General features: G+C 40.7%; 2 protein-coding genes across 3 annotated transcripts; one reads left to right on the top strand and one right to left on the bottom strand.

Moving 5' to 3' along the window:
• Window positions 1-16,262: 16,262 nt before the first annotated feature.
• Window positions 16,263-25,690, bottom strand: METTL6 (methyltransferase 6, tRNA N3-cytidine). 2 transcript variants are annotated; one of them, XM_082303248.1, is made up of 6 exons: window positions 25,573-25,690; window positions 23,544-23,927; window positions 22,730-22,864; window positions 21,333-21,503; window positions 19,329-19,470; window positions 16,263-16,717 (listed from the first exon to the last, which is right to left on the bottom strand). In XM_082303248.1, exons 2-6 carry the CDS (start codon window positions 23,823-23,825, stop codon window positions 16,569-16,571), a joined length of 879 nt encoding a protein of 292 aa, XP_082159374.1. In that variant the 5' UTR covers window positions 23,826-23,927; window positions 25,573-25,690; the 3' UTR covers window positions 16,263-16,568. The 2 variants fall into 2 exon arrangements, with proteins under 2 accessions (XP_082159374.1, XP_082159375.1); XM_082303249.1 differs by lacking the exon at window positions 25,573-25,690 and having other exon boundaries at window positions 23,544-24,058.
• On the top strand, window positions 25,636-45,364 carry EAF1 (ELL associated factor 1). Its single transcript, XM_082303266.1, has 6 exons — window positions 25,636-25,790; window positions 28,856-28,950; window positions 32,306-32,442; window positions 34,961-35,127; window positions 41,543-41,773; window positions 43,704-45,364. The coding sequence occupies exons 1-6, from the start codon at window positions 25,688-25,690 to the stop codon at window positions 43,748-43,750; spliced, it is 780 nt and encodes a 259-aa protein (XP_082159392.1). The 5' UTR covers window positions 25,636-25,687; the 3' UTR covers window positions 43,751-45,364.
• The last annotated feature ends 5,561 nt before the right edge of the window (window positions 45,365-50,925 follow it).

Raw genomic sequence — 50,925 nt, 5'->3', positions numbered from 1 at the left:
AGTATCTAAGTTCAGTGATTCAAATCCTCTAGTGAGCCTGTCCATCACTCTCTACTGCTTAATCCTCCTCTGCCTGAAGAAACTAAGGATGGGACCTGCTGTTTAAGTTTCTCCAAGCAGATTTTCTGTGTGTAAAACACTACCATGCATTTCCTAGCCAGCTTTGTGTAAATCCTGTACTGTCCAGGTAACTCTAAGGAACAAAGCAAACTCTTCGGAGAACAAATAGCAGGAGCACTTAGGTTGTCTTGCACCACTGTTGACCTTTGTCTGTGTTCATGTCATAGTAAGGGTCCTCAACCAAATCAGCTCTCTAGGCAATGATTTACTCTACCTGTGCTTCTCTGATGGTTAAAGATTCCACAATTTTTGTTTTCTGGAACCACAGCAGAAGCCCACCAGCCTCTGTGCTTTTTCTCATACATGTAGCAGACAGTAATTCAAACACAATTTTCCTCTCCTCAAATCTCTCACTTCTTCTCTTCAGCTGGGCTGCTCTTCCTCTCACACCTACTTTCTGAAGGGAACACGACCCAAAATTGGGAAATAAGCACTGGGACTGGCTCTACAGAGCACAGGTCCTTTCTTTGCACAAATGCTTGCAAGCATCACTTGGCTAAAAGAAATTAGAACATTCGCTTATAATGAATGAGGTTTCCTCTCTTTCTGTGCAGCCTCACAAACCAGGCTGCACTACATGTCGGCTCACAGACCAATTAATGCAATTTAGGATCTTTTTTAGATTAAGAACTTGCTGAGATGGGAGCAAATGGCTGAAGGGAAGAGGTTGGATGACATACTGTGCTGAGCTGTATGTGAAGAGTGATACGAAACTGTTTGAACTCACTAGTCAGCATAACAAGGAGATAGAGAAGGCTCTTATTATGCATAAAAGAAAAATATATCTGAATTGTCTACATTTTTTGTTAGTGCTTAATAGAAAAAGGAGAAATTAAAGGAAAAAAAAAAGAGAGATGTTGAGTAAGGGTATAATAAAGTGCAATTAACTCCATGTTGTGTGTAGAGCAATTTCCTCCAACACATCCTCAACGCAAATGAGGCACAGCAGGAATGAAGGCGAATGGAGGCAGCAGTGCTTTCTCCAGAGCATTTACCAGTAGAACTTACCTTTTATAAATGACAGATAAGGATAGGGGTGACTAAATCCTCATCGTTTCAGCCCAAATTTGGATTCTGCTGTTCTAAGTACCACATAAACATACATGAAATCAAACCTGCCCTCAAATATTTGCAGTCTAAAGACAATAAACTAGAGAAGGAAGGAAATGTTTATCATATACAGATAACAAGTGTTAGTTACATGGTAGCTAGCATCACTGAAGGGAGAAAGAAGCCAGGCAAGTCAATTTACTTAAGGGTAGGAGGATTATAAAGAAGGACATTATGGAAAATGGGCAAAAGGGCTGGATAGGAAGTGACTTGTTGATGGATTTGATCTCCTGGTTGAGAAATCACCCTGAGCCAAGCAGGCACAGAGGTCTGCCTTGTGCAGTTTGCCAGCTGCAACCATGTACCCCTGTGCAATGTGGGACTCTGCAGAGGAACCTCCCAAAAAGTGCAGCACTGCTGCCTTCCCAACCATGCACAGCCAGTGCTCCTCAGCATCCACACACTGCCCAGGCCTGATCACTCAGAGCTTGCATCAATTAGTAGTATCTATCTCATCCCTGTTTCTGAGAGAAGGAGACCCAGGCAGTGACCCAGGCTGCCAAAGCAGTGCTCTGCAGAAACATTTGCTCCCCGTACCATTTACTGTCCTTTGCATTTTCCAGTGAAATTCCTCATGAGCCAAGAAATCCCAGTTGGCATCTGAAGGCTATCAGGATGAGTATACTCCATAATACAGGCACAAGGCAGTACCCTTCTGGCTTTCTCCCTGCCTGCACAGCTATTCTCCTTTTTAATGAAAACAAGGACTTCAAGAGAGAGAAGGGGAAATGGTGCACAAACAAGTTTATCGCAACGTTCAGTCATTTGGGGGCCATGCTGCAGGCCCAAGTCCCAGAGTTTATCTGAGAAAGCAGTGTCCCAGGAATGCACAAGGCTTCAATGCATGTATGCACTCTTTTTAGGCTTTCAGAACTTTGCCAATGCACCAAGCTTAAAAAAATAATGTTTAAATTCTTTAAGCATTTTTCTTCCAGGTCTTGGAAAAATGCTCCTTTTTAAATGCTTATTAAATGTCTTTGGGTTCATATATGAAGTGGATGATTCTGGATTTCTGCCTTCTCTCAGAACAATGAGCAAATGGGTATCTATGCTGTTAACTCCCCTATTGATTTTGTGATTCACAGGGTAATCAATTTGCCTGTCTCTCCCCAGACTTCTGCCTCTGGGCAAGGAGGGCTATACTAATGCTATGGGACAGTGGGGCTGTCTCTGTTTGCTGCTGTGTTACAAATACTGCTGATCTGTGAACACACACTCTCAATTTTTTTTTTTTTTTTTGCCTCCTCCCTCTCTAATGGCGTATTCACCTGAGGAGGTCAGTAAGTAGGTAAGTCCCAGATTCCCATAACAACTAATATCCTCCCCACTCCTGCACCCAGCAAACTAATAGAGCCCATTCACAATTTACAAAGATTGTCAATTGCATACCTTACCATCATCACTTAGGCTTTATCTGTTTCTCTTCAGTCATATCAGCACTGTCTGTGTTGATATTCCTGTATTTGTGGTTCATATCAGTCTGCGACCCACTGGATACCTCTTTGCTAACACAACTACGTGGTTTAGGAGAGATTTGCTTCAGCTGAAGCAGTATTCACTTTTCTTCCTGAGGCTCACTATCCTCCAGTCCAACCTATACTCATTGCATTCCACCAGCAAATAATACAACCCATGGGTGTTTTTGCATCCTTCTTTCAAATGCTGCATTGTCTTGGCTAACAATGTTTGCCAAAGTCTCTGCATCAGCACATTTTGAGTTCTGGCATGCCCTTCTGCATTTCTTGTAGTCTGTAGATTTTATTTTCTAGTACCTCCACGGCACTGGACAGTTGTTCAACCATCTTAAATTTCATAAACCAGCCTGGGGGTTTCCCTCTGCCTTGCAAATTATAACTGATTAATATAACTGGTCAGTTTTGTGCTGTCTAGTAATAGCGTTCTCTGATGGCTTTGTCTCAGACCCCACATGGCAATTCATCAGGGACCATGTTAACACCCACAATGGAAAAAAGCTGGTGTCTCAGTTTGCATTTTCAATTTGTATTCACGTATTAAAAACAGAACAAGAAAATGCACTCTTCACCTCTTGGTCACAATTCTAAAGTCTGAGACATATCAACTGATTCAGAATGGGAGGGGGAAAAAAGTCTTATGACTGTCTTCATCTTTTGCTGATACCCACTGTCTGCATAAAAGGCTTTTTCAGTTGGCCTCTGCTTTTCCAGAGCAGTGTCAGCTATGGTGCCATTTTTAGCTGTGACATTTTCCCCACTCAGAATATTTTCTTAGTCCATTATACCCCATGTACCATCTGCCATACAATAGTCACACAGTGCCAAGAAGCCTGGTCACAGTCTGCTTTATTCAGTGGACGAGCCCTAATTGCTTAGCCTGGCACAATATGAACCTCCACATAGCACAGCATCCCATTCCAACTGCTCGTGCCACGGTTTCTCCAGGGTACAACAATCCAGCACAACCTCAGAGACAGCTGTGATCACCGATTAGTTCCAACACAGAACAGTTGTGCTTCCATTCACCTGCTGTGAAGACAGGAGGGAGCGCCCATGCTGCAGGCCTCCAGATGCCCTTTGTTCCCAGTTTCACGCTGAGAACACGGCAGAAAGGAAGAGGCTGTGAGACTGGGAGCCAAGGAAAGCACTGCACATCCTGGATGCAAATTGTCCAAGTGATTCTATTGTCCTGCCTGGTGCTAAAGAGTGCTGGAGGGGTGGGGAACAGGAAGGCTGGGGTTATATAGTGTTGCCTCTGGCTTTGTATTGGATGCAGCCTCAGTAATATGTGCCAGGATCATCTAACCTGTTGAACAAAGGGCAGATACCAGTTTTAGTATCTCCCTTGCAGGCCGTACAGTTGTTGGCTCCGAACACCTTGGTGCCAGCACTGTAGAATGCAAACACCCAGTCTCATGCTTCTCCCCTGTGAGCTGGCCACGGCTCCTCGGATTCACAGGCAGTGACACAGACCAACCTGCCAAGAGAAACACCACAGTCCAGGGTAACACTCAACACTCCTGCTCCACCTCTGTTTCAGTGTCTAGAGAAAAAAGATGCCAAGGCTGAACTCAATCCTGACATAACTAGGGAAATATCACAGTCCCACAGCTGTGACACCCCATCAGCCTGTGTTAATAAGGAGGGAAGACTTCTCGCCCTGCCCAAATACACCAGTACACTCTGAGCTGCTGCTGTCTCTGGGTCTGCTGCTCTCTCAGCCTGTACAGACAAATGAATGTTTGATATGACAATGACATTTTCTTTTTGATCACTGGGTATTTAGAGCGGAAGTGGTAGGCCAGATGTTACTTCTACATGGCGGAAATCAGGACAAGTTTGGTGGAAAGGGAAGGAAGAATAATATAATGTACCAGGAGTCCAGTACCACAGTATTAATACTCACTTGTTAACCCTTACTGTAGTTCCCCATCAAAACAACCTTTTCTTGAAATGTCTCAAGGCCCAAATCTGTGGGATGCTGTGGCCCCTCCTTGAAAGTCAGTAGAAACCAATGGCACAACTCAGCATTTTGTAAGATCAGGCCCTTAAAACGAAGTAAGATGGCTCTAAGAAAGCCTACCAGATGCATTAGTAGATAGGCAGAGTGCTTGGAGAGGGGCCAGGAAAGAACTGTGCCTGAAAAGGCTGCCTGCGGGAAGCAGGTCCCTCTGTGACACTTCTCCTGGACTGAACACACCTGCTAGTCCCACTCACCACTGTCTTGGGAAGCAGGAAAAAGCAGCTCTCAATCTGTTCTGGTTTTGCCTATCATTCAGTTGCTGGGAAGGAGCCATTTGGATACAGCCTCTGCACTTTGCTTGGTGATATGGTGATAGGTTTCATTCATAGACGCCTTTCCATGAAGTCACTTATTTTGGGGTTGGAAGATCCCACTCACTTGTGCAAAAAGCAAGGATAAGCCAGTTCTAAATAAAGAGAAAGGAAGGTGTAAGAAAGGCAAGGAGAGGAGCTATGTTCTTAGAAATCAGTTTCTGCACTGGCAGCTAATTATTGTTTACACTAATTCAAATATTTAATATACAAAAGAATTACTGTTGCATAAAATGCAGTTGAGGCAATTTTACTGTAGCTTATTAGCAGTAATGGATTATACTGAACACACCATGCTTAAAGTCAGATATAAAGCCACCAATATGTAAATGTAATTTTATTCTTCCTCTTTCCCTTGAAATGAGAAGGGCTTGGCAGAGACAAAATGGGGATTACTAAAGTAGGAGAAACTGTAAAATGGCAAACTAAACTACAGCTGACTTTACACAGTAATTAATGAGAGAGATGCTGCCTCTCTGGTCATGTGCATCCTATGCATCTCTGCTTGAATGGCCGCTCAACTGGAGAGCAGCTCGTCTATGAAACAAAGGAAGTGGAAAGAAAATGGGAGCAGTTAATATAAACAGAGATTTGCCTAACATTTTTGTGGAATATTGTAAAGAAATATTGTATTAAGGCACTGCATTTTGAAATTTGTATAAAGCACTGCAGTTTCTAAGGTATCAATATAGTGGGACACAAATAAAACCAAAACAAACAGCAAGTTGTCAATGCAACAAATTATTGCCTCATGGGTAGGAGACAATCAGAATCCCAGCTGCCATTAACAGTAATAGTATTTCACCTTACTCTCCCTCACATGGTGCTAAGAACATTCCCTCTCAATAAGTATCTCTGAGATGCAGCTACACTTCCTTTTTTTAAAAGTTTTTTTCTTTCTTTGAGATCCAAGTGCTATTTAAGTAGACAAAAAGAGGACTTGACTGCATTTAAGAAAACACTCTTAGTTGTCTGGTCCATAGTTAGTCATCACCAGCTCTTCCTACCACCCCGCCAAAGACTTAGACAGTTCAGTGGTGCTGGGACTAAAAGGAAGGTGGCACTGGTTAGTGGCTAGTGCCACCTTGTGAACAAAATCCCAAACACCCTTCCTTCACCCTTTTTATCAAACGGTACTTATGCAGCAAAGCAGAGTAAAAAAGTAAAATCCAACTTTTGCATGAGTAAGTAACTTCATGATAAGACCTCCATATTTAGGGATAAAACATGAGACTAAGCCTCCAACCAGGCCAGACAAGAGCTTGACGAAACAGTCTAGAAAGAAGATAAATATTTTACAGTACAGCTGATGTTAATAGAAGAGATTTCTTTTTCACTGCATTGCAAACAACATGAACACAGGGATAACCAACCCTCCAACTTCCCTATGGACTCCACAAGAGTGGGATTTGCAGTGTTCTGGCCAGGAACGGATGGGAAAGACAGGAGAGATCAGGCGAAGAGCAGCACTGGCACTTCTCGTAACATACTAACAATTTTTATTACAAGCTCTGCTCCTGGCACCATGCAATTGTAACTGAAACCTTCCACTAAAACTAAAATTATTTTGTATCACTTAAGGCACTTCCAAATACTTTTCTCCTCCCTGCTCACCTCTCCTACACCCTCGCCCCATCTCACGGATTTTGAGTACCTGCTTCATCAGGTTTTTTGATCAGGTTTGGCTGTATCAGTGGTTCCTCTTTTCCCAACATCAAGCGTCAGCAAGGAGGGGGATGCATTAGATCTCCCATCCTAAAGTGCAAGCCCCTTTGCCATCTTAGAGATGCAACTAGCTCTCAAGGAAGTCAGATGAAATTTTCCCCTCAACTTTGACAGGAGCCTTTTACCATGCCCATTTCTAATTTGGGAAAGTACTTCTAGTTTTGTCCTTTTACCCTATCCTCTCCTTTTCAAGGCTGCATTGCAGTTAACTCTTCATCTCCTAAGCTTTAAAGACTTGATGTTTACAGCAGTAGGAAAATAAGAATTAGAACTCACACCAAATGTACCTCCTGGTTTCTTATGGACCAGGAGCGGGACTTCAACTTACCAGGTGTCTGCTGGAAATACAACACAGCAGATAGGGAGCAGTGTAGGAGGTTCATGGAGTGTGCAGAAGGGAACCTCCTGACACAGCTGGTGAGGGAGACAACTAGGGAAGGCTCTGGACCTGTTGTTTGTGAACCTGTTGAGTGATGGGTGATATGATGGTTGGAGTCCCTCTTAGGCAGAGTGACCACAAAAAATGATAGAGTTTTCTATTCTCAGAGAAGGATGGGGATCAGCAGAATGACTAACTTGGACTTCCAGAGGGCAGACTTTGGCCTGTTTAGGAGACTGGTTGATAGAGTCTCTTGGGAAGCAGTCCTGAAAGGCAAAGGAGTCCAGGAAGGTTGGTCATGCTTCAAGAAGGAAATCGTATAGTTGCAGGTGCAGGCTGTCCCCACATGCCTAAAGAAAAGCTAGGGTGGAAGAAGAGAAGCTTCGCTGAACAGAGAGCTTTGGCTGTATCTCAAGGGAAAAAAAGGAGGGTTTATGAGCTTTGGAAGAGGGGGCAAGCCTCTCAGGCAGACTACAGGCATACCTTGAGGTTATACAGGGAGAAAATTAGAAGGGTCAAAGCCCAAGGAGAACTTACTCTGGACATTACTGTAAAAGACAATGAAAATGTTCCCATAAATACATTAGCAACAAAAGGAGAGCTAAAGAGAATCTCCATTCTTTACTGGATGCAGGAGGAAACATAGTGACAAAGGATAATGAAAAGGCTAGGTACTTAATGCTGCCTTTGCTTCAGTCTTTAACATTAAGATGAGTTGGTCTCCAGATACCCACTAAAGTGGAAGACAGGGAGCAGAATAAAGATCCCTGGGCAAATTGTCAGTGACCTATTACACCTGTGTGGCCAGCAGGACTAGACAAGTGATCACCCCCGTGTACTTGGCACTGGTGAGGCCACATCTTAAAACCTGTGAAGTTTTGGGCCCTCAAGAATGACACTGAGGTGCTGGAGCATGTCCAAAGAAGGGCAGCAAAGCTGGTGAAGGGTCTGGAGCACAAGTTTTATGAGGAGCAGCTGGAGGAGCTGGGGGTGTTTGACCTGGAGAAAATCAGGCTCAGGGGACACCTTATCACTCTCTACCACTGCCTGAGAAGAGGTTGTAGCCAGGTGGGGATCAGTTTCTTCTCCCAAGTAACAAGAGATAGGACAAAAGGAATTGGCCTCAAGTTGCACCAGGGGATGTTTAGAATGGATATGAGGAAAAAATATCTTCACCAAAAGGATTGTCAAGCACTGGAGCAGGCTGCTCAGGAAAGTAATGGATTCACCATGCCTAGTAGTATTTTGGAGACTTGTAGATATGGCACTTAAGGACGTGGTTTAGCGGTGGACTTAGCAGTGCTGGGTTAACATTTGGACTCAATGATCTGAAGGGTTTTTTCAACCTAAACAATTCTATGATTCTTCAATTTTTCACTCCAAGATCCTTCCCTTTTCCCTACAGGGCAGAAGGTAAGAGTAAAGGCTTGAAGTCACCCAGGAAACCAACAGCAGGGCTGGGAATGGTACTCTTGTCATTCAGATTGCAGTGACAAATCATTCAGGAACCAGGTTTCCCTTCATCAGAGCTAGTATCTCTCATTAATAAAGGATCTACTCTGCATCAAGGTGGCTTGCTAGTTAGATATTGAACCAAGATATGGGAAATAATTTCTTCAGTCCCATTTTCACACTAATTTAAATTTGAAGGAGGGAAAATATCAATCCCGTTGTCTTACCACAAGGGGGATGTCCTTTCTTCCTCTTCTTACCAAACTCGCATAACTGAATGGTTACAATTTTTAGGACAGGTATTGCCTCTTACTCTGAGTCCACAGCACCTAGAAAAATGCTGTCCTATTCAAGGGTTCCCAGACATCACCACAACAAGCATGTAGTGAACATTTTAAAAGGGGTTTGTTCAATAGAATCCTCGTCGGAAGATGACGTGTTAAACTTGGCATTTGGAGTCCATTCACCCTGGGTTCTGAGACTCTCCTGTCGTATCATACCATCTGCAGTTCCAGCAATTTATATTTCTTTCCACACTCTGCAATATTCAACACATGCACCATAAAATCAATACCAATATAAAATTAGCTAAAGTAAGGATATATGATATTAAAGGCTCCAGGAATTGTCAAATCAAGCCACAAAAGAAAATTTCTCATACTTTGCTTATATTTTTGCCTCATACTTTACTCATATTTATGAATGTAATCAGCAGTAACATATTCACAACTCAAAGGCTGGCTACATGAAACAAAAACTGTATCATCACAGTAACAGGGCGTTACACTACTCCTACCTATGCTGCAAAACCATTTGAGCATCCCTGGAGCAAAGTTTGGCATTGCACATCTTCAGCTTTGGTATTTAAATATGAATAATGCCACTGTTGCAGCTACAGTTTTAGTTGCACACTGTTTGAACATGCCAGGCACATTCAAGCTCCTCTCCTTAAATTTTTGAAGGTTTTTTTTTGTTTTTTTGTTTTTTTGTTTTTTTTTTTTTAATTAAAGAAAAGGATATTAATTTTTGGAATTTTCTTCACAGTATTACAAAATGCTGCCTGACACTGAATTTCCTGCCAAACAATAGGCTGACCTGGCACATGAACAAACTATGCTGCTGCTAGCATTAACAAAACAGTCTTGCTCCTTCATCAGTCATTCACAGGTAGCCTTTTTTTTACAGAAGTACTAATATATCTTAATATCTAACTGCAAAATCATTTTATCTTACTGATCTGCTATTGATGACTGAATCAGGCAAATGTCTCCCATAAAGAAGTCTGTAAAAATGAAGTATAAACTGTGCATCATGGAATCAAGATTAAAGCTCTCAGTTGCTAAGTTTACACCCTCTTCAGTGGGCTTTTGAGAACACCACTGCCCTACTTCAGGAGATGCATTTGGTTAATGCTGTAGGCTCTGCTTGTGGTATTTTCTTTTCCTGTAAGGTTTATGGGTTTTGGAATTTGGAAAGTAGCTTGGAAAGGAACCCTTAAGCCTAAGGGCAGGTTAGTATTTTGTATAGAGGAAAGTCTGTAAGAGGAAGATTTTTCACTGTTTCTAAAATGCATTCTGGCTCTGTATTAGCTTGATTGTTTCAGTTTACTTTGAGGTGGATCCTTGTCTCTTCTCAGTTTTACTCTTCTTTCTAACAGGCTTTTTCTTGGCCATTGTTTCCCAGCCAAGTACAGGGCAAGAATACACAGATAGTTGCTGATCCTTAATTTATTAGCTGCTTTCAAAAACAAAATCAAAACATGAAACTGTTACTGGAAGCTGATCCAAAGCCAGAAAAGTCTTTAGTGGCATACACTGTATGGAGCAAAGAGGGCATGCTACTCTGTCAGGTGGAAAGTCCAGAACATCTGCATATTCAACTTCCAGTAAGTGACTCAGATTCATCTGGTCAAGAGGTCACAAGAGTGATGTTCCCTGAGGCCAGGTCCTAAAGGACACAACCAAGCACCCTCAAATGCTGAATGTGAAATCTGTGATTAGAGACTTTACCCAGATAGTCACAGCCAAGTTTATGAAGTTGTACAGGATTTCAGAACTATCTTTCTGAACGTAGTTCAGAAAAAAATGGTGGCAATTGTTTTGAGGCTTCTTCAAAGTGTTTTCATGTTCCTATGAAATTCGGTTTGCAAATAAAACAGATGGAACAGAACATTTCTCAGTTTTGTTTAGCTTTTTAGAAGCCAAAAACAAGCCTCCTTTCCTCTCCCCTTATCTTCTTCCATCCTGCTTTTGAACACTGGTTTTAGCAAAATAGCAACAGGTCTGTTACATTTTAATGAAAAATGTTAAAAATAAAATTAATATTAAAAATTCCAGTTAAGTGTCCCATTCCACACAAAAGTTTGAAGCCAAAACTGGGAAAAAAGACAACCAAAAAAAGCTCATGAATATCCTTGAATTTCAGATGCACAACAATCCCATATATATGAAGATACCATTATCCCATTGAGCAGCAGCTTCTCTGCCGTACCAAGTTTACAACAGAAATCCAAGAGTCCAGAGAAACGGGCTGTGGAAAAATACTGAGTGGAACCTAGAGAGAAGGCAGGCTTGTCTACTGGTAATTTGCCTACTTTCTGACCTTTCCCTGTAATTACCTTCATTTATTCCCATTCTAAGTTCTCTGGATGCTACGGGCATCAGAAACCAGAGCTGGAGTTGATTGGTGCCATCTAACTTAAGACAGCACAGCACCCCAAAGTGGGAACGGTGAAAAAGCACTGAAGTGACAGTGAAGTATAAGGCTTCTTACAAGTCAAAGGAGGAAAACAGAGCTGGATTTATATTTTCAGTCACACAGGTGCCTTTCTAAGTATTTCACATCAAGTATTTTACAAGCATGCAAGTTAAACCTGTGTCTTGGGCAAAAACCTTCAAAAGCAATCAAATTTTCCAAGATGAGACCTAAAATTTGCTGGGAGAGGGGGTAAATGGTTCCAAACAGAATCATTTAAGTAGAAATACACAAGATCACTATTAATTTGGAAGAATCATGTCATCTTTTTCTTGTGCCCTTGTCTTCCCTGACTGCACACAGCACCCTGCTGCAAACACAATGAATGGTGCATATCAGCCTAGGAAGTGGGAATGAAAAAGGTTCTCTAATGGAACTTCTTACCTGGCTAATAGCCTCTGTCTTTGCAAGCAATGCCTCTGTGTGCCTCCCCACAGTGCAGGCTCACCATCTGCCTTTGTTCTAATAAATGAACTCCCATTACAAACACAGAGCACAAACATACTCATATCCTGAGCCTACTGCACCCAAGGGCCTTATGTTTTTGCAGATGCATAACTAGCAAATGTTTGCTCCCAAATGTTTGAAATGGTTCACAATCTTTCCTAATAACAATCATAACCAGTGAAAAATTCATCACAGCTATATTGTGGTAAGCTCCTTAAAAAGTACTTATCTATTTTTACTAATTGTATCTCAGCAATATCTTTCCAATAGAAAATTCTGCTTCCCACAGAGCCTTGCGTGTATTACTAATACCGTACACAATCAGATGCCACCTTCCTGCCTCCCTGTCTTCCAGTCTAATTTTGGAACCTGCAGGCTTTCATTTCCAAAATTTCACTTTTTAGATGAACAGCTTATTTAATTATATGTCATCCCTGGTCTGTGAAACTCAGGATTTTTTTTTCCCAGAAACTTAAACATAATCTTACCATTTTTCCTTCACACACTGATGCTCAACACTGATATCCTCTCCAAATATATATATATATATATCTTTCAAATAACTCTTCCATAAAGCACTTTCTAACTGATAATTTGTATCTCTCAGTATATTCAGATGTATAAACTGTACAACAGCTCAAGCAAAAAAAATTTTATCAAGTGAACATATAAATGACCTTTCAGATTTCATATACCAGTTATGAGAGCAAGGCTGTATGTTTTACAGCTGACTGCTGATGCTTACAGGTTCTGGAGTTTCAGGTCCCACTTTTATAGCACTTGGTTTCATAGAAGTGATGCACAATCAACCATGCCTCTAGTATTACATTAATTACTTAAATATTCTGCCTTTGGAACCCAAGGAACTTTCAGGTACCTGAAAGATGCACCTGAACTAGCTTTTTAGCTATCAAATGAACCACATAAAACCTGCTGTGATACCATCAGTTTAAAGTTCAAATTTTTTTTTCTCAGTAGTGCATATTTCTAAGCAAAGAAAGCTCACCCATCCATACAGTATAGACACAATACCTGGTGGATTTCTGTCTAGTCGTAGCTTGTTGTCAGACATCAGATCACATCAACCAAATTTGACAGAAGCTGTCCTTTGACAGAAAGGACACGTAATGTCAGGCAACTCAAAGACTTCATACTTCTGTAAATTTGATGAAAATAGATGGCAGTCAGACCTTACCCGTGTCCTCCCTGAAGCACTGCTCATTAACATCATTCCTTAATATATGCTGTCCAATTCCAGGAGGAGACATCAGAGAATCCCACACTGAAAAGTGGTATTTAGGATTCCCTGACTTCAGGAAAAGCCTTAATCCAAGTTCATACTTTATTAAACATCAGAGGATGTAAGCATAAGGCACCAAATCATTAAAAAAAAAATAAAATAAATTTTCTCAGCCCCATTACTTCAACAATTATTTGCTTCTATCCTAAATATTGCTCAGAACTGGGTGTTGGCATAAAGGAACTTACTACTTATGCTTGCCAAATAGAGCAGCTAGTTCAGCTTAGGGGGAACAAAAAGCAGGTCTTCTACAGACAATTGAGTCATCTCAGCAGCCTCCACTGATTGCAGACAACTTAAATCAAAGAACAATCAAGACATTTATTACAATCACATCATAGTAGCTTGTTTGTGCAAGGTGAGCATGATTCAGTGCACGTATGCTTTTTTCAAGTAATTTTAATACCATTATCCCTGATTACTACATCTCCCTAAGGACAGTTCTACACAGAATAGTTTAGGTTGGAAAGGACCTTAAAGATCATCTAATTCCAGTCCCCCTGACAACTTCCACTAACCCAGGTTGCTCAGGGCCCCATCCAGCCTGGCCTTGAACACTGCCAGGGATGGAGCATGTACAGCTTCTCTGGGCAACCTGTTCTGGTGCTTCACCACCTCACAGTAAAGAATTTCTTTGATAGATCTAACCTAAATTTCCCCTCTTTTAGTCTGAACCAGTAACTCCTTGTCCTATCACAGCAGTTCCTTCAAGTTAGGGTACTAGGTACAGGTGCCCTCAGCATGTGCTGCTGGTGAGCTTACTTGAGCTTGGAAAGGCTGAAGAGTTCGGGGGAGTATATCCAATTTACTCAGCACTACAGCAACTACATGCACAACCATCAGTCACTGTGTCTCACATGATGTGGCAAGGATTTCTTAAAACTGACTCAACTTCCTCAAACTTTACCACAGTTACAAAAAAAATGCCATGATTTAAAGTTCACAGAAGCAGAGTCATAGAAACCAGATTAGCCTTTCTGCCCATTCATCTCAAAATAACATCTGGTTTATGAAAACTATAGCGGAAGATCTTTCTGGCAGGGGCATTAATGCATGCTACTTTATTTTCCAGGTCTGACTAGAAATGAGACTGAGATATAATAAAAAAGTTAGAAATACTGCTCTCCATTTAATGTGCTGCTACACAAAAGTGTGTACACAGAAATACACAGAAACACCGAAGCTACAGCCACTCACAAAAACATGTATTATTGTTCTGGCAATAGTTAGTTCAGTGTAAAAATGAACTCAATGGCTGTCTGCAGCTAAGTCTATTGGGCTGACTCAAGTCCTCTAATTAATATTTTTGATTCTTGCCTACATCTCATTTCCTTTCAGGGATGAACAGTTCATTGCACTTGCCTTTGCATACGATGACAAGCACAGCACAGTGACAAGATGCCACGCAAGACATTCCTTCAGTCTGATTTATGTGCTGTATACTCCAAAAGGACCAAACCTCCAGCCCTGAAAGGCACTTGGAATTACAGGCCTCAAACCCCACTAAATATCAACAGAGCTCAGGCTACATGTAGTCATTGCAAAACTGCTGTGCTAAAGATGAACATTTGCTGATGAAAGCCACCAAATAATGATAGATCAGATTAGAATAGTGCTGTCATTGTTATATCCCTTTTTAGCATAGCTTTTCATTTACTATAAATGTTACTAGATATTTATTACTAGCATGGCAGAAAGAGCTAAAGGGTTGCACAGCAGGGGTCAGCAATGCATAAATCTCTGGGATAATGTTCTCCATAAAAAAAAAAGGAGATGACATGTAATAACCCTCCTCAAAGAATCATTAGGAGAATTGTGTGATTTAAGCATTTTTTCCTCTGAGGCCAAAGACTTGTGATACAATAAATTCAGTTGTGGGGCTCATGGTATCAGACAAAAAAACCCTGTGGTATCCTGACGCGAAGCAACAATTTGTTGCAAATTTATTTCTAACCATATCAACTGAATACGACCTTTGGCAGATCCAATTTGTTAAAAAATTTTGACTGGTTAACTTTGTAACATTAAGCTTTAGGCTGGAAAATTATTACTTCTTTCTTTCCATGCACATACGGCCAGTGTTAAGAGCCTGGGAAAAAAAAAAAATCATTATTACATCTTATGTCTACTTTGTTGTAAACAGAGGCAAACATCAGATGTGCATGACTGGGTCATCTAGCAACACACAAGTCCAGTGGAATGACAGCCTGAGTCAATCAATCACATACTCATATACACAACCAGAGATTAAATCCCTACTCAGAACAGGGCCACCCTCAAAGTCACAGGGTGCTTGAGGCCTTGGCCGGTCTTATTCCAAGTATTCTCAAGAATGAAGGTTCCACAACTTCTCTGGGCCCTGCCCCAGTATTTGACCCCCCCTTAGTATTTCACTGGAATTTCCCCTGTTGCAAATTGTGTACATTATACAAGATCAGCACAGGCCATTGCACAAGTCACCGGATACTCCTGGCCTTCCTGTGCTGCAGAGCAGCTGTTCAAAATGCAGGTTAAAGACCCAGGCATGGTTTTGAAATTACATCATCCAAGAACACAGAAAAGGGCCTGCAGGGCAAAATGCCACAGTGCAAAGTGCTGTAAGGAAAGGATGAAGTTCCTCCAAGCAGTTAAGTCTGCTGCAGCAACAGTATGGTGGCTTTTAGTGGCAGGAAGAGCCAAGACCAACACAACTTTCCTCAGAGTGATGGAAAAGAATTAAGACCTCTGCTCAGGAAAGAAGCAGCTGACTACGCTTCATATCCAAGAAAGTACTCCTGACTTGCTGGTTTCAGTTCCAAATAGGAAACTCATTTGCAATACCTCAAATATTTCTGCACATGAAATGAAGAACATCTGAAATTAATTAGGGATAAAGACGACCTGATCCACTAGCATGCTTCTTCAAGCATGAAATCAGATAAATTAGGATCTTATATAGAATATAAACATCTGTTTACACACCTAAATGCTGAGCAGATTAAAAACATACCATTATTAAAATATTAAGGCAGCTTACACTATACTGCTCACTGAGTCTGTTTCAATCCTGTATCTGAGAAATTACAAGTACTGAAAGTAAATGAAATATTCTAACCTTAACAAGCCTCAAAAATCACAAACTCAGGATACTTATTTAAAAATAGTTTTAATAAAAATGGAAGTAGCAGTTATGATAATAACTAATGAAAACTAATGCTTAAAATTAACCATATTTATATGCTTTACCAGATCCTCCAACAATGTTGCACAGGTTTTATTTTAGAAGCAGGAATACAGGTGCTCAACAGGTTGCCTGCATCACTAAACCATCTTAAAACTGAATTAGAAATAGCATTCCTATTTTGTATCCTACAATAGAAACCAACGAGAGGTACTGGATGCAGTCATTTTTGGTTCGCCAGAAAGATGAGCACACAGCTTATGTGCTAGCTTCCATTTCAAACAAGCAATGCTGTTGCTAATCAGCAAGAACTTATGTCTCACTGAAAGGCTTTTGAAATTTGCTTTGAAGAAAAACTCTTGGAACATGCAAGTCTTCTTTCCTATTCACAGTTTCTCGCTGCACATATTCATTGACCACTTGCTCATATCCCTCAGCCTTGAAAAGCTGAGATAAGAACTCTGGAAGAGAATTTAAAAAAAAAAAAAAGAAATATTATGTTTAAGTTATTTTTAAAACACCAGACAGCCTTTATATAAGCATATGTTCTTATGTGTTACAGCATGAAAATCACACAGGCCTTCGGATTTCAAGCTGTTCTATGTGGGCAGACTGCTGAATAAAAATCAATAAAGATCTTCTTTAGAAACATCAACCTAAGCAAAACAGCTTGTAAAACTAGGGTTTAAGCTAGTTACTCAGTTGAATTTCCAAAAATTGCCACATCTCTTTATTTTTATTAAGCCTTGTCATTCTCATTGTGACTGACACCAGTGCATTTTCCCTTTGTGCAGCTGACCTTCACTAGCTGAATACATCACTTATCACAAATATTTCAAAGGTAATCCAGCTGTGTAGGTGCACCTCTGCTCAGGGAAGAATAATACCTTATGTTGCATGCAATTGCTCAACAGAAAAATGGACAAAATGGCAAAGGGGATATGGTGGTACCCAGCCTCCACTCAGTTGATCCAGAAGTATTTTCCATAAACAAAAGAATTTTACTCAAAGCATTTCTCTCCTAAGGAAGGCAGAAGCACCTCACAAACAGGGTGACCTATGCAGCTATTGACTTGTAATGAAAAAATTGTAATTTTTCCTTTCCTGCAAGTCAGTTCACTTGCCCAGGCAGTAATTTCACTGTAAATTTAAGTTGTTCTAAACTTGTGTTACTTGATAGAAAACAAAGACATTCCATTTTTCACTGCTCAGGGAGATCAGCTCAATGAAACAGTGATCATGTGGGTACAGGAAGCACCACAAGAGATGGTGTGTTGAGGAAGATGAGACCACCCACTTTGGTGGCACTGCAGGCTTACATCAATCCAAGCCCACCATGGTTGTAAACATTGTGTGTTCATGTAAAATGGGGGACCCACACCAATGAAATATAAATAAACAGCACTTAATTGTGGACCTACTCAAATCTCATTGTAAGGAAGTTGCACATATATCACAACACAAAACTACAACCACACATTCTTCCACAAATTTAGTATTATTTCAAACAGTAGAAGAATGGATTTTTTTTCCCGTGGAAGAAGTTCCGTGTTGTTATCTGAGACCAGACATATTATAAATAAGTATCATTCAAATCAGCCCACGCAGCAATTACTTGGTGTACCAATGTAGTGCTAAAGAAATGAAAAGTAGCAAGGGCTGCAACCTCTGTGGAAATGATGGGAGTCAGGTCTCCAGTAACAAAAGAATTCTCAAGCATTAAGCAATGTTTATATGAAAATCTGTGAAATGAATGAGATCATAATGATTAAAAATGGGAGTAGAGGTGATCCATGAGACTGTCACAGACCAGCCCAAGGAAAAGCAACTGCTGCTATGGGCAATATAAAATAAATTCCCTCTTTTCTCCTTCCTTCCTCTTTCCTCATCCCTACCTCAATTCTTCTCCCAAGGGAAGCATGCATGCTAGCAAGGAACTTCTCATTCAGAAACCATTCTAAAACACAATAAAAATGGGATTTAAAATTCCACAGCTAGGTCAGTCTCTTATTTGTTCCCTTTAGCATCCATTCACTTTGTAAGAGCTAATTGTTTAAACAGAACTAAAAATCACTCAATAAATAACAGCTCCACAAATGCTTCAATGAAGCTGTAGCACAGCCTGCATTATCTTAGATTTCATCATTGTCCTATGAAGAATAGGGGGAGCTCAGACAAGATTAATGGTTTTTATACCAGAAGCAATTAGGTAATATGTTATGGCATAAAATATGAATAACATTTACTTGGCTCCAAATCAGTCTCTTCAGTGGCTGTATTTTGCTTTAGACTAAGAACAAAGAGCCCCACAGAAATAAATTCACAGCTCTTATTACACAATACTCTACTAGTGATAGGGGGGAGTAATGAGTTTAACATGAGGAACTGCGAGTTAGAAGCTATAGACAAGCTATAATCCCAATTCATTGTGAGAATCTAAGCAAATTCCTTCATGTCTCTGTGCTTCAAATTCTCCACCAGTAAACTGCCATAATTACCCTTCCTCCTAAACCATTATCAACACTGAACAAAAACTAAATACTGTATCACATGGGAAGTTTTTTTGCATTGTCTTTACTAAAAAACAAACCCCAGAAGACAGAGTGACCACAGCTAGTCAGTGCTATCCCAGCAGGATTTGTGCATGAGCTTCTTAGTGCTGCAGTCACAGGTTCTGCTTTTAGAAGTCAATAGACCTCATCCTGCACACCAGAAATAGCCTTGCACAAAGAATGATGTCAAAAGAACTGCTTAGTTGCTTCATGAAGATGATCAACTCTCTTACTGAACATTAGTCTTTTCCCCTTAGGTAACAAACCTGAATTCAGCAATTCAGAAACTGCTGCTCTTGGAGCATTATAGCACATACAACAAGCTGGTAAAAAAGAAAATGCTGCACAAAGTTCTGCCAGTCTAAATAACTGCTTCTTCCCAAAAAGGATGGTAAATGAAAGAAACCACAATTTATTTCATCCACATAAAATAAAACTTCCATGGGCATGTTGGCAGTTCCCTGGAGAAAGTTTAAACAGAAGATTCACAGGAAAGAAAGCACTCTACAGTATGTCTTACCTTCAGTAAAAAAATACGATCTTGTCCCATCTTGTCTAACATAAAAGTTTTCCCCAAGTTTGCTGCCGGATTTAAACCTGAGCATTGCATGATCATACAGGCCATAGTCTCGGAACAGGACACACTTCCCTGGCTTTAATACCTGTCACACAATACATACATGCTTTAATAAGCTAAACAGATTTAGTCACATATAGGCATATTTATTTGTGTACACATACAGACATACACAGATAACTAAGACAAGGTAGACTAATATAGTCAATACAACAGTGAGATAGATATCTATATCTATATCTACATCTATATATAGATGTAGATATAGCTATAGATACAATTCATTCCCTGTGCAATAAAAAAGTTGTGTAAAAACTATATTGACTCTTAAAAATGCTTTCCCATGAACAAAAGACTGCAAATAGTTTTAGAATATCTGTTTGGGCGCTGATCAGCTAAATAGGCAACACTCTTCAAACACAGACGAAAGAAGAAAACATACAGTTTAACAAAAATTCCCATCCGGGCATTTTTTCTGTTGGGTAGTATCCTGTTTACCACCTGATTTTGTTTAATGGTTAACAACAAAATTTAGAATATCACGACATTTATTTTTTCATGGGAGAAAGAAAAATGTTGCAATATGTTGAGAAATAAATATGAAACCATTTTGGGAAAATGCATCATGGATTTTTTTTAATTGCTTTCTGGTAAAGAAAGCAAGCCATAAAGAGTTTAAAATTTATAAATACATGGTCATTCCCCATGCTGATTTTAGGTATCTGATGCCCGTAACTTTTCTACGTCATCAAATACCAGCTGTATTTGCTAAGAAGAAAAGGAGCACTTGCCACTTGCCAATTTGTGCAGAAACCTGCAAGTGACTTGGATGATCCAGGCATCTCCACAGAGAAAACTAATAATTACCCCTTTCATAACCACGAGCTAAGAACCAATCCTGATTTTGAAAAACAGCTGGAGATATACAAAAAAACCCTAACATTCTCTTTTCAAACTACTGATAATAAACCAAAAGATATTAGAAAATACAAGACCCTGAATACACACATATGCAAAAGTAAAAAATATGTTGACTGTTTCCCCCTGCAGTCAATATATGACATCTCAGGAAAATTCAGAACAATCACAATTCAGGTTGTTTAAACCACCCTTTGGATGGGCCTATCCTAGCCTATCAACTAACAAATCTTAGGGAGGCGAGTCTCCCTAGATTAATGTTGACTTCTGAACACTCCACTTTTAAATCACCACAGGTCAAGTGTGTTTAATAAGAACAGCAACATCCTAACTGCAAGTCACTGTATCTCTGGAAGTTAATTTTGGCTCACTATCATTCACACTTTATGAACACAGATACCTCTGTATTATATAAACATCATTCATAGCATACAACCCAAGTCACAGCTTTCATAGAGTCATAAAGTGGCGTGGGATGGAAGGGACCTGAAAAATCTCGTGGTTCCAAACCCCCTGCCATGCTCAGGGACACCTTCCACTAGATCAGGTTGCTCAAAGCCCCATCCATCCTGGCCTTGAACACTTCCAGGAGTAGGGCATCCACATCTTCTCTGGACAACCTGTTCCAGCACATCACTAAAGAATTTTTTCCTACTATCTACTCTAAATCTCAGTTTGAATCCATTTCACCTTTTCTTGTCACTACACGCTCTCATAAAAAATCTCTCTCCACCTTTCCTGTAGGCCCCCTTCAGGTACATGAAGGCCATCTTCTATATATCTTTTTGTTATACTGATGGCATGAATTAGGCCTCAATCGAAACAATCTCACAATACCAGGAGAGGAAAAAAAAAGGACATTGTAAAACATATTTTAGTCCTGCATACTTGGTGAACGAACTAAATACATCCATGGAATATAATATGAAAAATCACCATTGCAAGAGAGTCATTTTCTCAGAAAAAAATTTACTTTCCAGCTAAAAAGAAGGAAAGTGCTTTAAAGGCTATAAAATCATCTGGGTTTACCTTGTAAATGTTCCTCAGGACAAGATGCATTTTGTCAGGATGAATGGCAGAAAGCACAAATATAAGTGTGACAACATCCACGGAATCTGCTGGTATATTGTCTAGAAGATCATCTTTGGTAAGATCACACTGGAACACTTTACATCTTTCAGTACTATATAAGGCATTTTTCTAGGGAAATTAAAACAGCAAGCTTTCACTGAAAATCAGCAGCATTTGTTGCTACAATAAAATAAAAATCTTGTGAAATTAATCAGTAGAGAGACACAAAAAACAGTGGCAAAAGAATATTAACTTCCAACAGGCAGCTAATTCAATCAGAAAGTCTTTGCTGCATACTACAATAGTGAAACTATAACTAGCAAAATAGTCTGTTCTCGTGAATTTGAGAAGGAATGTGCATTAAGACAATTCAGAAAACATACCATTTCTGTTTTACCCCTGCTTCTACTCTTTAAAGAATACATAAATACTATTAAAAAGACTATTAAATACTATTAAAAATTAAAGAAATTACCTATTATAGGGTTATGAAAGTAAAGCTCTTGAGCTACAGGTAGACTGCAAACAGTTGGGGTTCCTGCTGCATAATCTGCAGCTGGGCTGCTCTAGCCACAGTTTTGCTGTGGAAAAAAAAAATCTGATCTTGGCAAAATATAAATTCAGCAAGAGCTGTGGAGGTAGATGCCACTAAGTCATCCAAAACCCAGGGCACACACTCAGCCCAACCTCATCCTGGGGTGCAGCCAAGGCATCCCAGGGAGCTGCTGTCCTCTTCCTTTTGCCACGTGTATTTCTTCCCGTCTTTCCCATGACAAATGCTCTATGTGTCTTGTGGTTCTTGGTCACAATGCTTTCAATTAACAGATATATAAAAATTTACCTGTGATTACAAACTTAATAAAGACTTCTAAAGCCCAAAGCCCCCACCAGCCCTGCTGCAAGGCTCAACTTTGGACTGCAGTACCCACAACTAAGTGTAAATACACCTACTCCAGATCAGGTTACAAATTGCTTTAATAATACCTTTCCTAGCCTTGTTTCCAAGGTTCTCTCTGGGACTCCCTCTGTTAAGGGCAAGCTTCCATCACAAACAAATTTTGCTTGTACTGCACAGTGAGCAGAGACATAGCAGTGCTCCCAAAAAACAGTCTTCATAAATCATTCAACTAATATACCATAATGCTCTAATTTGACACTGAAAAGCAAAGTCTTGAGCAATGATTTGGCTTCTTACATAGGATCTCCACTGAAATGCATCAGTCTCCATTTTTTGGCAAAACGTATTCTACCCTTCTTACAAAAAGGAAGCCAAGAGAAGTCTGTTGTTACAGTCATTTGTAATTTTAGAAGCTTCTAAAAAACACTCTAAAAGAAGTTCCAAATATCACACCAACCTTCACATACTCAACAGCTCTAGGAGAGAAATCACAGGCATATGCAAAAATATTCAGATCTTCTTCTAAGAGTGGAAACAAGCAGTTCCCAACCCCGCAGCCTGCTTCCAGAATGGTCAGTTTTTGATCTGCAAACTGGGGAGGAAGCAATACGAGACAAAAGACATCATTTTTGTATTCCCCATCATATGAGCAGAGGCACTGTTCAACCAGCATTCTAAACGCTATAATCAATTCTAATTACCATTGTTCAAAAAAACCCAAAGTAGACAGCCACTGGATAATCTGACACTAAAACACAGACATTTTGATTTCTGCAAAACTAGAAATCATTTTAGAATATATTAATACTTCTTCAGTCATTTACCCCTTAAGAAATCAACAGACTTGTGCCATTCCTGTCTTGTCTTTCATTCAGTTATAAGGAACAACAGATGCATCTGGCTATTCCCCTAACTATGTTTGGCAATTAGCCTGCAGTTCTGGATGCTTTTCTTTAAAGCAGTGTACTGAAGTTGCACCAGCTTGCACACAGAGAGACAAGCTGTCTATTTAGGACACAAACCCCAAATATTCCAGACTTCATTCTCACCATCCCCATCCAGCATGGGCCACTTACAAACTGAAACTGAACTGATGCATCTGATTCTGAGGAGTTATCTTTGATATTAAAAGAAACTACACAGGGCACTGCAAACTTTACATGTCAGCTCTTACTCAAATGGCTTTGTTCTAAGTATTATTAACTCCCTTTGAAACAACTGATTGAAAATTATCAACCCCATCTTTTACAGCACAAGTGTATAGATCTCACCTCATGACATGCCTTTAACTCTTGAAACTCTCTGGTTGTCCAATGTCTGTCTTTGAAGAAGTTGGTGCTGTTTCTTTTGTAAAATAGATCCCAGTTCTTCTGTGCCTCTTTCTCCAGTTTTAGTTGTTTAAACTCAGACACCAACACCTGATCTTTTGCCAGTCTCTCAGCTTCCTCTGGGCTAAGGACTCGTGCACTATGGCCTTTTTTTTGGAAAGCACCATCTTCAGTAGATGTTTTTACTATATTTAAGCAATTGGCTGTTGCCTTTTCTTGGAACATCCTAGATTCTTTCACACAAGCATGAACACCAAAGACCCAAGGATGATTTTTTTCCTTTAGTGTATGGTTCCATCACTTAACTAAGGTAAAATAAGCGAGGATCTAGAAGCAGAATTAAAAATGAGAAATATTTACAGTAGGCACTTACCACAACTTTAGTGATCTGTCCTACCTGATGGACTTAAATGTCACCAGATTTCTCTTTATTTCAGAAAACCTTCATCCAAACTAAGAACCATATACACCATCATGCTGATGTCAAAGTTAAAGAAGATACTTCAGAGTCTCCTGGTCTTCCCTCTGCATCCTAGAAAGCTACTCAACAAGAAAAAGATGGTGCAGCTCTAACTTTATTTTCACTAAAGGAGACCTGAGAAGGAAAGCAAGGGCTTTGTTTCTCATTAACCTCAGTTAGAACACTTCAGAAAAAAGGAAACTGAAAAACAGATGACATTTAAAAGTCACATTAAAATTGATGAAACAAAGTGTATTCATGTTAGCATTTCTCCTTCCTGCTCTCAGCTCTGTGAGAAAACACTGGTGAAAACATCAGCATTTATAACACCATGTCACCTGAAGAAGAGAACAAAACCAGTACTGTGGCCAAAATGCCCAGAGCTGGCCTGTGCCAGCATTCCTCCCACTGCCTCCTTCTGAGGATCCACACTAGTTTTAACAATCACAGGTGGTTTTATTTTCAGAAGTTAACAAAAAGAGCTTCGCATAGGCTGGGAAGGGACTCAAACATTTTTTCTGATGTTAAACTGGTTCTGACACCTGTCTTGTCACAAACATACAGATCCTGGATGATGGCACGAGCAAATTAAATCCCACATGGCCCAGTAACTCCCAGGGAAGCCCAGGTAGCAAACACTCACCACTCATGTACATCAGTGCCCAGAACCAGGCACTGGTGCCATTTTACCAAAAAGTAAACAAGAAAAACACAACAATACACACCCTAAAACAAACAAAAAAAAAGAGCAGTACTTCACTTATGTATTTTATCTTATGATAAAATACTTTCTATGATACATATCATGGATCATATGTACACGTTATATATGCTATATATGATGCTATCATGATATATACATGTCATGACACAAACACAAACATAAAATACGGAAGTGTGCAAATAAAAAAAAGAGCTGTCAGAATTTTGTCCAGTGTCACAGACACACCCCCTTTTCCTCCAAAAACAGCAGAAGAGGTTATGGAGAAGAGGCTCCTTTGAAATGAAGTCTCTTCAAGGAGAGCATACCCTCAAAACAAACCAACAAAAAACCTTAAACAGCAAAATTTCTGCTATATTTCTATACACGCCTATATTCTAGGCACGCTCCATTATTTCATCACAGAACGAGCGAGGGAAGGAAACAAACCGAAGCCAGTCCTCTCAGTGACGCATGTGCTGTGGTGGGAAGGCAGCGCGATGATAAACTCAGTTGCAACAGCCCATGCTTAGGCTAAAGAGCCTTTTAAAGGTGTTTAATCCAGAGCTAAGACCACAAACATGTAACACCCCTGTGTGATCCCCTGGTCCCCCCACAGAGAACCGGCTTCCCTCCAGCAGCTCCTGCCCTAGCGCGACCGGGGCTTGGATACCCCGGCAGGGACGGAAAGCCCCTCCTGCCCTGCCCTGCCCAGCCGAGGGCGGGCAGCGCCGGGCTCCCACCCCCCCGGGGACCCTCCCCAGGGCAGCAGCCCCAGCCCGGCTCCGCGCCCCCGCCTCGCCCCGCCGTACCCGCCGCCAGCCCCGGAGAGGGTTCCCGGAAGGGAAAGTCAAGAATTTCCGGGAGGACGCCGGGCGGCAGCGCACGGAGGCGAGGGAAGGGACCGGCCGGGCCGGGAGCGGGGCCATGAACGGCTCGGCGAACTCATTGCTGGACAAGGAGGAGCACCCGCTGCAGCTGGGCGAGAGCTTCGAGCGGCGGCCCAAGGCCTCCTTCCACACCATCCGCTGTGAGCGCCTCCCCCGCGGCCGCCCCTTCCTCCCCGCTCTCCTCCCGCTCCCCATGTCCCGTCCCCCGGCTGCGCTTCTCCTTCTGCCGCGCCCACCGCGCTGCTCTCCTCGCCTCCTTCGCTCCGCCATCGCGGGGCTTCGTGCCCACTCGGCGCTTTTCTTACCCGCTTCCTTCACTCCTGCCCCCTCATTGCCCGTCTCCCCCTTTCCCTCCTATCCCCTTCAGCACCCGTCTCCCCCCTTTCCCTCTTGCTCCTCCAGCACCCGTCTCCCCCCTTTCCCACTCCCTCAGCCCCTGTCTTTCCTCCCCACGAGCGTTTTCCCCATAGAAGGCTCCAACCCGGGAAGAAGGGGAAGGAGGAGGCTTGAGCGAGGCAGGCCAGAGCGAAGGAACAGCTTTAGAAAGTTTGTCATTAACAGCTTGGAAGCATGAGGGGATCCCCTCCGTAAGGGGGTGGCTTTGCCATTTTGTTTTGTTCTCTTTGTGGCACTTAACTGCAGGACAGGTCACACCGCAGGCCTGCCCTGGAGAGGCAGCGGGAGCACCCGGAGTTCCGTTTTTAACTGGGTATTTTCCTGATGAAGCAACGTGTAGCCCAGCAGACCTGTCCCTGGCTGTCCCGATTCCAGACAGCTGTAATAAGTCACTATCCCAGGAAAGCAAGCAGAAAGGACTCAGGCACATACAGTAATGTCCAATAAATGCAAGATAAATCCTGAGGTAGGGTCTCGAGCAGTTATGAATAATTGAGAGAATAGTTTGTTTTATTTTTTAAGACACCATCTATTATTCCAACTGCTCTATTTAGCCTTAGGTGCAATTAATTCCATATTAGAAGATTGTTTTGAAGAGGAACTCGCTGTATCCCTGTACTTGAATTCTGTCGGCAAGAAATTTGAGCAAAATGAGTCCAGGTTGTTTTACTAAAATGACTGGTGAACCATCAAGAGTAAATGTAAAGAATACTAAACTTATAATTCAGTAATTTTCTATGAAGGTGGGGAATTTATGCAGACAGCAGCAGGATATTTTGGTTTATGATGCACAAATTTAGGCCCAGTCTCATGGCCCATATTCATACACCACAAGTAGTAGTTTCAGTGATATTGGTCACCCAAGTGCCTGATCCTATGTGAATTAAACCCTGCCCATATCCAGGTAGAAATAAACTGGATTTCTAGAATGGAAAGTGCTTCAATAACCAACTTCCTAGGGATTGCAAAGCCAAAGCTCTTCAGACTACAACTGGAAGAATTCAGTTTTATTTCAGAAGATCTTTCTGTATGCTCTGTTTTCCATCTGTGACTTTCAAATGAGATTTCTTTGTTGTCTGGTTATAATTTTTTTCCTTAAGTGTTGTTCTGGAATGATTTATCTGGGATCCAAACATTATATTATTTCCGTAATCCTCTTCACACAAACTACAGTGAGGATTTTGTAGGCTACATTTGTTTTGACCTTCTTAAAATACGTCATTCCTTTACGTAATGTTTTTGAAATACTGTACAGAGAAATTTGATTATCCTTGAAAAACACATCTTAAAAACATGGGATTTTTGGGAAAAGAGCTGTGGGTGTATTTGGAGGGAAATATGTGCCCTCGATCTACATGAGGATTAGCCAAGCACGTGCCCCTAGTAAACTAACAAAATGAAAACAATTTGTTGGGTGTTTGTTTAAAGTCACTCTATATTGCAATACCTGAGAAAGAAGTCTGATAGTGGTATTTCTTTTAAGTTATTGGCTGTGCTGTTGAAACTCTTGATCCCATTTTGGCAATGACACTAGCTCTTGTACAGCTGGTTTGTTTTATTTAGCAAGCTTGCACATAAAGTAGGTGGGAAACAATAGCTAGAAACAGATTGCACAGATGAAAATGAAGGTTATGATTTGATCTGGCAGTTAAGGCATGAGGATTAAGTCAGGTGTGTCTGATCCTGCTTGTTGTGCTGTCAAAGTAAAACTCAGTTAAACATTAGCATCTGCTTAATGAGAATTTATTACAAGCCAGGGTTAGGGGGTTTTTTCCTGCAAACGTGTTTTTTATAGTGGAAATTATATTATAAATTTGTTCTGAGGTACTAATTTCATGCTAATGCAGTAATTAAAAGCCTTGATCGTGAATATAATTGCACCTCTTCAGATCCAGGGATGCTAGAATTGAGTGCAGGCTTCTTTTAAAAACAAACACAAAGCAAACTAGCCTATATCTCTGTGGTTTTATTTCACTTTGTCTAAATCCTCTCTTAAGATATTAGAGGTTCTGATAGGTTTTTTTCTGGGTTTTTTATGGCTCACAAGCACAATAGAATAATGAGGGGAAAATACTTTTAACGTATTCAAATGAATACGTTAAAGAGAAGTGCCTTTATTGGGATACAAAGCATTCTATACAACAGAGCAAAAATACCTAAAACGAGTGTTAGTTTAAAGCCATTAGAGTGCCTCCCCTTACTGATGCTTTCTGTCCACAGTGGCTTTGGACCAGCATGGAGACTGCTGAATTAAGATCAGCACCTCTTTCTGTCCTCATAAGTGAGACCTGAGATCTCCACCCATGTGGAGATTTTAGCGCTATTGTGGAGTCGAGATGGCTGTTAAAGAGCCTGAAATATCAATAAGACTAAATGAGTCGGTGTCATTAAATTAGTGTTTGTCACAGAGAGAGTCCTCAGGTTTGGAACTAACTGGCAAGAACTAAGCAGAGCCCAGGGTTTTGGAAGTTGTTACTCTCTTGAGTTAATTGGTACAGTTTTATACTTGCCTGCAAAACCAAGTGCCACTCAAAGCCTGGGTTTTGGAGAAGTCTCCTTTTGGTGTTCAAACACACAGTCTAGAACCTTATTTCCATTTTAGAAAGGAAGTTCAGAATACAGTACCGTCACATGGCTGGGTTGCTATGCATAGACACAAAGTACTGGTGTTATTCCACCCCTGCTGTAAACACTAGTGTGTGCTTTACCATTCCCTATAATCCCAGTAAATGTATGATGGCTTTTTGCAGGGCAGGTTGATGCTTCTGGAGACTCTAACAAATGTAATCACAATTGTTTTCCTCTTTAGATGATTTTAAGCCAGCATCAATTGATACGTCTTGTGAGGGGGACCTCCAAGTGGGTAAAGGAGATGATGTTACCATCACTTTGCCACATATTCCAGTAAGTCTGTTATATATGTGCCCCTGTTTACTCTCCAACAAATTTGCAGTGTTGTTACAGTCTAATGTAAATGCTATTTTCACTTTCATCTTTATTAACACTGTGGGTTCAATATTTAAGCAGCTAGACTTGTAGTTGTTTACCTTAGGAAAGGACTGTACAGCTGGATCTTCGTAAATGGCTATATTTGTAAGGTTGCAAATTGTTCTTTACTTTTGATTCCTTCCTTCCTACTCTTCCTTGAAAAACAAGGAAACTTTTACTATTGGCTGAATCTGTACACCTGGTTCCCATCCATTTTCAGTGCTATGGCTTGCTGAAGAAAGGCAGTGTGACTTGGGCTTCAGTCAGGGTTGGATGTTCAGAACCCACAGGCAGACCTGTAAGCATATTCCTGCCCTTACTCAAACATGTACAGATAGGGCATAGAGGGTTCCCTGCCTTCAGCTTTATCAGTGGAAGCAAGGGGGCAGTCCTGGTGAGTGGCCATGAAGTGGTTTCCCATCCACTTTCTTCTCTAATGATGCCATAAAGATCTACTGTGTGAGGATGATGGTCAAACAGCAATAAAACAAGTGATCAATCTGTTTATAGGTGCAGCTGTTTTGTAATTGACAATTCAATGGTTTCCTTACCAAAACAAAAGAAAGTGCTTGTGTGCTGGAACTGGATTTGTTTATTAGCTGAAGTTAATGCTCTGTGTCAAGCCAATAAACCAGAATTCACAGACATCAATGGGTCTGGTGGCTGCAGGGGGGCACCAGTCAGTTTGGAAGCCATGCGTCAGATCCTTTTGGTATTGTTCATTCCAGCACACCCGTGGTTTTAATTGGTAGGTGATGGTAATTCTCGCTGAATGAAGCTGTAGCCTGCTTCACCCTGCTCCTGTTCTTTATATGGCCTTGGTCACCTTCAGTGCTGCAGGAGGTCTCATACTGGTTTTTGTCTATAGAAATGATGAGCGTGGTAGTGCTACTGGAGAGCAGGTAACAACATAACTAACAGCAGCATTCATCTTGGATTAGTTGGAAGCACTGTTGCTCATTCATCTTTTGTGTTGAGCAGCATCACTTGTAATGTTTTCCAAATCTCTGTACTGAGGAGCTTAATTTGATTCTCTTCCCTTCAGTATGAACAGTTTAGAGTAGGCTCCAAAGGCTGAGGCAGCCAAGCTGCTCTGTGTATGTTGTTCCAAGACAGTGCTGTCTGTGTTCTGGACAGAGAGCTGGAAAACACTTGGAAAATACTGGAAAAGAGTGAGAGGTTTTGAGATCGTTTCATCCTGACAAGGTTCACTGAATTTCTTGGATGCTGCTTTGCTTCCCAGTTGTCCAACAACCAGATAGGATCCAAATTCTGAGTTGAGGTTTTCTTTTTGAAATTGCCTAATCACTGGGAATATCTCTGATAATTTGTTCAGTGGAGATATTTTGGTGTCCCTTGCAGCTTGGATAAATTGAAGTACTATTTCTACATGTGGAATTTAGTGACTTTAATAGTTGATAAACAGTCTGGATTGGGGAAGTGAAAATTCCTGTTTGTTAGAGTACTACAGAAGGAGATTAGAGAAGATTATAGAATATCATGAGTTGCAGGGGTCCCCACAAGGATCATCAGAGTCCAACTCCTGGCCCTGCACAGAACAATCCCAAGAATCACACCATGTGCCTGAGAGCATTGTCCAAACACTTCTTGAACTCTGTCAGGCAAAAAACCCTCACATGTGAAAACAATTCAATTAAATGTTACTTGTTTCACCTACCTCCTTCTGTCCTGTAATCAGCAAAATCTTATAGCCACTGTTATTTAGACACTAACATAAACCCTAAACATTTAGTTTTAAGTAGAAGAGTGGGACTTAATTTTCTTAAGCACTTGTATTTCTACTTAATGTTTAGCCAAAATCACAGTCTTTGCTGTAACCATTCTGGGTAGCAGAATGGTAGCCAGCAAACTTTGATCAATTTGCATTACGTTTGTGCATTATACGTTTCCTGGCTTAGTTGTCAACAGCAGGCAGGGTTTGACTTTCAGCTTTCTTTTTACTCTCTTAAATGTTGCTTTCCTCTCTTAAATGTAGGAATGATAAAAATGTAACATGCCTTTGAAGACTAGACTTTCTTGAGACATCCTTTCTGAATCGTATTTCTGAATCTCTCTTACTGTGTCTTTGTTAGGAACTCAGATTTTTCACACTTACTGTTCAGAACCCATTTTAAATTCAAATATATTCTGTCTATAAGCAACACAGAGAATAGGAATTGCTTCCAGAGTAGTTAAAATGTGATTGTTTGTTTTTGCTCCTCAAAATAAAATACAGGAGTGCAGGGTTTTTTCATTTGCTCCCTGATTTTGGTTGCTTTCCTACGATATGTGCAAAGGTGCATAGGAATAAACATTTATTTTTTAAAAAAAATTATTTTATACGGTATCTATACATTACAGAGAAGTCTGAGAATGTTTCATAGCTGAGAACATAACCCCTTGAATAACAGCTTTTTGACATGGCCAGGTGTGTATCCATGCTGTTATGTGCTTGTAGACCATGGATTCAGCCAGCTGTAACCCCAAACCAGCTGTATGAACCAGCCTGTGCATAGATGCAGTACAGCTGAGCTTAATCTCTGCCTTACCAGTTAGCCAGTGTGCAGTACCACATGAGTTTGTTGTTTTTGTTGCTTCTCAGTCTAAACCTTTAGACTTTTAAGATTCTATGCAGCATTTTGGGGACTTTCTGGAAGGCATTAAAATACCCCATTTGCCTTTGAGAAGACATTTCAGTATAATTGCATGGGCATATGCATGCTAATCTGATTTTGAAGAAGGCAGCTGTTCTTACATAGTTTGTGACAGTTGCTTGTAATCCACTGTGAAAATACTGCCATATATATTTATGTAAAATATTCAATGCAGTTTAAATTTTTTTTCAATTGACCACATATTTCCTTGGGCAATAGTTCTGCTACACAAATAATTAGAACTTTATTTCTTATCCAAACCCATGATTTCCACAACAGAAACATCAAGAAGATGTGGGGATTTCATATAAAACATGCAAATTTAGTTATGCTGCCATTTTGGGAATGAGAACTGTAAATAAAGGCAGCCATGGAGAAGATGTTTTGTCACTGCAGAGACACTTAAAATGATGAAAGGCATAATATTACTATGAGGAAACGTCTGATCTACTGCACATTTTCTCTATTTTTCTCTTCGTGAATGAATATTTCCTGTAGGAACTAAGCATTAAGTGCTTAGCCCCTTTTTCAGAGCAATACATACACTCTTTTCGTATTCATAAATTTTTGGGCAGGGTAATAAAACCAAACAAATATGTGTTTTTTCTTTGTACCAGGGTTCAACTCCACCAATGACTGTCTTTAAAGGAAATAAAAGGCCATATCAGAAGGACTGTGTGCTTATTATCAATCATGACACTGGGGAATATGTGCTGGAAAAACTCAGTAGCAGCATTCAAGTCAAGAAAACAAGGTAAAGCTGGGGACAGGGTTCTTGATAGGATTAATTCTTGCTGAAGTTTCTTATTAAGATTGGGTTTTGAAACAGAACTCTGTTATTTTGTAGCGATGTTTAATTACTAAGCCTTAGCTTTACATGGCCAATTATCATGCCTAAAAATGCAAATAGGAGTGTGAATCCAAGAGTAAAGAATTTGTAAATTCTCCACTGCTGAAATGACATAATTATAGTTTGCAATGAAACACCTGTGATGATTTGAGGCTTTAGAAGCCCGCTGAAGGATGGGATTTGTTTCAGGAATCTCTGGTTAGCCAAAAAAACCCATGAAAATATTAGACTGTCAAAAGGATTATTGGACTTTCTAGGTTTGTTCGCTCCAGCTTCCTGTGGGAGTCATGATGTTTCAATAACATAGTCTTAGGGAGCAAGGAACACTCATTCCCATATTGGATAAGCAATATATTATGGGGAACACAAGTACAAAGCCTCCAACTGGTGAAGGGGTGGGCAGAGCTGTACAAATAATGGTTGTGGTGTTTTGCCTAGAAGAATTGATGAAGCCAGAAATCCTTTCTGACCAAATACTCTTACTTTGCTGCAGAAATGCTACAAAGCATGCAGCTGGAACATTTTTAGCAGTCTTACTGCTCTGCAAGTCCCTGAAGTGTCTGGATTTTTCAGCATCACTGGACTACAGGCTGAGATCTAAAGAGAAAGCAGTTGTTCAAATGTCTTGTGATGAAGAAACTCTTAAATAAGTTTAGAAGTTTTACATTAAAAAACCACTTTATTGCAGTATAGAGCCCTTAGCTGCTAAAACTACTAGAAATGTGGGTTGCAGCTCATCAGTAGTTGGCTGGATGTTTGCCAAGAGCACCTTGAGTTCAAGGTAAATGGACTGTAACACTCCTCTGAGTCAGTGATGTGAAAACTCATCCATGTAGCACTCATATTGTCCAGTGGATATGAGCACATCAGAGATGAGATTTGAATTTCCAATTTCAGTTCTGCTGGACATTGTCAGAAGAAGCAAGGAGAGGTGCAGGAGAGCCTGAGTTCAGTGGGATGTTTTGGTTACGCTGAGTTCTGGGTCTGGTGTGCGGAAAAATACTTCAGTGTTTTTCAGGCAGAGGGAGGGTAATAAAAAATTTGGGGATCCCTGTTTTAATGAATAGTGCTTTGCAAAGTCATTCACTTTCTAAATCAGGACTGCCATTTTTTTTCATGGCTACTTTGATCTTTAATGACCTGTTGACACTCTGTGGGAACAGGGCTTTTAGTGTTAACACCTTGATGACATTCACAGGGGAGTAAGTGAATTTACTCCACATAAAACTGTCTGTAGTTCCAAGAGCATAATTAACACCAGAAATCTTTGGCTTTTGCCTTCTACTTGATACAGTGAGTATATTCCCAACTCCTCACTTCTGCTGTAGATAGACTGTGTAAGCTGCATTAATGTGGTATCCACTAGCTGCATGTTACTGATAAATGACGAGGGGGTTCTGTGCAAGGCTGAATCTAGAGTCCACTCAGGCACAGAGATACCCCAGTAAATGCTCAGTGTACCAGCTCCACAGGTGGTTTAGGTGAATTCCCGGGAAGTTCAACACGGGCTAGTTTAACTTACCTCTCAGTGGGATTAGTTTCCAGACACAAAGTGTAACAGTTCTGAGCTGGCACCCTCCTAGAACAGAAACTGAGTTCTAATAGCCACAAGCTGCTTCTGTGCTGCACTACATAAAGCCATAACCCCAAAGGCTTTGGTGTTACACAATAAATACACCACACCCTTTAACCTTATTACGGTGTGCCATAAAGGAGCCTATTTTGGGTTTGTGGTTGGTTTTTTGGGTTTCTTTTTCTGCCAAGGGTATTGGATGTTCTACAATCTCAGTCACATCAGAAGTTCAGTAAAAGGCAGAAATACCTGGTTTGAATTGAACACTTAGGCATAGTGTTATCCTGGAGACTATTTTCCACTAAGGAAAGAGCTTAAATTGTTTTGAAGGGCTAACAGCAAATGGATAAAAACCAGGAATTAAATGCTTGTATGCTGTATTTAGCAGTAAGAATGATTACTCTAGTCAAGTTGACCTCTAAGAGAGTTCAGTTTGAGATGATTTAATTGCAAGTGAGAAAATACTTCTTTTGCTGTGATTGTTTTAAGCAGGATTTTGTTGTGAATGGATTTGTATTTACTTTAAATTACTATGATTTATTATTCTTTTTAAAAAATACAAATACTAATTGTTAAATTAAAGCCTTCGTTGACGTTCAGGTAGAGAATTTGGCATCACTGAATCACATCTGGATTTGAAAATACATTTTGTAAGGGTGTTGCAGTGTAGTATATGTTTGTTTTTGAAAGCAAGTGTTGCATACAGACAGCTGTAATTCACTCTTCATCTTTGTAAAACAAAGTAGAGATCTGTACAAAAGGAAGTCACAGATGATGCATTAGCACAAGGATATTGAAAAAGCTGAACATAGTTGCATAGTTGCTGAATGTGTCTGGTTGTTTCTTCAGAGCAGAGGGCAGCAGTAAGATCCAAGCCCGAATAGAGCAACAGTCTGCCCGAGCATCTCAGCCTCCTTCACAGTTCAGAGCCCCAACCAAGCCAGCAGTTGGACCTAAAACTTCTCCTTTGAAAGATAATCCTTCACCTGAGCCTCAGCTGGATGATATTAAGAGAGGTAAAGAAGGGTTTGTAGTTTCTTAAGTTTTGATTGATTTTGTCTTTCTTCTTTATGATAAAAACTGTGACTCTGCCATTTCTAAAAACATTCAGGGATTAAAAGATGGTACTTGACAGCTGTTTTGTCTTCTTTATGTCTTGTTTCTTTGTTCATCTTAGTGAATTATTTATTCTCTTCTACTAGAATAGATATTCATACTGCAGTCTTCTCTGGCATGAGAAAACTTCCTCTTGCTGGATAATTTTCTCTCTTCCAAACTTTTTCTCTGTTCTGAAAAGAAGAAAAAATAATGTGAATTCAGAGACTCTGTAGCTCAGTGCTGGACCAGTTGCCTGTGGTCTTAGGCAGCCACAACAGCAATAGCAAAGCCTAATGGTCCAAGGTCTCGTTTCGCAGTCAAGTCTCTCGGAGGAGGTTACCCTGCACTAAGTAAGGCTGGAGCCGCTTGCTGATGCGATGGAAGGGCTAGGGCTGTGTTCCCAGCACAAGACAAGCTTGCACCATGCCAAGCAGTGCTGCTAGGCGAGGAGTGAGAGTGAACAGCCTTGCAGCTTCCCCTCTTCCACAACCACTCCTTTGCAGCTTTGACACATCTGCCATATGGTTGCTAAAATTTTATTTTAGAAGTACCTTAAAGGAATGGTTGGCTCAACTCACTCTTCTGCTCAAGCACTGCTTTGTCTTAGTGTTCTGCTGTGGGCAGGATGTACTTTCTTTGTCCATGGCCTTTTTTTCCTACCTGTTTTTGCTGTGGATAATACAGTCAGAATGAGGAAGGCTTTAAATTTTTGTTTGGTTCTTCTCTGGCACTGGCGCCAGACACAATTATTTTATTTTAAGCTTGTTCTTTCTGTCTGCTTTTTTGTCTGGGTTCCTTTCTCTTTTTTCTCTGTCCCATATAACTATTTTTGTCTGTAGATTTAGCCTGTGTTAATTGCCCAGATTATGTTAATTACTCCACAGGGTATTTTTTCAATTCATGGTAATCACTAGGTGACATTTTTGCTGCTAAGCTGTGTGTTTGCATAGGTGCTGACTGGTCTCACTTTTCTGCAGCAGTAGTGTTTTCAATACTTGGGTGCTGGTCAGCAGCCAGAATCAACGTCTGAGAGATTCTGTTGGCTACAGTTCCCTTAGCTGCATTGTTATTTTTGTTTTCTGTGTAATAGGTAAGGAAAAAGATAATAGGTGATATATCATTTTTTTAATTGAACCAGTTGTGGATTTTAAATGTCTTTTCCTGTAGGGTGTAATAAGTTACTTAACCTTTGGGGCACTTTTTTGTATACGTACAGCAATTTGTAAAGGTTGTATTACAGTAAAATAATTACGTTTGTTTGGGGTGACACCTGTTCTAAGAGATGATTTTCTAGTGGTCTAAAGTATAAGTCACATTGTTCAGAGCTGTCCTAATATTTTTTTTGCCACCTGATCATGTTTTATATGAAAGTACCTCCAAATAAATAACCTCTGGAGTTTTGTTTCCAAAATCAAAGATTAGAGCACCTGACTTGTACTAAAAATAGGTCTTCAATTTAATGCTTTATAGGGAGAGTTGTACAAAGCCCCAGAAGAGCCAAAGGCCTGGGCAGGGGTGTTTTTTGCTTACAGTCTATAACTTTTTCCAGCATTGATGATCTAGAGCGTCAGCATTGCTAAACCATTTATATCATAAGAACCTACTTAAAAAAGGTAGAACTAAAATGGCACCATTCCACAATGAAATGTAGACAATGACCTGTAAAAGCTGTAAGGTAGTCTGCAATCCTGTTACCTTCCCTTAATGTGTGTTTTTATGAACACAGACTTGCAAGCTCTGAAGAGCCTGTGTTCTTTCCATTCAGGTAGTAGCTTTCGTTTTGGTTGAAGTCCTTCCTCTGTACAAAAGAAAGATAAACAGAAAGCTGAAATTCTGTGGGTTTTGTTTAATGAACACAGCACAGAATGTAAAATTCCCAAAGGAGGTGCTTGAAAGGATCTCTGGCACTTTGATACTCTCTTGCTTCCAGTATGCTCTACTTAAGGGTGTGGTAAGACACAACAGCCCTCATGATGTTTCACAGTAGTTTAGTAGTGCAGTGCATGTTTCTGCTTTCCCTGGTACCCTCAGCTGTGCATTTCCACCGCTCCCCTTACAGACAGATGAGCTGGAAGTGAACTTCCGGGTAGTGCAGTTCTCTGTCTCATTACACAGCTGTCTTGAGGACAGAGTCAGAGCATCTGAGAATTGAACCAGTCAGTCCTCCCATGCACAGAGGCTTTTGGGAGGCTGTGTCTAGGGTTTTGCACATGTGGAATCCTTTCCCCTGCAAGCTTCCATATTGTCCTCTGGTTTGAAGGGAGCATAGGAGAGGGTATGAGCTTGTTCTTTTGAACACTCAGCTACATCTGATAATGTCTCATTAAGCTGTGGACATTTGCACACATATACCACGGTACAGCCATTTATTTGTACAAAATAATTTATGTTTATCAGACATACTTGTCCACAGCAGAAATCTTTCCAACAGCATTGATATAACTACAGCATGTAACATATTGATACATGTCAATAATATTGACATAATTACAACATTTGGGAAAAAAACCCACAGAAACATATTTCAGGTTTTAAGACTCAGTGTTTAAAAATCTGAGCAGATTTTATTTACCTGAAATGTAGCTGTGGTGTGTGAGGATTATGTCATAGCACTGTGTTTGTCTCTCAAGAACACCTCAATCCAATTTTCTGCACATCAGTATAAAATACTGCCTCTTCTAGCTGCCATCTCCACATGCTCACAGTGCCAGTATCAAGTTGATTTCTCCACCTTGCATTCTATTATCAACAGTAAGTGTTCCACTATGGGCATTCAAACTTAACCCTCCCTAAAGCTGAATGACTTTTTTCTGGAAGTTCTTGGTATTCTTGCAGCCTAAGGTTAGGGCTTTAGTTTAAAAATCTGCATAACCTATTGGAATTGAGAAAAGAGGTAGGAACAGTTAAACACTGTTATGGTATTTGATACTGAATATATACAGAGGACAGCGCTGTTGAGAAAGGCTGTTCTGTTTGGATAATGATTTCTGACCTCGAATTTTATTTTTTTTTTACTCCAAAACCTGCATTGCCTGCCAGTGTAAAACAGTAAGCCATTTTGTCTTCTTGAAAGAAATCTTACAGCTGTAACATGAAATGTAGAGAAGTTAAGGTTCTCAAAGCAGTTCAGCCTTTTCAGGTGATGTAGACTCAATTAAGGCAAGTGTTCAAAACTGTACTGTATGGAAAGCTTTTTTAAAAGTAACTGCTGCACATCCTGACTCTTGTCATCTTTCAAACCGCACAGGCGCGTCGACACGAGGTGTTTGTTCTTACGGTGCAGAAAGATCTAGGAAAGGTCAAACTCTTCTGTTGTGTGTACACATACACACACAACTATTTTAATGGGAAGCACCACAAGGAAATGTTTAACCCATGTCTTCAGTACCTATAACTCTACTAAGCATAGCAATCAAATGGGAAAATGCAAAATCAAACCATTGTACAGCAGCCTTGTTTTTCCTATAAGGCTTTGATGTCATCATTGGCTTAGTCACTGACAGTGTGAGACAAGTGTTTTGAACAGAATTCCTTAGTGGTCCTGCTGAATTTCTCTTGACAGACTTCTAGTGGTGCTGCAGCCACCATAACATTAGTGAAAACAGTTGCTTTTTTCTCATCTGCTCAGATAAGATGTTTAGAATTCTGGGCTCAAGGAACAAGAGACAACAGAGGTCTGAGGGGACACTATCAGCCTGTGAGGCAAAAGTTGACTAGAAGATGGGCTCTGACCAAGTTTCTACCAGTGACCACTGCACTGATAACAGCCTTAACTTCCCCGTCCTTGAAGCTTGTGACACTGGTTCTGTTTTGCTTTTTCTTGCCTCTGTTCAGCATAGTGGGCTTTAGCACTACTTCCAAGTCATTCGCTCATTCTCTTCTCATAACCAAACCTCTTTTATGGGCTCTTAGTTTCCTACTTCCCCCAGCAGAAACCTCCCACTCTTCATTCTGACACTAATCTCCAATTCTGTTTAAAATTGGCCAGGCTAATCTTCCTTTCCCATTGGTCAGACAGCATCACTTCCTTCAGTTATCGCCTCACCTACTTTATCGAGTCCACACTTCTTGCTTAGGTTTTTTTTTTCCTAGTTCTTTGCAGTGTGTTTTTGTTTTACCTTTTCCCTCTCACCACCATCATTAGATCACTTCACCTTCTTCATTCTATTTTACATGTGGGCTCTATGTTCTCAGTCCATGTGCCAACATTCCTCCCTTTCAGCCACAGACTCCAGCTCTGTAAGCATACATGTGTAATTCTCAGGCACTTGTCCTGTATTAGACTTGTCTGTTGTATCTTTTTGCAGTATGGACTGTGATAGGTGGTTGTGCTTGCTGCAATCCAGGATATTCTAACTATGTAATTATTGTCACTATAATTTGCAACTAACAACTCCATCACTAGAAGAATGTAGAAATTTTACATCATTAACTTTGGGGGGGGGGCAGAAGTTTAAACCTGAGCATTTTAAAAAGAAAGAACCCTTATTCCTAATTATCTTTCCTTTAGCTTTCCCCTATTAATTTCTTAACCTTAAACACAAGGAACATTTATAATTTGAAATCCTCGATGTGGTTAGGCTGAGAACAGTGATTCCCAAGTGCCCATTTGTTTGTGTATCAGACTCCAGGCCTGAAATGGATTTTTAAAGCCTGCCAGATTGTGTTGGGAGGTGATAAGGGAGAAAGCTATTACAGTACAAAGTAGTATCTTCTGTTGGCCTGTTGAATCAATATATGATTCTGTTGAATCATATTTTCTTTCTTTCTCTTCCAATGGTCTCTTATGCTATGTCTTCAAGCTGAAAGAGTAGGTTTTACCTGGCATACTGGTAAAGTACAGAGAGCACAGATGGTCTAGGCAGGGATCTAGATTTAGGAAGTAAGTTAGAGAAACAACACCACTGTCCTTAAATACCCAGCTGGAGTATAGCTATAGCACTTGAAATTGAGCTCTAAACCTTGAAATTGAAAAATAGTGATTTTAAAGCTGACAAAAGAAAACATAATTTCTCAAACTAATAAATCCTGAGCAGAGAAGTTCTCTCCAGCAAATATTGTGGGGGGCTGAAAACTTACCTGTTACTCTAGAGTATTAGGCAGCCCAAAGAAAATGGGTCTTAATAAAAAATGGATTCTTGACACATCTGACCTAACATGAATTACTCCCAGTATCAGTTCTCCATTTGTTAGGTAGGGGTGATCATACCTCTTCTCTCCCTTCTTTCATTCTTGTCCCTTTTAGTCTGTGAGTTTTCCAGGGTGAACCCTGTGGGTATAGAACTGCTAGCACAACAAAAGCCTAAATTTTGAGGGTTTCACATCCCATGGTTAACATATGTGTGGATGTTGTTCTCTCATGGAAACCTGCCAACATGAACTGAGTCATTAGATACTCAGCCTTGTGGGTGGATACAAAAGAGTTGTCCTCTACTAGTGTTTAGGCCACTTAAAATTATGACAAATTTAACAATATTGTATAATTTGCGGTGACGTACCTTAATAGCTCTTTAGTAACCAGTCATTCAGCCAACACTAGCTGTTGCTGATGAGGCTGTTGTGGTGATGTCGTGGTGTTCCAGTGTTTCTTTGCACTGGAAACCCTAAAGTGGGCAGTGTCTTGACTTGAATAACTTTCCAGTTTCAGAGTAGTTTCTTTATTTTCCTGGCTACTTGTAAGCACTATAGCTTACAGGTTAACCTATAGCTTATAGGTTATGGTATTTTTACCACTCCCCAGCATATGAAAATTCTCAGCTCTTCTCATCTGTCCTACAGCAAAGTTATTTGATGTCATCCATCTGCTTCTGAAGTTTGTTTACAATGGGCTGTGTGACTGTGTTGAAGCAGTTTCATATATTATCTGAAGTCAAGGCAGTTTCTGTTGTGATCATTTGCCTATGTCCATATACCCACCCCAACATGCACCTTTTTTTATGTTTTCCAAAAGCCTAATTGTCACCAGCATCTAACAATTCAGATTTAGATTTCCTCGATCAGCTGATGTACTTACTTTGTGTGTAGAGCATATAGCCTGTCAAAAATAGTGAAGCAGAAAGTGCTTTCAGGAGTGTGAATTATATAAAGAATAACAGTAGAAGTTAAAAGTTTTAGGATACTAACCTATGCTGTTGCTTCTTTAAATTTAGTTACAGCAATAAGTAAAGAAGTTTTCAGAATTTTTTGGTTTCCCTTCCTGTGTCTCTCTTTCATGTGAGATATTTTGGTGTGATAAATTATCCTTGACAAAACTATTGCATTTGCACATTCTTTTCCAAAATTCCATGGGGCCCTGTTTATGGTGTCAACCAGATGAATTCCTTTTTATTTCAGAACTGAGAGCAGAGGTTGAAATTATTGAGCAGATGAGCAGCAGCAGTGGAAGCAGCTCATCGGATTCAGAAAGCTCATCTGGGAGTGAAGATGAAAGCTCCAGCAGCGAGGGGGAAGAGCCAGCCCATGTTTCCCCTTCCCAGCCACCACACCAGCAGTATAACAACAGGAACACTGTTGCTAACGGCACCAGCAGGCCACAAGGAAGCAATCAGCTCATGAACACGCTCCGTAAGTAAATGCTTGTGTCTTACCACTGATGAAAGCTGATTGTGACCACTCATTTACTTAGCATGTTAGGCTAACTTCATGAAGTGCCTTTTGCCAAATAGTAGTCCCAGGGATTTGCACTGGCTGAAGTACATGGGCAGATTTTGTGAACAGGGGGCTGAGACTTGTCTGAAGGTGTGGAGAGCCTGTGGGAATCAGTGCAGTGGCCCACATTGGCCCTACTGGGCCTTGATTCAGGCCTCCAGGTAGCCACTGGTGTGGGAGGATCTGGTGCACTGGAGGATGGGAATTATTTTTGTGTGAATACACAGATTATATGGAAATAGTGGGGTTGACACATGTGTCAGCTAAAGGTCTGTAAAGAATTGTGAATGGCACAAGGCTGTCGTGGGTTCCTAAGTGCAGTCTCTGTGGTCTTCACTATTGCTTTGTTAGCGTATTTATTGTGTTGGTCTCAGCTGTATTTTCACAAATACCACATTTTGAAGGGAAATTTGAATCAAAATTATGTTAAAATATTACAGCTATGGTGTTGCAAGCATTGAATTAGTACAAGCTCATGTCACCCTTTAAAATTATCAGAAACATTTTTGAAGCATAGTTCTGTCCCATGAGACTCTCTAGGGACATGGTGTGCATCTGTGTTGCTCTCTCCTTATGCTGCATCAGATATATTCTAACTCCGTGGAGTTAAAATATTGCATTTGAAATTACCATAAATTGTTCTTAATTCCTCCTGAGGCACATTTGCACACGTCTCTGGGCACCCATTCATAGGGAACTTGTGGAGTCTGAATACAGATATGTGTAGGGTTTCCAGCTTTGAGAAGATAAGTGTATTGTATACAGACCACACCGAAAAGGCCTGCTGGGAAACTTCGAGGCCTGTCAGTCTTCCTGCAAGTCATGAAGGACTAAGTGAAATCCAAAGTTCAATGAAGCCATTGGGACTGTCCATTTCACTGTTTCTGGTTGTGAGCAGCCTCCTCCCTGCTTCTCCACAACAGCAATACTGCATGAGTTTAGTGAAGCTTCTGACTGCAGGAGAATCTGGGAACTACTAGGTAGCTCCTCTATTCATGCAATGCTTTTTGCCTTTGGTTTTAAAATACTTTTGCTATGGGGAGAATCACTCCTAACCCAAGTTGTTGACTTGGAAAAGGGAAGAGGAACTGAAGAAAACCAGGGCATAGCTGTTGCATAGATGCCCTGCAGCTATTTTGGAGAGAGGGCCGAGGTAGAATGCTGGAACAGTTAGGTTCAATTATCAGAACACAAAGATGATTCTTGCCCCTCTTTATCCCCTCCACCTCACCAAATCACAAGTGCTCTGCAAAACAGGATTAGAGCCAGTACGTTTGATGCATACCCTGGCCTTTCATCCGATCTCTGCACTTTGGATGGGAGCCTTCACCATCACAGCACGTGTCAGCTTAGTTCAGCCTTGAGCTGTGATGGCTTTAACAGTCCTTTTGGTTTGTTGATATGTGGAGACCTTGCCAAATGGCCTTAAACCAAAACCAATCTGTTTTTAAAGGTTAAAGAAAGCCAAGGAATTCCCCAATGCCTTGTCCCAGAGCCATATATAGGAGCTTGGGTGGGTGGAGGCTGTGGAATGCTTTCTGCAGCTGCTAGCAGCTGTTGAAGAGGAGAGGGCTGTTGTCCCACCAGGGAGCACCTTTGGTGGCTCTGGAGACAAGGATGCTTGGTTTGGCCTGGATCCAGCTGTGTATTAGCCTCATGCAGCTCTTGATGTTCTTGGGCATGGCCAGCAGTTTCATTAAATCACAGATGATATTAGCATTCATTTCATGTGTTATTCTTAGTTAAATCTTCCAGTAAAAATGTGACCTTCTTTGGTTTGATTGCCATGAGATGTGAATTAACACCTACTCACTTGCTGTGTTTTGTTGGTTTTTGTTTTCTATAGGAAATGACTTGCAGTTGAGTGAGTCTGGGAGTGACAGTGATGACTAGAGGCTGAGGTTCTGCTGTTTCTGTTACATATACATGAAGAACTAATTTACCTTCAAGTGATCCTATTGCTTATGAAGAGGACCTGGCACAGAGATAGTTCCATGTGTGGAATTTTAATAGAAGAAATGCACAGCCCTACAAAATAATAGATGTTGAGGGCTGTTTTACTGTGTGAATTAAGTGTATATATTGTGTATATTCTTATTCTGGTAAAGCTTTGAATAGATATGTACAGTGGGTAAGCCAATATATGTTCCTGTCCACCATCTGCAAGTTTAACATGTGACTATAGGAGGTCATCTGAGAATTTCTTGTTTGTAGGAGATGTTCACCGCATCATGACTTTGTCAGGGGACTTTTGTATATAGGGTGAGCATGTGCTGACAATGAGGTTTTTTTTTAAAAACTCACACATGCAGGAGCTAGTGTGTGCACTGACGTGGGACTGCCATAAATTAAGTTTCAATACTAAGTTGATTTCTTTGGTTTGGGACTTTTCTAATGCCTTTTTATTGCTATTTATGGTTGATTTAATAGACTGACTTTTAACCAGTTGGAAAATAGGAATGATTAAACCATGTTTGTCACAAACCTTGCTGCACCAGTGCCTTATAAGCAGGTTTTTTAAATAGTGCTTTAATTCCTGCCACCTTCCCTGTAGGAGCAATACTGAAACCTCCTCAGATTGCTTCTGCAGACAAGAGCTGTGTCACATACAGCCTGATGTGCTCTGAGGGCAGTGACTCTGGCAAGATAAAGGATATACATCAGTCACCTAAACTCATCCAAGTAAGAATCAGATCAGGATTTTCTTTAGCAACTGAAGTGTCTCATTTAACTCAGACATTCAGACCTAGTCTTCAGAAATACTTAGAAACCCAACTACTAGTGACATTGCAACACCACAAATGCAAAATATTTGACTTACTGATATTCTAGGACTGGAGCCCTCTTTGCAGTTTCCTAGAGAATGCAGTAAAAAGAGGTGACTAAACAAGTAGCCATGAAACAACAGAAGTCTCTCTCCCACCACAGTTGTCAAGGCAGACTTTAGTCCATACCGTTCATTGGACGAGATCTCTTTGTGCTTGGCAGGAGTACACAGAACATGAAATATTTGCCTAGGGTGAAATTCACCCCCATTTAAAGGGGGTTTAAAGGGTGCTTAGTTGGATTATCATTAACTTTTTTGCTCACGTGGAAAATGAGTGCCATAGGCAGCCTCTCAGAGCTTGAACACCAGGGTGACTTTTTAAAATCAAAATTCCACTGACATAGGACAAGTTGCACCATAGTTGTGGTGTAATCCTGGGGAATGGGAAGCTGAATCAGATGCCTCTTCATTCTCAGGTGTCTGCTTTGCACTGCTCTCATCTGTTAGTTTGTGTTTTAACTCTTGTTTGTTTACTGAGCTCTATCCTTTTTTTTAACACATTGAAGAGCAAGGGGACATTCGAAGGGAGATTTTATTAAATGGTTTATTTTTTTGCATTAGATACATATTTAGGCATATTTTTTCATTATTGTACATACATTTAAAAATACTTGTTTTTTTTTAAAGTGTTTTGTGATGTGGGTATGTATTTTAATGGACAATTATGAAATATACTTGATGAAAAGCCACAATTGCTCTTCTTTTTTTTTTCCCCCTCTGTTCCTCCTCTGACAGTAAAAATGGTCTGTTTTAACGAGCTTGTACCAATTTGGGATGTCACATTTGGTGCAGGAGATCTGCATGGTGTGGTTTGCAGTCTAATAAATGTTAATGCTGCTCCTGACTCTCTGCCAGCTAAAGGTCTGAATAAGCAGGGAGACATTTTTCGGATGCCATTTCCCCATTACTGGAGCAAATTCCTGAGTTGACATTATTTGCACTCAAATGGAAAAGCAGCAGAGTGCAGCATTTTCATTGCTTACCATCCACTGCCTGCTCATGTACTCTAAAATCCAGGACATCTCGTAGGAAGTTTATTAATTATGTGTAAATAAAAGATATGAAACTTTAGAGGGTAAGATAGCACCAGGTTACATTGATTTGAATCGCCACTTTAATTGCAGATTAGATCAGCAAGTGGGAAAACTTCATTCAGATTAATCGATTTCTGCCTTGTTTTTGTACTCTAGGCCATGTTTTCCCGCTCATCCCTCCCTGACAGATATTTTTCCCCCCCTCTCCGTTTGTTGGTAACCAAATTAACCTATTTTCATGAGACTACACCACTTTTAAACTCCATTTGGCTGTGCTTTGCATCCCCCTCGGATGCATCATATCAAGGGTGGCCTGTTGTTCATGAGCTGTTCATGTGCCCTTTTCCACACCCAGGTGAGTAACCACAGCCTGCTCGGGGGTGTGAGCCGGCCAGTCCTATGAGTGTGTGACCAGCCCCTCCCTCCCTGCCCTTGTCCCAAGCAGCTCCTGGCATCTCCTGCCTGAGGAGCTCTGGCATCTCCACCCTTCCCACAGTTCTCAGGTACCAGGAGTGTAATTTGTGAAGGTGAACCATGCAGTGGGCAACTTCTAAGATCAGAAGAGGTGGCTGCCACCACCAGCAGCAATATGTTGTTTTTTTCTGAATACACATCTGTTTTGAAGCCATAGCCAGCCTGATGTTTTGATTGAGGCCCTTGAAATTTTATGTTTCATGTATTAAGGGATACTAAATGTTGTCTATCTGTTCCTATTAGACAGCTGTTCATTGGTTCATAATTTGCAGCAAGTTTCATTTGGATGGAAAATGGAATCCAAGCAGTTATTTAGAATTTTCTTAATTAGTTGGCAATATCTTTAAATGCTGGAGAAATAAGTTGACTAAAATGTTTTGATTAAGCCTGTTAATGAAATAAAGTATTCCTGATTATTCCTGGTAGGTTCTAATCCTGCAGGATTTTAGCACTAGCACATCTTATCACCACACAATAATTTTTCCACATAAAGCAGGAATGTCTTTTATATACCAGGTAATTAAAATGTGAATTAACAGTGTATGTGGAATGCAATTATGAGAATGAACCGAAACAAAGGATTTCTTTGCATTCATGGGGAGCTGCCTGCTGGCCATGGCAGGGCGAGCTGTTCAAGGCAGCTTTGGTTTCTGATGGTTTCTTCTGTTCAGTGACTTTATCCATTTCAGTGGTTCAGCTTTCATTAAACTCCACCTGCAAACATGGCCTGCTTATGACTTCCCATAGCTAGAATTACTGTAGGAGTAATAAACAATAATGATTTAATTTGATTCAAGTAGATTGTCACAATTTCAAGTATTGTTACAATTTTTTTTTTTTTTTTATAAAAAGGCTTGGTTTCCAAAGGGACAAATTCAGTCATCTGCTTGTCTGCGTGGGATGTCTTAAAATACAATTGCAGCAATGCCCAAGCTCATGTTTCAGATTTTAGTCATGTACAGAAAAACTTCCACCCATCTTTGCCCTTGCTCCAGCCCCAAGGGCTGAGCAGCCCTGCCAGCAGGCACAGCTTGAGTCACTCCAGCTAAGCCACAGGAGCAGCCACCTCTGGGCAAAAGGTGTCCCAGTCCCCTGATGAGAGTCACATGTATAAGAGTGGGTGGCACTGCCCTTTCTTGTTCCACCAAAGCATCCCCCTCCTCTCACAAGTCTTGGCTGAACTGATTTTGTGGAGAAGGCAGACTGATGGAAAAAAGTTTTTCTTCAGCATGTCTTGGAATAGCTCTGCATTTGACTGTGGGTAGTACATCTATTTTGAAGATGCTCTGCCTTAGTTGATTTGCACAGTTTCCTGTATTATAGACTAGATATAGGCCTGTTTATAGATATGTATAGAAAGGGTTTGATGTGCCAAGTTTTACAGTCTTTTTTCTCCTTGAAAGTCCATTTACTTGAGTTGTCAAAAAAAAAAAAAATTCAACAGTCCATGAATCATGAATGTCTACTTTTTTTTTTTTTTTTTTTTTTTTTTTTTTTTTTTTTTTGTCATTTGAAAACTAAGAGAAGCATAGCCTGGAAATGCATGTGATGGATAACACTTATTTTCAGTAATTGCCTATGCTTCATTATTCAGTGTGCTAACTGCTGAGTCAGAGAGATCCTGTGGAAAACACAGGTGCCCAGGAATGGGCATGTTGGTGGGATGTTGGCTTCTGATGACAACTGTGGATTGAGCTGCTGACAATGAATGACGACATCTTGGTTCTGTCTGGTTATTTACCGTTTGTTATACCCACACAAATACGTGTGCTATCAAAAGGAAAAGAGTATTGCTGATTACTGCCTCACAAACAAAAGCTGCCATGTTGGGGACAGACATGTGAACTAGAAGTAGGTGATCGTACACCCAAACCCTGTTCTCAGAAGATGATTAACAAAACTAATAGTCACTTAGGCAATAGCTACCTCTGGTTTATGTGAGAAGGGTGTGTATATAAATGGAAAAGTCTCTGTTTAGCTATTGCTTCCTATTCCCTCTGCTTACACTCCCTTCCTTTCTTTCTTTTGTAATTCCATGACTTCTAGCATAGTTATGCTTTCTGCTGCCAAAGTCCTGCAGGAATTTACAGGAAAGGGGGTAGGTGTTGAAACATTACAAATGCATTGGCTGTATTCACCCTTGCTCTAAACTTAATGTAAGTGACAAAGACCTTGTGAATGGACCCATCTTCCTCCCCCTCCTTGTCTTTGCCTTTATTAGGACTAAACAGTATTCCTTTGGACAAGAGAAAGAAAGGGCAAGATGACAGAGGGTGAAAGACCTCAAGCTCATGCTGCATATGTTGAGGGTGCTGTCACGGAGCCATGGCCTGAGCTAGCCTGACTTGATCTCACAGCATTGTAAATTGAACACAAAATTCATTGCTACCACTGCCCTGGGGCTGGGAGGAGTGGAAGTTGGAGAAAAAATAGGTTGAAAATACCTTGCTAAAGGGATTTGTGCAAGAGTTTTGATGGGATGATTGGCCTTGCTAAGTTTCATTTAGCTCTGTCTGTGAGTTTTTGTGTGCCCTGTGTAGTGGGGTACCCTCACTTCCCTTTTAGGGAACTTTTTAGGCAGATGCTGGTGGAAGCAGGGACTGAAGTGAGGCTGACATGTTATGTTCTTCTGTGTGCTGCTGAATTTAGTTCAACTGTATGCTTTTTAAATGACACTGACAACTAAATGAGACAACTGATTGGTTATCTCAGAAGGAATCATATGAATCTGACTTGAAATCCCACAGAACCTGTAAGTTCTGATACCTCTGTGATTTTAATTCTCATAAAATGTTGTAAAAACAGGGCTTTGTGAAGGGCAGAGTGTAAAAAGTGCACTAAATATCATGTTGAAGGTTTTACATGAAAATTTTGACCTGTTTCTTCCCAAACCATCTAGCTTTGTTGTAGGATGTTGTGTGAAAACCTTTGAGGCACACTTGTACAGGGTCAGCTCTGAAGGAAAACATGCCCTGCACGCTGCAAGTAAGATATAACTGTCTGCTCCTTTGCCACCCCAGTCAGCCCGTAAATTCTGCCATCACCCCTCCATAACTTAGGAATTGGCTTTTTCCTCCATAGCTCCTTAACATTTTCCTACTGCCAGACATTAACAGCACCAACAAAACTGAACAAGCACCTGCTCAGGAAAACAGCTACCAAGTGCTTCCGTGAGCAGCATGGGTTTTACTCCGGTGCTTCCAATAAGTATCAAGACTGTGACAGTCTGCTAGGAGCACAGAGCCTGTGATAGGAGCCCTGGATGCTCATCAAACATAATAAAGATGACAAAAATTGCGTTAAGCATGTGGGACATGTACCAAAATTACACCAGAGCCACAGGCTGTGCCATGTGTGCTTTGGGAAGCTGAATGGGAGGAGATGTTTGGGAGTGATTTGCACAGAGGAGATGACAGCAGAGCCATTGATAGGACTGAGGTGGAGAGGACACAAAGGTGAGAGACCATCCAGTGATGGCAGCCACAGTGTTCTGTCAGCTGAGTCACACCATAGCCTCATAGCAGCCCAGCACAATCAAGGTGAGAGGTCACCTATGTGGTGGAGAAGCTTTGAATGCCCTGAGAGGTACTGGGAGCTGTCACCCTCTCCTTCACAAGGTAAGAAGTGTTACATTTAGGTGTGCAATCATTGTGTAATTAGGAAAGAGAGAGTCATTTGGGTCTGGGTGCTGGAGAGCGATGGCAGAAGGGAAGGGTAGGGATGGGGGTCACTCAGCAGTTGCAGGCTGTGGTGGTTTCCTGCTCTTTTCAAAGTGGAGGTAGTGGGTCTTAAGACAAGGGACGTCACCAGATCCCACTGGGAATAAAGATTCTGATTGAGCCAGACTCCAAGAAGTGACTTCCAAAGCCAGCTCTGCTATAACCCTGTCTTACTCCAAATTAATTTTTCAGGTTTATGCAAGACACTAAGATGCTTTACCTCAGAAACAGAGCCAGATTTTTCTTCCATACTACTGAGGCTGGACTCAGCATCATAAACAAGATGGTGTAAACTAGAAAATAAAGCCTCTGATTAACCATTAGCCAGTCAAATACCAGGCTTGGTGGTTAATTAATCTAGCCAGTGAACTCACCTCCCAAATACCATCAAGAGATTTTAAGGTGCAGTAAATATACTGCAGCTGTGCCTGTGCTAGCAAGCAGTACAGCCCGGGAGCAGATCCACAATGCAGGAGAGTGCTGAGATTGCAATGTGCACACTGGCTGCCTTTCATCTGAGAGGAAGCCACCTCTTGTGCCCTCTTCATGATGCAAACCACAGCACGGTAAGCAGGGATGATTGGGGCATTCACTGTATAAGTGCTCTCCTGACCTGGGCGAACTACTAATGTGTAGGCACATCGCGTGAACTGGCCCCATTCCAGCTTCTCTGCAAAAATACTGGGATAAGAAACACATTAAGAAATATTGCTTTATCCCGGAAGCATAATACTAGGCCTTACGGAGACATTCTTAGTATGGAATTAATATATGAATCATACTGAATAATAATAACACAGGATCAAATACCTAAGACAACCATTTAAAAAAAAAATATTTTTCCACAGGAGAAACTCATATTTTCACAAGCTTTAAGGCATGAACAGTATTCCTGATTAATACACACAAATCTCCATCTTATGAGGTGCTAAGTGACTATGCCAAATCAGAAGGAAGGCTGTCAGCAGTACAGCTAGGACCAGGCTCCAGGCTTTCCCATCTAATCCTATCAGC

Source organism: Coloeus monedula (genome assembly GCF_965178545.1).
Source record: "Coloeus monedula genome assembly, chromosome: 1".
In the NCBI taxonomy this organism is placed as follows: domain Eukaryota; kingdom Metazoa; phylum Chordata; class Aves; order Passeriformes; family Corvidae; genus Coloeus; species Coloeus monedula.
The sequence above is the reverse complement of the archived record's forward strand: the minus strand, read 5'-3'. Positions and strand labels throughout refer to the sequence as shown.

Coding starts and splice junctions, on each gene's coding strand:
- METTL6 (XM_082303248.1), bottom strand. CDS start 23,825: ATGTTCCAAGAAAAGGCAACAGCCAATTGCTTAAATATAGTAAAAACA. Junction 21,504..22,729: donor GAGCTGTTGAGTATGTGAAG/GTTGGTGTGATA, acceptor TAATTTCCCTAG/AAAAATGCCTTATATAGTAC. Junction 19,471..21,332: donor TCCTGAGGAACATTTACAAG/GTAAACCCAGAT, acceptor ATTGTGTGACAG/GTATTAAAGCCAGGGAAGTG.
- EAF1 (XM_082303266.1), top strand. CDS start 25,688: ATGAACGGCTCGGCGAACTCATTGCTGGACAAGGAGGAGCACCCGCTG. Junction 28,951..32,305: donor TCACTTTGCCACATATTCCA/GTAAGTCTGTTA, acceptor TCTTTGTACCAG/GGTTCAACTCCACCAATGAC. Junction 32,443..34,960: donor ATTCAAGTCAAGAAAACAAG/GTAAAGCTGGGG, acceptor TTGTTTCTTCAG/AGCAGAGGGCAGCAGTAAGA.